This window comes from Populus euphratica, unplaced genomic scaffold (assembly GCF_000495115.2).
Source record: "Populus euphratica unplaced genomic scaffold, PopEup_1.0 scaffold37.1, whole genome shotgun sequence".
NCBI classification, from domain to species: Eukaryota; Viridiplantae; Streptophyta; class Magnoliopsida; order Malpighiales; family Salicaceae; genus Populus; species Populus euphratica.
The window spans coordinates 612,377-684,465 of NW_011499909.1; the positions used below are offsets into that span (position 1 = coordinate 612,377).

Consider the following 72,089-nt stretch of genomic DNA (forward strand, 5'->3'; position numbering starts at 1 on the left):
ACAAATGCAAATAGATCACGCTAACAATGTAAACACAACAAACACAAAATAAAACAAATACAAATAGATCACGCTAACAATGTAAACACAATGAAAAACAAAGCATCCAAAGAGGAGAAGAGAGCAAACCTAGAGGCGGAAACGAAGAAGCTACAGTAATGATGAAAACATGATGCTTGATCAGTCCGTCTCAGTCTGTTTCAAACCTTTTTCCTTCTGTTTTGTATTTGCATCTATTTTTTTCTTTCCTCTGTGTCTTTGTCATTCTTTCTCTATTGGTTACTTCATTCTTTTCTTCCCTATTTTGCAGATTCTATATGCAAAAAAATAAAGCAAAGACTAAAAGGCAGTCCCTGCTTGTTTCTTGTTTCTCCTTCTTTTTTTATTTTTTTCTTCTTCTTTCTCCTCTATTGCCTACCTTCCCTATCTCACAATAATGCAAGAATGAAGGAAAGAAACTCCATCTATTCTCTGTATTTTTTTCTTTCTTACAGCCTACCTTTCTTGCGCTCTTTTCTTTCTTCTTTCGTTTCTGTCTTTTTTCTTTCTTTCCTCCCTGCTATGTTAGTAAAGGGTTTATATAGCCTAATCACAGCTCTTATTTAAGAAAGATTAAATGCACTAATTCTAGGATGCAAATTCCTGATAATTTTACAGTAAAAATACAAAAAGAAAATTGAAATATTCTGATTTTAGCAATTAGTTTCTAGTGATCAAGGGTGGTACAACTCCTTTCTTTCCTTCCATAGCTGGGACTATGAGGCATCAATTATTTCCTTCTAGCTGAGGCAATAAAAACATGGTTTGCAGCTTCAAAAATCAAGCGTGATGATAAAGAAAAACAACAGGAATTTACAGAGAAAAAAAAGAAAGAACTCAGCTTGGAAGGTTTATATAAGAAAGAAATCAAACAGGGGGAGGGGTTGTTCTCAAAATGACAATGGACAATGTTATGTTAATTATATCTTCATGAAGGGGCTGCGTAGTTTGTGTTAAAACAAAAGGTAGCACAGTAAAAATGAAGGCAAAATGTGATTAGCTCCCCTATTTTTCTTTTCTGATCGAATCTTTATTCTTTAATTTCTTCATCTGGAAAAACTTCTCTATAATTTTATCTTCAATCAACTTCCTTATTCTAGTACCTTTTCCATTTGGTTCTTGGTCCAAAAAACAACTTCAAATTGACCTGCAATTAGTCTTCAAACTTTAAGCATCTTGTAATTATGTCCCTGTAAACTTGGGCAAAAATATTCTCGGGCAGGATTCCCTGCTTTCACACTAGATATTAAAATGAGAATATCTTGAGCTTCTGATATTGAAATCAAGCGATTCAAAAGTCTAAATTTATCTAGACATTCAGGACTATAACTTTGATAAGGATTCGAAGTGAGATAAATTCGTTTTGAATAATAGAATTGCAATCAAACTCGGTTGGAAACGTTCTTATGGTAGGATTCTATGTTTTCATGTTATATTTCAAACAATAATATTTTGAGTTTCTGATATCGAAATCAAGTAATTCAAAAGACTAAATTTATCTACGTGTCATGAACTATAACTTTGATTAAGGATTAAAAGTGAGATAAAATTGTTTTAGATAACAAAATTTGGCAAGGATCTAGTTGGTTCAAAAGGTTTTCTTGATCTGCCAATGTCGAACATCCAAATTTGACTGAGAGTCTATCATAAGAATAGTAACCTTTAGGACCTAATAAAGGTGTAGGTCAATTTTTCAACATGTCAAGAGTGACAGAATATAGATAGGATGGTCATATACTATACGAAACCAAGTCAGTATCAGAGTCTAAGTTGGAAATAAAAAATTACGACAGTAGAAGAATCAGCTTTTTTTAAATGAAAAATTTGAGGGATTTATATGAAGACTCCCTATCAGAAGAATCAATTTTTTTTAAATGAAAAATCTGAGGGATTTATATGAAGACTCCCTATCAGCTTGATGCTTTTGGCAGCAAAGGAAAAGATAAAAAGAGTACAAAACAACTTAAACAGGGTTTGAAAAAATATTTTTTTCTCCTCCGTTTTTGTCAATTTTCCATAAAAGATGAGCTACACTCCTGCACTTGGTTTAAAAGGGATACACACCATCTTCATTAGCACATTGTGAGAAGTAACATTATCATTTTAATTCTTTTAGATTCAAGTATTTATTTTTTCTTATTCAAAATTATGTTATTGATTGTTATTCAAGCTTATTGAATTGTTTTGAGATAGCATATATACTTTCTAGTTTCTTTTAATCTGTAATTATTGTTAAGGCCTAGAGTAAGAAGCAAAAGAATTAATTTGATTGCCATAACTCTCGTCTTGATTTATTAGAGAAGAATAAACTAAGTTATATTCTTAAGCTTTTAAAACCTTGCTTAGAATAAATGCATAAACTTTACTCTTAAGACTTCTACCAAGTGAATGGGAATTGTTCCAGCAAATACAACACAAAGAGAAGCCAAGAACCAATTTTGAACAAGTTTAGCAGATTTGACAAAATTAGTCACTGTGAAATCAAATGCAAGCATAAACTGCATAACCACAACCACAAGATCACGGGAACCACAACAGACAACCTAGATGCAAACAAACTCATCCAACACCAATTTATTCTTATTTTAGCAAGTACAACACAAAGACAAGCCCAAATCATGTATTAATATTGAACAAGTTCAGCACAGTGTCAACATTACTCATTGTTAAAGACAAAGAAAAAAATAAGAAAAATACATTTTTTAACAGATACAAGATCAACAACATTAAAGAGCATCTCGAGTAGAAAAAAGAAAGGAAAATTTGTTTCCATAGTTGAGGATAGAAGATGGTCGGAGAAGACAGATCTTCAATTTTCTTTTTAAAGGGATGAGCTGAATCTGACTGACAACGGTCAAGCTTCATTGTTGGGTCATTGATGCTCTAATTTTTTTGATGAATCGGGGAGGAACTGGAAAGTTTGATTTTCATCCAACAGCTATTTGTGGTCGATGAGCTATTGGAATTTTTGCAAGGATTTTTTTTAAGGAATCATGAAGGAACTAGGAAGTTTGATGTTCCTCCGGTGACTTCAACAAGTGTGTTTTGTGGCTGCTGGGATGTTCTTTATTTTTGCTCTGGATTTTGGGAGGGGAAGTTTGATTTACTAGCCGTTTGCTGTTTTTTAGTTTTCTTGTGGTTGATGGAGAAACTTAGGTTGAGAAGCATGATTCTCATGCTTTTAATAAAACATGGTTTCAATCATACTTTTCTAATGGATCCCACCATAGCACAACCATATTTAAAATTTATCAAACATATAGCGTTGTGGTTGTTCTTCAATCTCATATGTAACCACAACTCCAAACTGTTAAAGTTGAAAAAAATGGTAATCTAGCCATAATCTTTACTAGATTGAAATTTGAATGTGTTTAATAATTATCTCTTCACAAGCTAAATTTCCTTTCACTTTATTAATTTAAGAGCTCCCCCTCTCTAAGTAAAGCCAAAACCTAGCTTATTTTTATTAAAATAATAATAATAATAAGTTATGACATGTATATATTTATTATCATTCTATTTAGCCTATGTTTTAGTTTTTTGAAATTGTCTGTTATTCTTATTAAAAAACATGGATAATACACACACAAAATAATTTATAAATTATTTAATATAAATAAAATATATTTGTAAAATATTTTTAATATATTATATTGTTTGGTTGTCTTATATTTAGAAAGTACAACAATGTTGTTGTATAAGGTACTATTTAATAATTTAAACATGTATGGCATAACATATTAATCAATTATCAAACAATGGTTTAAAAACACAATACCAACAACATAGTACAACACGACAAATGCGAAATAGACATACATTTTGGATTCACATCTTAATATAAATAAATGCTAGTGTGTGATTATTTATTTAATTACCTCTAAAAGTCCACCCCAATCCCAGTTGAATTATTAAATCTGGCAGACGTGAAATGGTAAGCTTTCAAAAATTGTTTTTAATAAGATAAGAAGAATTAAGATTCATAATCTAAAAACAAAATCTAAATCCAGAAATCTATAAAATTTTAAAGTATTTTTAATATTAAAATAAAAATTTTAAAAAATTATTAAAGCATGTATAAAAAATTTATTTAAAAAATTTAATTATTTAAAAATATAGTTTGCATTACCTAAACAACTACACGTTGGTGACTTGATTAATCTCCTATTCTTCTCCTGGAATACTAAACAGTGCCAGATACCCCACCGGAATCCCTCCAGCAAATAATCTGCTCTGACTGGAACCACAACCCCATGAATACCCCTCAAACTCATCTCTAAAACGTTAGAGGTGTACTTGGCACATGCAAATCTGATAAAGAAGGGTTTTACACGATAGCAATCTGGCTTCATGACAACCACCCTAATACTCTAGCCTGCAGCGTTCCATCAATAGCAGATTTTGGTTATTTCAAGGATTTTCCTGAAACTCTTTACCAGCTTTTAGAAGGATCTTATGTGAGAAAGATCCATAAACAAGAGTGGAGACAAAAAGCAGAAGACGAAAGACTGGAAAGAGAACGAAGAAGAGAAATATTGGGCCTAAAAAGTCCACATCGTCAAGAAATGTTGGGCCTAGCATTCCCAGACATTCCAAAATCCAGAATTCGAAGAGAGGGGCAAAGATGGAGAAAGAGAATGCAAGGATTGCCAAGAAAGAGAGAAGGGGAGCCACAGCGAAGAATGTTGCTGAAATACTTAGTCATGACCTTGACTATAGGTTCTTATACGGGGGTGTGTTGTATTTCTTCGCGGTTTCCTTAAGACTGATATGCAACACTTGAATTATAGACTCTCAATCAAGTTTAATCACTGTCAGAAAATTAATAAATAGAAATAGAAATATTTTATTGATAAATTAAAATAAATTTTATCAATAAAAATATTTTTCTAGTATATATTAAAAAAATTATAGTGAGAAAAAAATTAAAACAAAGTTAAAAAATATAATGACATATCATTTAAAAGACAAAATTACCGATGAATTGAAAAGTCATCTGTGTTATTTGGCCGGTTTCTAAAAATTTTGATTAAATTAAAAATTTAAATTAAATATTACAGATAAAATTACCGACAGATTGAAAAATTGTTGGTAATATTTGATGGTTTTTAAAATTTTTTAATTAAATTAAAATTTTAAATTAAATATTCATACAAAATCACAAACAAAATAATTAAAATATTAATATTTAATTATCTGTATGTAAAACTTTAGGTAAAACGCTCCAATAAAAAATCTAAAATTTCCAATTTTACAACAAACAAGCCTTCTTTTTTTTTCTTCTTCTTCCCAATATGCAAAAAAATCAACCTTTTTTTCTGACAAGCCTCATTTCTTCTTCTTCTCAATATGCAAAAAAATCAACCTTTTTTTCTTTCTCTTCTCTTCTCTTTTTAACTCTTTTTTTTCTTTTCCATGCTCAAGTATGTCTTTTTCTTCTTTTCTCTTCTCGTTTTTTTTTAATTAACAAAATTCAAGGATTTTTTTCTCTTCTCAGCTTCACTTGCAACTATATTAAGGTAATATTTTTTAATTAACAAAATTTAAGGATTTTTTTTCTCTTCTCAGCTTCACTTTCAACTATATTAAAGTAATATTTTTTTTGTTTTTTTTTCATTTTTTTCACTATGTTTTTTATTTTTTTTGTTCTTAATAATTATATGAATGTTGTTGTAGGATTTATTTTTTTTATATGAGATTAATTTTTAGTTGATTTAATTTTAGCAATCACAACTTCATTTTTTCATATATTTTTTTTAGTTGAATTTATTTTTTGCAAATTTGTTTGAGTTGATTTTCCATTTCTTTTTCCCAAGCAACTCAGTTTTGAGTATTATAGAGTATTGATTTATATTGATTTAATTATTTTATAGTATGGTAAAATATATTTTTTAAAAATATTTTTAAATAATCAACAACAAAATTACATACGATATTTTTTCAAAGAAAATACCGATAAAATAAAGCGGGTAATTTTTTTATGTTTTTTTGTCAGTAAATCTATTTATAATAATATTTTTTCATTACCAATGGACTTACCAATGAATAAAAAATTATTTATAAAAAATTTACAAATGAAGTATTTGTATCTATGATTCTGTTAATAAATTAATTATTAATAAAATAATCATATAGATATTGATAAAAAATTCCTTCAATAAATCAAAGATTGTGATGGTGAGCCTGCGGAATGGTGTTCCTCTACTAATTCTTCCTTTGATCAATCCATTATGTTGAGTGAGCCTATTGCAAAGAAGGTAATCCCTGGATCAAAGAGGCACGTTATGCTGATCGTGTATGCAATTAATTGAGGAAGGACGTCTTGGTGCTTCTTTGTGAGGTTCTTGAGTTGCCTAAGGTGTATTGGTGCTAGTAGATGGGATTATATCCTATACAACCTGGTTGCTTTTGTGGCTACGAAGCTTTACGAGGAAAAGTTTTGAAATATGATGCAGAGCATTTCAGACAGTATATAAAAGATATGAAAAGTAGCCACGTCATCCTTCAAGTTTTCCCCGTACCTCATTTTGAGTTTTCAGTGTTAAAAAATGTCTACAAAGATATATCCACTAAATTACAAGCCATGTTGAATGATTCAGCTCAAAATTCCTTTGATAATCCAGCTTATGAAAGAATAAAAAATGCTTTTTCTAAGAATGTTTTCTTCATATGATCTGCACTTCATTTTGTTATGATGTATTTATGATAATATAATATCTAGTGATTCCTTCATTTTTATATAACTTATCAAACTCACCTCGTCATAATCTTAAACCATTAACAACGCTTAAGCACTTGATTTTTTTACCAACATGTTTATCAACCAAGGCTTTCACTACTTAAAGGTGATGTTGACAGATACATCACTTTTTTTATTTAAAAATATTATTGAACCTTCCAAAAATATTTATTAATGGATATTATGCTATACCTTTTGATATAACATGAGAAGGACCTAAAATGTCAAAATGAACATAATTTGTCAAAATGAACATAATTTAAAGTATGCTTAGTATGATGAATGATTATGTTGAATTTCACCTTACACTATTTATCATTAACACAATGCTTATAAAAATATAATTTACATGTTTTCTTGCCTAACAACAAATCTTATTTATTTAATTTTATCATCCTTTTTTTATTTATATGTTCTGGTCACATATGTCATAACTAAGTAGAAACATTATCCAAATCATCCACATGTGATATACTAGCTAAATAAATGATTGTTAAACCTTAAAAGATAGTAAAAACCATTAACTAGCTTTCATTTTATCATAGCAAAAACACCCTTGTAAACTTTCAAGTCTCTACATTTAGTGTAATAGCCATAATAACATGATAGACCTCTAGTATCCTAATAATATCATCATGCATCCTAATTTCTTGAGAATCAAGAAGACTAATTTTTCATCTATATAACATGATGGACCTCTAGTGTCCTAATAATATCATCATGCATCCTAATTTGAATTGTACTTCCATTAATAATAAAAAAAGTTTTTTGTTGTCTTTTAATAAAAAAGTATCTTTAACAACTTTATAAGTATCAAAAAAAATTATTACAGTAAATATAAAATATACAAGCTAAATTAAGAATTCACCCATTCCCCGTGTTTTTAACTTACATTACCAAAACACTTTCAGTGTCATCTTAAATTTATTTCTCATTAATAATATCTGCAGCATCAAAAGTTTTCATCTTTCTCTTCTTATTTCTTTCTTAGGATAATTTTTTCTAAAGTGTCCTACTTCATAAAATTCAAAGTGTTGCCGTAGCTTGCTCAATTTAAAAGCCTATACCTTCACTGCCGTAACTTGCTCAATTTAAAAGCCTATACCTTCACATTCTTTCATTTGAAAGAGTCAACCTGATCAACTCAGAATCTACTAATATAATAATACTGATTAGAGATAAGATACTATTGAGATCATTTGACAAAATAGGATACAAATGTTTAAATGGAGTATCTGATCTTTTTAGAAAGGAAGTTTCCCCATTGAATGGTAGTGATTACAACCCTTGAGGTGGTTGAAAACACCATATTCATTCACCTGAAACTTCCAAAGAAAAAGATACGCAGTGGCTGAATAACACATTATTTAGGCTAAATCCTAAAAAATCAGGGTTTTTAATTTGGGATTTTGGTAAATTGCAATTTAGTTTCTTTTCTTTCAATTGTTTTTAATTGCACCAATAATTGCCTCATAAATTCTTAATTTCATGCAATTCCACTCCCTGCCAAACTAAATTGTCAACCCCAAAGTTGATTGTCTATTTTTTTTAGTGCTTAGTTATGAAACTATGCATTTTAACTTTTAATTGATTAACAAACTTTAAATTTATTTAATTTGACCCTTGATTTGATCAATTTTAATTCCTGTATTCACTGTCTTTTTCAATTTGATCCTTAGTTTTAGATTTTTTCAACCATGTCTTTAATTGTCCATCAAACTTCAATATTTATGCAATTAAGCCACTGATTTGACCAAATTAATTCTTTAAAATTGCAAATTGATCTCTTGACTTTAATTTCTTCCAATTAAAACTTAAATTAACTTTAAAAATTATTTTTTTGTGCTATTAAGTCTCTAATAAAATTAATTAAGCCTTTTAAATTTTTATTGAGTCTTTGCCTATCTAAATTTGTATTTCTTTACCCAAAATAAAAATATTTTCATTAAATAGGTCCTTTGTCAATTAGAACTAGGTTGTCAATTTTGTCAATCTTATACATATTGGTTCTCCAACTTTTTCACTTGTCATTTTGGTTTTTGACCACCAACTTGAAAAATCTTTTATGCTTTCTTTATGTGTATCCTCTTGTATTTTGGATTTTATTTTTTATTATTTTTTTATAGGGTCAAAAGTGGGTAACAATAAGTGATCACAAAGAAAAACATGTCTAACCTCAATGTCAAGTAGACATTAAAAAATAATCATTATTTAAAAAGAGCTAAATAAATAAAAATAAATCACATAGAAGGGGTATTATTGAAAATATAAACTTCAAAATTATTTAAAAAAAATAGAAAAAAAATATTAACTAAATAAATAAAAATAAAATAAAATAATAAGGCTTGGCATTGCTGAGTCTAGTAAACCAAGCCGAGCATCTGACTCATGAGACAAGGGCTCGCACATGGGTTTTTATTTTTTATTTTTAAGTTAATGTCGTTCGCCCTAGATTATCTTGAAAAAAAATGGATGATGTGTCATCTAAAACTTCCATGGTGGCTAAAGAAATAGGATTTTGTTTTTTTATTTAGAAAAATATTTTCAACTTATTTTTTACTTAAAACATCTAATTTAAACTCTTTTTATCATAGCATCTATTTTTATGCACTTTCAAAAAGTAAAAAAAACATCTAATTTAAACTCTTTTTATCATAAAAAATAATTTAATATAAGAATCAATCATTTTTGTTATCAAAATCATTATCAATAACAATGCTTTTTTTATTACACTGGAATTTAATAAGCCCCTCTCCTCTCTGACTAAAAGGTAACTGACAAATAAAGAAAATAAAATAACGTTCAGTCAAACAAATTGAAAATTTTTTAAAAGAGAAATAGGTGAAGCACTGATCATTAATTAATACAGGCGCACACATACATTAAATTGTAACAAACCATTAATACCAGCATGCAACACCTCCGCCCAATAAGGCTTTGTATTAATTATTACCTACGATGCAGTATTTCGCCGAATTGCTGGCATAGGTGGACCTACTACTGCCATCACGCTTAAAATATTTTAGAGACAACAGTAATGAGACGGAGACCGGTGAATTTAAACACGTGGGTTAAATATCTCGAGAGACTCAGTCACGTGCCCCCTGTGTTTGTACTTGTTTGCGTTCACGTTACCTCAGATCGCTGTCCATTGAGGTCAATCTTCTGACAAATTAGTTCAAGGTTCAAACCACCGAACTCCATGAAGTATCTTTGGGCGATCTTCTTCCCCAATTTTTCTATTAGCTTAGCCCTCTGATTGGCCATTCAACGTGGATCATGATTTACTTCTCTAGATCGTCAAATTGCAGTTGCGTGGAAAGCTCAGCGTATGGACTATTATTATCTTGGGACTTCTTCAATATGTTGAGAAGAAGAGCACTGGATCGAAATTGGGAAGACATTATTGACTTGTAAGCACGATTATGGCCTTTTCAATAAGCATGTTAAATATGGCATCCACCGGAATTCCAAATTAAAAAAAAAAAATCATTAACTTATCCATTCTGATATTTCCAGCTATGTACATGTTTAGTATTACAGTGCAGAATATTTTTTTAAAATACTTAAAGATATTTTAGAAGGATTGTTTTTCAGATTTTTTTTATAAATTGTAAAACGTGTAAATCAAAACCATTAAAAAATATTTAAAAAATATTAATTTAATAATTTTTTTAAAGATAAACACACTTTTAAAAAATATCAAAAAAATACAAGTCACTGCTCTCTGGAACGGAATCTAGATCTCCTTTAAAGCCACCCACCCATGGTAAAATGTTTGTCTTGTTTTCAATGTTTTGGATTCCTTTCGGTGGTATAATGCCTTTGTTTTGTTTTAAATAATTTTCTGACTTTAATTAAAGGTATATAAATAAATTTGGTTCCGTGACAATTTTCTCGCGCCGATATCTGAAACGCGCGGTCTTAAATGCCCCCCCGCCAATTTCTTCTTTGTGTTGGAAAGTATTTTTCTCCTATATATATATATATAAAGTACTTGTTTTTGGGCAATCCTCGGCGGGGTGGGGGAGGAGGGAGTGTGACAGCTTTTATTATTTTTTATATTCCTGTATTGTTTATGATTCATGGTTGTTATATATACAGGAATATAAAAAATAATAAAAGCTGTCAAACTTCTACTCCCCCACCCCGTCCCGGATTGCCTAAAAAACAAGTACTTTATATATATATATGGACTAAATCCTATTTAAAAAAATACCCAATTTCCATACCTATAATTATTTACTTGTCAACAAACACTAAGTTTATTGGAACAGACAGCCAATGAAAGGATATTATCTTCTTTTATTTTTTTATTTTTTATTTTAATATCAGAGTTATCCTTAGATTAGATTTCGATATGAAAGCTACATCCTTTTATATTGAGAAGCCCGTGCAAGATAATACCTTCTTCTTCTTTTTTTTTATCATAAGATCATAGATTTATTTAGCACTCGAATTAAGCCTTCGAGAGCAAGGATATTGTAGTTTGACTTCTTACAATATCTTCTTCTTCTTTTTGCTGGAATTTTAGTTTTTGACATAGTAATTGATATATTCCAGGTAAAATTAAAAGTGAGGTCTGGTTAAAACTTAATTTGTTAAGAAATATTTTTCAATATAAGTGTCTTAACAAGTAGTGTCAACATGTCTAGAACTAGCATGGATAAATAAAAGATCTAACTAACAAAAAAAAAAACCTTGGAAAGTTTTAATCCCACATTAAAGAATTACAAGCTTTACAAATAGTTTATATAACAGTGCATTTAAAAATAAAAATTAAACTCATAGGACAAGGAGAATTTTAAAAGGAAGAGGGCCTGTACAATGTACGTTTTGGGTATGGGTTACAATAATATTTTGGTCTAGTAAGTTGTTTTATCATCGTGACAGTGTTTGTGTTTGCAGAAATAGTTAAAATTGTGTTTTTTTTTTAAAATAAATTTTATATATATAAATTTTTTAATATATTAATGTTGGAAATGTTTTTTTTTAATAAATATCTTATTTTAATATATTTTTAAGCAAAAAAAATTATTATTACACTTTCAAACATTCTTGATACTGAGATTAAACTTATTTTTTATTAAAATTAATTTTTTTATTTTTAATTAATTTTTTTAGTATTTTTTTATTGTATTGATGTGCTAATATCAAAAATAAATTTTTTATATATATTTTTAAGTAAAATTTTCTTTAAAAAACAACTTCTATTGCATTCTTATTCACCTTCTTGTCTAAAATGTTTGGTTTTATTTTAAACAAAGAAATATCAGGTTTTAATGTTATAAAATGGCAGAAATTAATCCTACTAGTTATGCAAGAAACGTTTTAATCTTGTTCTCCTATATAAACAAAAAGGGGACGCTGTTATGAGAAAAAGAAAACAGAGAAGGAAAATACTTTTATTGGCATTGTCTTTTTTGGATATATGTCTTCTTTCTTCTTTTCTAATTTACTCTTGTTCTTGCTTTTAGGTTCGTTGTCGTGGGAAGAAAATCAACAGAGGCAAATTTCCAGTTCATAGATCTTCTTATTATTATTACATTAAATTATTATTATTATTATTAATAGTTAACATTATATGCTTTCTTCTTTGAGTTTGAAAGTGAAAATTTACCATGCTAAAGGAGTAACTAATAATATTCTATTAATTATTTTATTTATTTATTAAAAAACAAATACAAGAATGAAAAATAAATTATTGTTAGTGATATTCTTATTATTTTGGTCGGGGGTATAAATTTTATTTTATCTCCCTCTTTAATAGACTTTCAATAATAACTTCCTTTAGTTTCCGGATAAGCCGCTAAAGGCTCCAATAAGAACAAAAAAACAATCCATTTAACAATGGCTGAGGTAACATTCTACCCAATTTACACCCTGTAACGTCAGTCGGCAAAAGATAAATCAAGAGCCCAATAAAAACCTAATTTACACACGGCAACGGCAGTTGGCAAAAGAAAAGGAAAGGGACTTGTAGCGTCAGCAAATCGAAATCCAGAGAAGGGAATCAGTGGCTAGATGGGTCATGCTCAGACTTTAATATGCCACCAAACAACGGCCTTCACTTGCGTCTAATATATGGGAGCGGTACCCTTTATCGCTGGCACGGAAACCTCGTGCAAGATGTGAGCCATTTTTTATGAGACTGCTGACCCCACTATCTCCTCCCTCCGTAGAATTGTCTACGCTCTATACGACCACGCCTCTCCCTACCATAACTCGTGCATTTTTCATCACCCCAAGACCTAACTAAAGCCACTTGACTCTCTACTGGCCCCCCCCTCCCCTCCCCCTCCCGCCCTTGCATTTAAGATTCAAGACGTTTACCAGCATTTCCCATTTTAAATACCAAACCTTTCGTCTCAGCGTGCTCCGGAGAACACCTTAGTATCTCAGCAGTTTAGAGAAGAGGAAAAAAAAAATGTCGAGAGTAGCAGCTGTTGAACTCGATTTTTTTGCCATGGGTAAAGAGAACAAGTCGTCACCTTCCAAATCCAAGTTTCTTAATCGCCAAAGAAGCTTTCGAGGTCCGTTTTCCATTCCTTTGGGTTTTTTTTTTTTATTATAATTCCTTTTTGCTGTTCTTCTGTTTATGGGTTAAAACTGATTTTTGCAATTTCTTTTTGGGTTTTGTAGATATTCAGAGTGCCATTTCGAAAATAAATCCTGAGCTTTTAAAATCCGTGATTGCCTCTGGTTCTGCTGCCACCAAGACTACTCCGGAAAATGGCAATCAGTTCTCAAACAAGTCATTCTCTGTGCCTTCCACTCCTAAACAGGAACAGCCTTCATTTCCTGCCTTGCCTCTCTATTCTCCTCTCCCAAGGTACTCAGCTATTTTATCCACTGTATGTATCTCTTGGTTTTTAATGGTATTCACGGCATGAAAATTATGTGTTGTTCTCTAATATTTTTAGGCCTAATATGATGATTCCTCCCGAAACCGCCCCCTTGACTATTTTCTACAACGGAACCGTTGCTGTTTTCAATGTCCCTCGAGACAAGGTGTGTAGAATTATACCCTACTAAAACATTTGGATTTTTTAAACACTGATATCAATGCACACATGTTGTTTCTTGTTTATTTCCTTTATTAAGTGATGATTTTTTTAAAAAGAGATTAATATTATTATACAGGCGGAGAACATCTTGAAGCTTGCTGAGAAGGGAATTTCCAAGACCAGTGCTGAACCAATGACTGATCCAAAAACTGATCAACAACAGCTTTTTGAGAGCCTTGATGGAGGTTAGTGCTTATTTAATTTCCAAGACCAGTGTGTCTTATTTAATTTTTCCAATGGTTAGCTGATTTTTTGTTACTGTGTATAAATTTGTGTGTCTTATTTAATTTTTCCAATGGTTAATGCTCATAACGGATGCATTTACTGGTTTGTTGAGCAGATCTGCCAATTGCCCGGAGGAAATCACTGCAGAGGTTCTTGGAGAAAAGAAAGGGGAGGTAGATTCCCTTCTTTTTAATTTTTTTTCCCCGTAGCTTGATATTAAAATAAAAGTGGATTTTTTCTTTCTTTTGCACACATCTTAGTTTGCTTTCAATTTTGTTTATAGATAAATTAATAAATGCTTGGGATGAACTATATTTACTATCTCTTGAATAAAGGAGGGACATGAGGATGAGATTATTAATGTTTATCTTCATTCTGTTTAGATTTTAGCTTGAGATCAATCTTATCTGATTTTTTTGTAAGACTTGTACATATATTTAGAATATTGAATGTTTAAAGCTTCTTTATTTTTTAAAGTGTTTTTAATTTTAATTTTTTAAAGTTTGTTTTAATATTATCACATCAAAATAATAAAATAAACATAAAAATCAATTTAAAAAAAATATATTCAAAAACTGATGAACAGTAGTGCAGCTGCTGTGCCAAACTGTCCATAAAAGACAAATATAAACAAGCGTGTTCGGTAATCCTATACATGATATTTTTCAAAATTAAAAATACATAAAAATAATTATTTTTTTATTTTTGATATCAAAACATTCAATTTTTAAAAAAAGAATATTAATTTAATTTAATTTAATGCTTTTTTCTCGTACCAAACAAGTTAAACAAAAAATGTGATTATATTTTAATCTGTGATTATCTAGGTGTAAACAAACAGTAGGCATCTTTCAACAGGAATGATTTATCATTGAGTAATGATGGAGTAACATCAAAGCCACAAATATTGTATTTTATTAACCATGTAATTTTAATTTTTTTGCAATTTCTGAAATTTGTTATTGCATATCGTACAGCCACTTAAATTCTTGAATTGATATAATAGCTCAACAACCAAACAAAAGAGAGTTTAATGGCAATGGTTGAAGTGGTTCTCATCCAAATTGTCTAGAAAAAGTTTAGGTGGGGTTTCTACTTCTTTGTTTTTATGTTTCAAAGTATTTTAAAAAATTTATTTTTTTAAAATTAATATTTTTAAATTTTTTTTTTTTATGTTTCAAAGTATTTTAAAAAAATTATTTTTTTAAATTAATATTTTTTTAATATTTTTAAATTATTTTTGATGTATTGATATAAAAAATTATTTTTAAAAAATAAAAAAATATTTTAAAAAATAATTGTAATTACATTTGCATCCCATATTACGATCAGAATTTCTAGAAAAATTATTTTTAATATTAATATATTAAAATTTTTAAAAAATTTAAAAAAGTTTTAATTTAAAATAAAAAATATTTTAAAAAACATTTTTTTTAATGAAATATCAATAATACGATAGGAGAAAATGCAAGAAGATAACGAAGGGCGAGATAGGAATTGGCAGAAGATCTTGTGTGCTTCTGTCTGCAAAGTAATATAATAAATAGCACGCGGTTTTGATGTTTTTGCAGGTTGACTTCTGTGTCCCCCTATGTTTGCAACACCTAAGCACGTTCTTAATGCCGAAGACCATGAAGGACTCCTATTGATTCTAGGCTACGCCTCAAGGCAACAAGAAAAGAAACGTTACCAGAATAATTGTGTTTTTCTCACCTTGTCTGCCTCTAATTGGCCTTCCTCTTTTGACGGGTGGCTATAAGATAGGTGGTACTAATCTACAGATAAATTATTATTATTATTATTATTATTATATTATTGTATGGGCTTAGTAGGGTCCATATTTGTTTTCCGGAGTCACGTTTTGTTAATTGTCCTTGGCTATCAGGCAAAACACTCGTTGCTCATCACCTTCGTCGTAGTTTCCTATGGTCTTCGTGTCTTGTTGAGGCTATTTTTTTATTATATTTAAGAAGCTTGAAATCACATGTACACTACTTACTCCTTTATCGCTAGTGGGTTGTTTGATTTTCTTTTGTCTAAGAAGATTCAAATCACTTGTACACGTGTCTTCGTTAGTGGGTTGATCATCACCTAACAGTGCTTTTTGTCCATGCATCATTTCTATGTTTGTTTTTGTTTATTGGAGAAATTGTACAAAAGCATGTGTTTTTGCTTCCATTGTTTACTTTTGCTTTCATCGCACTTTATGTATGTTCGAGCATTGCTTTGACATCACGTGGTTTTCTGGTCTTCTAGCTCCAATTAAAATAATTATTTGGCGATTTTGTAATATGAATAGTTTTACGGTGCCGTGAGAAACTCCAGAGATTTCTTTATATTTGTTTTGTTTGGTCAGGAATTTTATATTTATATATTTTTTTTAAAGTTATCTAGAAAATAAAATTTTAAGAATTTATATCTTTAAAAAATATTAAAAAATTATCTCAATTTAATAATTTAAACTATTAAATGAGATTTCATAATATATTTTATATTATTTTTGAATACATTTTTTCAAAAAAAATTATTTAAGTTTGAAATTTTATATTATATTGTATTTAATTTTTATTAAATAAATAAAAATATTAAGATTTGAATTCGTTGATGATTAAAGTTTTTATATTAAGTTAAATAACCATTTTAATTTAACAAATTAAAGTTATATTTTATATTATTCTTAAAAAAAAAAAAAAATTTAAAATCACATCCTCGCTGGCTAACCACCACCATTTCCCATGACATGTGAAGAAAAAGCCACAATCAATTCCCAACACACCCGTCAACAGCACGGCACGGGAAAGATGCAAGGTTAAACAACCTTAATTATAATGTATGTTTATTAATTAAATATCTTCAAATATATAATGGAGACAACACATAGCACCATCAAGAACTTCTGTAACCTAACCGTGTAGCTTAACAGCCTGTAACCTCTCCAGAACCAGTGTTTCTTGTCTTGTAATTTCCTTCTTCTCGGAATGATCGGATGGCTTGCCTTGGTCAACATCAAGTCTTTTTCCGTGGATCGTGCAGGATAAAGGGCAATCAGAAAACCTGCATGTTCAATGTGCATCCCATCATAAATTTTTATGTCTACATCTGACGTGCGTTAGGGCTCGGGTAAACAAATTGATGCCAAGCCTAATTCATTTGGTTGGCTATCTGGCAAAAGCAAGAGCTTGAGTGCCGACAGATCCAAACGTGATTACTTTTGTGCGAGGCTCCAATTTTCTGTCACCGATCACTGTGATGGTTTACAAATCCATCGGTAAGCTACACATGTCATCTAGAAAGGGCGGGTTCACCGAGATGGTTCCAGCCACATTAATGTCACTATCTTTGACCGTTGTAATTAATCGTGCACCAACTGAGGATAACATAGCGGTCCCATCCTACCACTTTTATTTTTTAAATTTTATTTTATATTTATTAAATTATTAAATTATCCAAACATAAAACTAATAATAGAAGGAAAAATAAAAACCAAACTTAAAACTAATAATAGAAGGAAAAATAAAAAAAATTATATACTCTAGTTAAATAAATTTTATTTTTAAAAATAATTTAGCTGTTGTATTGTATTTTAAAATTTTGAAAAGTGAAAAAAGACTCCAAGTACTACTTCAATAAAATTTATTATTAGAAATAATTTAATTATTTTATCATGTTTTAAAAATATAATAAAATATTATCCTTAATTGATCCGGTAATAACTAATAAACCCTGTAAAATAAATGTATTAATCTTTATAATCAATCCATTGATTTTTTTGTTAAGAAGAGTAAAATAATTATTATACCGTTTTGATTTACCGTGAAATAAATCTATGTCCGTGTTGACTCCGCAATTCCTTGCAGTTTATTTTAATGCGGTTTCTAAGAAGAGTGGTAAAATTGACATATTGGATAGAGTTAAATTTGATAAAAATAAAAGATGATAGTGTTATTAAATGAAAATTAAAGTTGATACAGCTGGATATTACCTTAGAAATTAACCCTCTCAAATTTGATTATATAATTTTTTGCTAATAAAAAAGTATTTTTCCAATTGACATTATCTTTTTATTTCAATTTCATGGTTTCTATTTTTTATTAAATTCAATTCTTTTATTTTTCCTACGAACTTTTTGAATGGTAGCAAGATACCTCGTAAATACGAGCAAGAAATTTAAATTTATATGCATTTTCATTACCATTCCCGATATAAATAGACAGATGAGGGGGATTGAAAAGCAAAAATAAAAGATGCAACAAATGACCCGAAACCAAAGATTTAAGGTGAAATTAAGCAAGCATTTAATCTCATGGAGTGAAAGCCAAATTGAAATTTACTCCATTTAATTTAATTTAATTTAATTTTAATCTCATGGAGTGAAAGCCAAATTGAAATTTACTCCATTTAATTTTATTTTATTTTAATCTCATGGAGTGAGCCAAATTGAAATATACTCCATTTAATTTAATTTCATTTTCTTTCAAAAATACCATTCTGCCTTGCAGAGGAATCTAGTAAAGCCACTCCAATCCAACTCTTCCTTGTTCCAAACACAGGAACTTGTAACAAAATTGAAATCAATTCTCTTATTAATGGATGTCCAGTTCTAAACCGATGATATCGAAGCTTATCAGAAGCCCAGCTCAGTGTCCGTCGACATCAGGCCCAGTTCTGCTTCCATTTACACAACAGCTAGCCACGAGGGTCAAACCTGTGATCATAAGCTATCTGGGTGACTTCGCCTTTTAGTTAAGAAAAATAGATTATTTTTACCGAGTTTCATGATAATTTCGACTCATCCATGAACATAAATCCATGTTTGAACACAGATAGCCAGATTTATGAGTCAAGCTGGGAGATCCTTGGTTAAATTACAGAGCGAGATCCATCACGTCAATTTATCTATGGTTAAATTACAGAGCGAGATCCATCACGAGTCAAGCAGATTAAGATCCTTACTTTTAAAAATAAAGACAATCACCAGTAATTTACTGCCACCAAACTGATCAGTGCATGGATTTAAGGCCTGTTTTCCATTAAACGTGCGCACACCCTGTCTTCTGTCGAAGCTGGCATCAAATAATTAAATAAATGACAAGAAAAAAAAGGCAAAAATATTGGAAAAAAGGGGTAGAAAACAAGCAAGAAAACCAATTCGATCCCTTTCTGGAGAGAGGGACGGAGTGGGAGAAATAAACTCAAAACTGAAGAGTGAGGTTGATGAAAAGAGCATCAGTTTTAAAAAGCTCGAATTTTGAAGCGTCATGGATTAATCAGCATTCAAAGTATTAGAAATTTCATCATCTGCTCAGATCCTCACCTTCCCCATATTAAATCAAGACCTCGTAAAAGTGAGACAGGCAGCTAAATTACACAAGAAGGGAATCAAATCCGATAAACAAACATAGAAGAAAGAAAAATACAGAACGAGATCTTGTTGACCCTTAGCATTTTAGGCTACCAGGACGCGTCTAAGGTCGCTATAAGGTGCTTTATATAGACTAGGGAGGATCCAGAAACCCTAATCACCAAAACAAACCCAAAACCGACGCCGTTTGCTTTTACAACCTCAACGCCAGTTGTTTACAGGCGCCTCGACATGGATAATGTCGTTTCCAAAAAAAAAAAAAAGGGCAACGTCAGCTAGAGTATTACATTAGCTTTATTTTTTTTTAAAAAAAAAAATCAAATTAGCGTCCCAATATTTTCATTGAATCAGTCGAACATAAATAATTAAATAGGATGTCCGTCGATTGCCACTTTAAGCTAACCTGTGATGGAAAAACCCTCGAAATCAGCCCTGCTTTTGTGTCATTTATTTATTTCTATTCTTGTGTGTTAAATTTAGTCGATTAACTCCTGATTTCCTTAATTTCATTTGATTAACTTTCATGTTCTTTGAATATGTTTGATTACTTCAATAAATAGCTTTTTATAAAATCATTGTGTTAAATGGGCGTGCTAATTGTGTGGGATTAAACACTTTCTATTATGAGATGGCTTTTTATGATTATGAAGAACCTATATCACCATATAAATTATCTCGACAATAATTTATTAATATATCAATTTATTTTTTTAAAATAACTTATTTGATAATATAGGTCTATAAGAATATAACAAAAGTTTATCTCACAAGTAAAAATTATCTAACAATATATTATCCATATATAGTAAAGTTGAGATTTGATACAAATCAATTATCGGGTTAATTCATTAAATCCATAACTAATAAATATTAATTGAGTAAATTCAAAGAACACTAGGTTAATTGTATATATTTAAAACAAATGAGTGAAAATAAATAATTAACATAAATACAAAGATATATTTAATGATTTTGCCTTGTTGATCTCATAACATGGCAAGATGCCTAGTTATCATGCCGATGTGATAATAATACTTATATAAATTAAATTTATTGACAGTGAGAATGAATATTTAGTTTACATGCATATAATTAAAATTAAAAAAATCATATAAAATTTATAATATACATATTAAATATATATTTAAACCTGCACAAGACACTAGTATACAATTTTAACAACAATGTTAATCATGTAATATATAAAAACATAAATTATATCAAATAAAGATGTATACTTGTCAAATCACTAAAATATAATAAAACTTTGTTGTTATTAAATAATAATTTTATATTTTTAAAGTTTTATTATCTTTTATTCTATGTAAATATCATGTTTATAATAAACCACCTAAGATTTCAACTTTTAGATATACTTCTAAATAAGGTTTATGAATATAAAAAAATCAACTTAAGTACATCTCTATAAAAATTAAACTTAAACTCTAAATTAAAAGAAAAATAAAATCTTAAAAATAAAGAGGAAATACACTAAAAATTGAGGTGAAGAAGAGCGGTAAAATCTAGAAAAAAAGTGTGTAAACTCTTTTTTCAACCCATCTTTTATAATAGATTTTGGAAATAAAACTAATAAAATATTAATTCTTTTTGTTATTAGCTTTGATTACCTATCATAAAATTATAATTAATTCTAAAAGTTTTGGCTTTAATTTTGTGAGTTGAAAAAATTTCTTGAAACCATTCAAGTTATTGAAAAAACTTATCAAATTTTCTTCTTGGATTGGACATGCTAATAGTTTGGCAAAAAATAATTCATTACATGTCAAAAAAATATTTTTATAATAAACTTAAATCCAAGTCTAAATAGGTTAGTGCTTTTGGTTAAATTCATATTACTTTGTTAATGTCAAAGAACTATCTCACTCAAAAGTTTAAACTATTAGGTAACGTTCTAGGATATAATTTATAATATTTTCTAACACACCTCCTTAAGTGAAAATCATTTTAGCTCAAAACTTGTATAGACTCATATTATCTTGTGCTTAATTTTTATCAAATAAATACATTTTAGCTCAAAACTTGTATAGACTTATATTATCTTGTGTTTAATTTTTATCAAATAAATAGAGATAGTGAAATTCTAACTTGAGATTATTTGGTTATCAAGGCTCTGATACCATGTTAAAGAACCATCTCACCTAGCTTAAACTATTAGGTAAGGTCTCGGGATATAATTTATATTATTCTCTAATAATTAGAATTTATTTGTAATTATTTAACTTTTCACTATATAAACTATAAAAAATATCATATATTTTTACGTGGGATATAAGATCTTGTGTTTTATATAAATATGTTAATTAATGGTTTTTTTAGATTAATTTTTTTATTTATCTATCATTTATTTTAATCATAATAATGTTTTATGTTAATGAAATTTTGTTGGAGAACAATTTGCAATAAAATTTTAACTCTAAGAGGATTTCATTTTAAATTTGACATCATAATTTGCAATAAAATTTTAACTCTAAAAATAAGAGGATTTCATTTTAAATTTGACATCAAATTTGTCTGTTTTATTAAAACAAATTCCAACAACTTCTAGGCTCCCACACTCTAACTCTTACATTTTTTTTAATATGTATGCTCTTGAAGTTATATGTTTATTAACTATTTTCACTTTTAAATAGGGTTCAATGGAGTCTGTTAGTTAGCTACTTTACTAGCTTTTCTTTAATGAAAGAAATTCTGAATTTGAAGTGGCCATTGAAAAAAAAAGCGAGCTCTTGCACGAGTATAATTAAATTGATGAGTTAGGCTATAATTTGATAGCAGCATGATCTATGAGGAGTCTGTGCGGGTACAATACATGGCTTGCGTATCGACAGGCTTTTTCAGCGGGATGTTTATCTTGTTTTATAGTATGGTTACGATTATATTTTTTAATTATTAGCTAATAAAAAATTTATCATTGTATAGTTGAGAAATTTGTAGGGTTATTAGTGAGGAAACTTTGGTGGCAGATAATGCCTTTGAGTAAGAAGGTCAATGAGAAGGGTCGAGTTTATACTTTATAGTGTTTGTTTGTTTTAAGTAAAATGATTTTTTAGATATTTTTATATTTTTTAAAATATTTTAATTTGTTTATTTTTCATAAAATATTTTATAGGAAAAACTAGCCAATAAAAAATATTTTTAAATTAATCTTTAAACTTAGTTTTTTGTGATGAAAAATAGTTTTAGATAATAAAATTTTATAAAATATTTTATAAATAATAATTCATTTACGATATAATCATTTCAGCCACGATCCCTATTTTTTTAACCATTTTTTTTTAATTATTATCAAGACCAACTTCTCCACCACTACCTTATTTTTCATCACCTCACCATCATTTTCTCTGCAATTATCGTCATCTCATCGTGAAAACTATATTATATGTAAAATATTTTGTTTATAATCTCTTTGTCAAAGAAAGGTTAATATCTTAATTCTAAAATCCTTGACGAATCTTGCATTGATCCTACCAAGTCACCCTCTCACATCACTCTCCATTGACCCTAGCTACCCTGCATGCATCCAAAGCTCACAAATAAACCTTCATGCCTAAAGGTGGATTCCTGATGATTTCTTCAAGTAACAACATGAGAGGAAAAATACCAGATATAGTGTTGGTTCAAAAGACAAGTTAGGAACGTGAAAATTACATCTTAGAGAGAAATAGAAAAAACAAACACGAATATTCACGTAAGAGGAGCAAAATTATTTACTCAGGATGCACACCTGCTCAATTTTGGAGCAGGCGCGCAGCTTCTCGTCTTTGGAGCAGATGCCCGCTCGCTCTCCCTTTGAGCAAGACACACACTCTTCTCTTTTATGTGAAAAACTTACGTAAATCTTTTATCTTTTGATGATTTCTTTATGGATATTTGCCATGAAATCCTTTTACGTGAACAAGCATTCAATCATGGAGAATGCTCAAAATATAGATAACTCTTAGTGTGCTCCGTCCGTTGTTTGCTTAGATTTGAAAAGTGAATTATAAAAAAATAAATTATTTTTTAATGTTTAATAGTATAATGAAAAATAAATTAAAAAATACTTTCTAATATTTAGTTAGGTCATGAAAAATAAATTGAAAAATAAATTGAAAACTAACTTATTAATATTTTATTTTTTTAAAATTTATTAAAATAATAAGAAACAAATCTTACAAATTAAAAAGTTAAATGAAAATGAAATTGAAAAAAATATAATTTCATAAATTATCTCAGATAAAATAAATAATAATCAAAATAATAGAGATCAAATCTAAAAAATAAAAAATAATAAAAGATGAAAAAATTAAAATAATAATACCAACATTTCTTAAATTATTTCAAATAAAATAAGTAACAATAAAAAAATAAGGATAAAATTTGATAGATAAAAAATTTTAATAAAAAAATAATAAAAAAAAACAAATACTAATTATAAAAATTAGGACCAAAGTTAATAAAAAAAATTAAATTTTAAGAGATAAAATTGAATAATAAATATTTAAAACAAAATATATAGAGGAATGAAAAGTTTGAGTATCAAATTTGATATAATCAGTAAATAATATAATATTTCTAAATTTTTCATAACTTTCAAAAAGTGTTTTTCGTCCAAATGTTTTAAAAAAATATTTTTTTAGAAATCAAATTAATTTTTTTTTGATTAAAAAGTATTTTTTGTTGATTAATTTTTTTAATATCAAATAAATATAAAAAAATTAAAAAATAATTTTTTAAAAATAATTTTTTTAAAAAAGTATTAGAAAGAAATTTAAAAGAGGGTGTAGGTTGGGAAAAAAAGAAAGAAAGAAACATGTATAGAAGGAAGGATGCTGAAACTCTGTGAGAAGGAAGGAAACAGATGTGAGAGGCACGATTTTAGAGAGGAGGTGTGCCCTCTCTCCCTTAGGAAGCGGGTTCGCACCTCCTCCTCTCCTTGTAGGAATTGGTTTATTTTTTCCTTCACTCCTCTTGCTATATTAATTTTTTTTAATGCATTAGAATATTTTTTTTGGGACTGTCTTACAATTTTTTTGCTCTTAATCTTAAGAAAAAACCATGTTCTCACAATCATTAATGCTACAAATGCACATGTAATTTGAAAATAATAAATGAGGTTGTTAAATTGTATAAATTTGATTTTTTTAGTCAAAACTATGTTTATGTGTATTTTCAACGGGTGTTTGATACAAAAAATTATTAAATTAATATTTTTTTAATATTTTATGATGATTTTAATATATTAACATTAAAATTTAAAAAATATTTATTTGAATATATTCTAAAGCAAATTTGTTTTAAAATCAACTATGTATCACTGTACTAAACAAAAAATTGCTCAGTAAACATCGTAATAAAATGAGGCAGTATAATGGAGGGGGACAAAAAACGAGGTGGCCCAGCACGGTACGGACCACACAGTACGTTTTGCCAAATGGCAGGACAAAACTAGGGGTCGGATCTCAGTCACCCCCATTCATTTCAAAACCCCGGGGATCTCTCCCTCCACCATAGCCGTTTAACATAATGCTCTTCCTTCCGTTTACCCTTTTCGATTTTTTGTTAACAAAAAACGAAAGCGCATGATCACACTGCTTCGCTCTAAACACTACAATTTCCAATTCCAAATCAGTGTTAAACCAACACTTACAAATACGGTTCTTTACTTCAAAGCTGTATCCAATAGGGTGACGAAACCACCGGAAAATCTCTCCACTGTGAGATTATAAAGAAGGGAAATTTCTTAGACTTGCTTGCGAACAGCGTTCTTTAATTTTTGTATGTAAAATACGACTCATAGGTTGATGCAGCTATGGTGTTCGATGAAATGCCTGATGATATACGGTGTCGTTTGTTACTTTGATTCAAGGTTATAATCAGCGTTTTAGATCTTACGATGCTATCTGGTTGTTTTCTAGGTTTCATGGAGAAGGTCATGAGCTTAACCCTTTTGTTTTTAGTACTGTTTTGAAGTTGCTTGTTATTGCTGAGTGTACTGAATCGGGGTTTAGTGCCAATGCTTGTGTTTGTAAGCTTGCGCCTTTGGGGTTACTGCTTTGATTGATGGTAACTTGTTATGCGGAGAATGAGTGCTTTGAAGAGTCTTTGAAGCATTTTTTTTTTCTGCAGATGAGAGTTGTTGGGTTTAAACCAAGTAATTTTATTTTTGCGAGTATGTTGAAGGCTTGTGTTGGGTTGGAGGTGTTTGATGTTGGAAAGGCTGTACATGGACATGCTTTTAAAACATCTTATGTGGAAGAACTTTTTTTCGGTGTTGAATTGATGGACTTGTATATTAATTCTGGAGATGTTGATGATGCTTTACGTGTGTTTGAACAGATGCCTAAAGGTGATTCCATGGAGTTTTATGATCGCCCAGTATCCTCTAAGCCAGCATAGTGAAGAGACCATTGCGTTGTTCTGCAAGATGAGGCAAGGTTTGGTGCTTCCTAATCAGATTACGCTTGCTAGTTTGCTGCAAGCATTTGCGAGCTTGGTGGATTTGCAATTCGGGAAGCAAATCCATTACCATATAGTTAAATGTTGGTTTAGATACAAATGTATTTGTATCCAAATGCTCTAATGGACATGCATGCAAAATGTGGAAGAATGGAGAACTCAATGCAACTGTTTCTGGAATCTCGAAATTGTACTGATATGAGTTGGAATAGGGTGATTGATGGCTATGTGCAGGCTGGCAATGGTAAGAGATATGCTTGAATGCCAAGTTCAGGGATCGGAAGTGACATACTCTATTGTGCTCCATGCATGTTCTGGTATTGCTGCCATGGAACCAGACAGACAGTCATTCATTGCTAGTGAAAACTATTTATGACAAGAACACTGTGGTTGGAAATGCTTTGATAGATATGCATGCCAAGTGTGGAAGCATTAGAGATGCACGTTTAGTGTTTAACATGCTAAGGGAATGTGATCAAGTGTCATGGAGTGCTATGATTGCAGGATATTCTGTGCACGGGCTATGTAGGGAAGCTCTCAAAGCTTTTGAATTAATGCAGGAAACAGAGTGTAAACCAGACAAGGTAACTTTTGTTGGTATCCGGTCAGCATGTAGCAATGCAGGACTTTTCGATAGAGGACAAGCTTATTTTAAATCTATCATAAAAGATTATGGCATTGAACCATGCGCAGAGCACTACATGTATGGTTTGGATTTTTGGGAGATTGGGTCATCTTGATAAGACTGTTAAGTTGGTCAAGGAAATCCCATTTGAGCCTAGTGTTATGGTGTGGCGGTCCTTACTCAGCGCTTGTGTCGTTCATATGATGTTGAACTTGGAAGAATCTCTGCCCAGTGTGTTCTTGAGATAGAACCAGAAGATAAGGCAACATATGCATCATTGTCAAACAAATATGCTATTGCAAGGAAGTGGGGAAATGTGGCTTCCATTAGAAGAAGCATGAAAAGGAAAGGAGTCACGAAAGAACCGGGCCTAAGTTGGATTGTGAACCACAGTGGGGTTTCATTATTTCTCTTTAGGAGACATTTCACATCCTCACACAAAATGATTAAGGGGATGCTGAAGTGGTTGAACATGAAAGCCTGGAATGAAGGTCATGTTCCTGATTATCTGATGTGGACGATGTTGATAAGGAACAGTGGTTGTGGGTCCACTGTGAAAGACTAGCTTTAGCATATGGTCTAATTAGAATTCCATCCATATGCCATGTTCACATTATAAAGAATCTCCGTCTATGTGCTGGCAGTCATACTGCAATAAAATAAATGTCAAAGATTGTGCGCTGAGATATCATTATCAGAGATAGGAACCATTTCCATCATTTTCAGGAGGGGATTTACTCTTGTGTCGGCTATTGGTGATTGACTTGCAAATATAGATTTTGATTTTTTTTGGAGCTAGAATTTACATCGCTTTGATAAAGTTCCTTATCATGTTGGTTCGCATATTAGGAGGAGGACTAAACTTTCTGCTTTATAGCCATGAAAGCAAATCCATAATAATTTATGTCCGTTCACTGTTAAACTCTGACCACTAAAATGCAGTTGTGCATCAGCCATATGTCAGCTCAGATGCAAAAGGTACAAAAATAGCGAAACAACCTCTTCTAACTTTTTATGATACAGTTTAGTTTGGGGGTTCCGATCATAAGATTTAATTGGTAAACAAGCACACATGTTCCTAAATGCAAACAAATGTTGCGTGAATAATTTGTTTATTTTTGGTACCACATTCTTAAAATTGCTAATTGCTTTGTTGATGATACTATTTTTGGCCTTTATACTTCTCTGTGGCCTCCAGCTTCTATGCACAAAATTAATTGTGTGGGGATTCAAGGAAAATGAGATCGATCAGAGAAATTCATGGTTAGTTAACTCTGCCAGTTAAATCCATGAAATAGCATAATTTGTTTGTTCTAGAAATATGTGGGAAGGACTTAATCTTGCACAGGGACTAGTTCTAGTGTATCTCAATGGATTATTTTTTCTACTAATTACAATGAACTGCTAATTTTGTGCACTGGCAATTTTGTGTGCTAATTTATGTTGTAAGAATTGGCAGCTCAACAAGATGCTCAAATTGTGGAAAAGTTTTGACCTCTTATGCTTTCAGTAGAATCATCTAAATCAACAAGAGTTAGGGGGTGATGTTTAGTTGAGCAATTTGGTAGTCGTGATAGTTGGGTTTCAGGAAACGGTATATTGAGAATGCAAAGGGCTTTACTTATAATAAATTGAGAACTTCATTTATTATCTTAATTGGCTGACTGGATTCAAGCATTATTTTTTGCATCATGATTGGAAATGTTATCTTTAATTTTGCTTATCATTTTCTGCACAAAAGTGTCAAGTGTTGAATTTTCTGTTTTATTTTCTTAGAGCTGAACGAGAAAAAAAGATGTTAGAATCTGATATTGTTATTTGGAATTTTCATCATTGACCTCAAATATTCTTGCAGCTTCGGTATTCACAAAGGATGGATTCTTGCCCCTAGAAAATGAAGTGTGCGAGGTTTGGAGGTATGGCTCTATAAAGACCTGTTAATATATTAATTGATCTTCTTGAAGTGGTGTTTTTTAATTTGGTTTAGGATAGTTAGGAACTTCTGAACTCTGTATTGAGTGATTGATTTGATGCATCCCCAATTATTCACAACTGCTGGACAAATTTATTGCCTTTGAGAAGGACGTGGCTTTATAACAGATGCACGTGTTTAAGAAAAGTGCTTGACGGTTCCTCTTGGATTTTCTTGCTGATCATCCTATTTTGACTAGTCTAGCTGATGAAAGTGCCTCTCAACTGTCTTTGCTGAGGGACTGTATACTTACACAAACACTTTAAACTTGCACAAGGGTAAGCGAGTGAGCTGCCTCTTTTCTCTTGAAATATGATTCAACTTTAGAATTTTGGTTTTGAAAGTGTTTATCTTGTTTGCTTTTTAAAGTTGTTATTGATCATCTGAACTTGTGAACTCATAACATTGAAGCTTGGTACTTTGATGCACTGCCCTGATATATGTACATGATGCATCTTCCAGGTTTCATTAGGGTACTGTACCACTTTCCTTGTTGAGTTGATTTTGGGCCATAAAAACGAGAAGAAAAAGAAGTATTATCACTAAGCAAGTTTCGTGGATGGAGATATTTAATCATTCTTGTGGTTGGGATTTATATGTATACAATAATAAGTTTTTATTGAAGCTTTTGGACTCAGATTGCCTCTCATTTTTGTTCAAACATAATAAAGTTGGTTTCAAAGCACAGCCTTTGATGGTCTTTTCCAAAGCAGCTATGACAATTTGCAACTAGAGTTTTTTCTTCCAAACTTTTGTTACATAAATATGTTACCATGGATCATCCATGTTTTATGTTGGTTGAATCATCTACTTTTGATTATTGAAGTTGTCCTGGAGAGACTTGGTTGAATTAAGTCATTGTTTATTTTATGCAATAAACAAAAATGAAGAAATTCATTCCCCAGCACTGGTATGCGTGTGGGCATATTTATGAATTAAACAGTTATGGCCCATATGAGTATTGAAGGGAAAAAAGAAGAATAAGAATGTGAATAACTCTCTTACGCTATGGAACTTTACTGATTATGGTTTTTACTATTTCTTAGATATTCTCTATTTCTTGCAGACTTCTTGCCTTTTTTTTTCCACTTTTCTAAAGAGGTTATCGCTACCAAGTTGGAAGAAATAGAAAGGGATGAGAAAGTCAGATTTAAATGGTTTAAAGGGGAGACGTGCGTGCTGTTAAAATCAAGAAAAGTAGAGAAGATGTAAGTCTGTAGATTTTTTTTTTTTTTTGGGGGGGGGCAATGAAGATGTGTGTGCAGTTAGAGGGAGGGAGAGAGGAAAATGAAAGAAAAGAGAAGAAAGAAATAAATTTGTGAACGCTTAAAAATGTTGATGGTAGTGATGAAGATGTAATGTCAGCGGTAGCAATGAAGATGTGTGTGCAGTTAGAGGGAGGGAGAGAGGAAAATGAAAGAAAAGAGAAGAAAGAAATAAGTTTGTGAAAGTTAATAGCAAAATTCAAATTCATAGGATAATTACGAAGAATTTGAAGACATGGGAGCAGGATATAATTAGAAATGAAAAGGCTAATTGTCTTTTGTTGTGGTGGCTACAAAATAGTTATGAGTAGATTGAAGAGAGATTAAGAAGTAATTAAGAACACAGCCAATTGCCATGCGTGTGATACTTTGTGGAGGCCCTGTAAGTACATTGTCCACAAACCGTTTCTACTCAAAATTTCATAATCATTGTTGCCAGTACAAGGAGTGACTAGAATACTACGTATTCCACAGTGATAATGTGCTATTGGCTTTTCCGGAGTATGTTTTGATTTGTAATCATAGTTCTTGACAAGCATGCCATTTCCATGGATTTAGCATCAGCCATTCCTATGGATTTAGCATCATCTATCATTTTCATGCTCTATTCAAAGTTGCGGGCAATGGGAAATCTTTATTTAAATCTATTCACAAGTTGGATAATGTTTAGATTAAAATGAGAATATGGTGCTCGTTGGCCACAACATTTGTCCTTGGGAACCTTGCTCATGCTTCATTCAGATCCTTCATTGTTTAAATTCATTATGGATGATATTCGTGATATGTCACTCTAGAGTGTGAATATTGGCAATTATTATTATATTGCAATTTGCATCTGAATGTTTCATGCTTCCACTCGTGCATGATAGTAGGCATCATGTCACTTTGGAAAAGTTTTGGATATTGGAATCCTCGGTGCACTGCTTTGCACTTCTGATTTGTTAGTCATGTCCCAAATAAATCTCTTAACATTATTGATGTTTTGACTCTTGAGATGCCTTCTCATCTTTCAAATCACGTTATAGCCCATAGAGAATGGTGAAAAATTGCCATGATAACAAGTTCATTATATCCCAATTTCTTACTTGATGAAATGCTATGGTAATGCAGATGTTTCCACATTCCCGCTTACTGTTTTGTGGTTGATTTTGGACTTGGAATTATCTCCGAAGAGAACTATCTTTTCTGACTTGCCCCTGCCCCCATTGGTTGAATAGCTCAGTTCTGCTAACATCATGTGTTTATGTCTAGTGCTGCCATTTTTACCTTGTCCAGAACAGCTACTACCATTATTCGTGATTTGTGTTATTCTGCAAAAGCTAATGGTATCCACCGTGCTTTGTTCTCTCATCATGAAGACAGACAGGGCTTTTCAAATATGTGCTTCACATTTAAAATCATAAAGGTTTCCATCGTCTGTCATGTAGGCATCAAATTAGATGGGTGGATATCAATTCCAGAAATGTCAAGGCAGCTAGATTTGTTTGGTTTTTTTTCCCTTGTTGAAAGCTTGTAATGAACTGGATTTTCCTTTTTATTAATTTTAGAGCAAACTTCTAGCTCATTTTGCTTGACAAAGCCTTAAGAGAGCAATACTTAAACTTACAGATTAGGGAACCCATGTTGGTGAATTTTGCTTCAGAATAGAATTGACAAACCAACTATAACGATTGGATGCTCTATTTCTCCCACTATCCCCTGGTTTAAACTAATCATGTCAATGAATACATGAATTACTACTTGACTTGGTTTCAATTTTGTCTTACTAACCATAATTTTTTAGTCTCATCTATCTCACAAGAGGGCGAAAGTGGAGTAAAGCTTAAATCACATTTATATCCATAACTTTGCAAGATTGAATAGAGCGTCCCTCTTTTGGACTAAATTTCTTGAGACATTTCTAAATGATAAAAAGTAGGAAGCTATCCTTGTTGGAGAGTTCATGAAAACGACCTCACCTTGCTTTCAGAATTAGCAAGGACAGACACAAACTGACAAGTAAGATTATCATCGAGTAAAATGATTCCTCAATGACTTCATATTAGTTATTTTAAAGCATATGGTTGATAACCCTAGAATTTTAATTTCATCTGTTCCTTGATTGTTCTCGGTTTAACGTGTTTTTCCAGGAAAGTGAAGTGACTCAGAGAAACCATATGTCATGGAGTGGAATATATCTCACTGCAAGGTATTCTGGTCCTTCTCTTTCAGCTTGTGATCTTGAGAGAAGGTTTACTAAACGTCTTGCTCCCTTTGTCAGTTGGCTAAAGCCGTCTGAGAGTCTCAAATATTGAATGGATAACAGCGTGACTATTATCCTTAGAGCATCTCCAGTAGAGAATGGATAACCAAAAATAAAAAATTAATATGTTGGCTTTTCTTTATTTGTTTTGCACACTTCATTAGAAAAGCTAAACAAAATACTAAAATGCCTTTTTTCTTTCACAAATGCTATTTTTATATATCTCTTTAAAGAGCTAAAACCAACAAAGTAGGACCACTAAAAAAAAAATTAATTAAATTTAGACATGTGAAAAAAAAATAACATTAAACAATATTAAGAAATAATAAAATACTTATTTTTTTCACTCTAATATAAATGGCTTTTCAAATAACTTTTTTTCATTCGAATAAATATAGTAAGATAAATTATATTTATACTATTTAAAATGCTATTTTATCAATTTAGATACTCTTACAAAATTGAAAAGCAGATAAATTATATTTATACTATTTAAAATGCTATTTTATCAATTTAGCTTTTCAAGGACTGGAGATACTCTTACAAAATTATTGTTACTATAAATAACTAGCCATTCTGGCAAGCTTAGCATCGGCCATCAGAATAATTAGAACATGGAAAAAGGATGCCCCATTTCAGGAGCCATGTGCAGGCTGGTGGTCCTCTAAGATGCCATTAACTAACAAGGCAAGCGGAGAAAACATTCACAATTTCCCGGTTTGTTTCTCCTTTATGGAAAGCTCTTTAACGCTAGCGTGGGCTATTGGTTAAACTTATCTATTAGCCCACTCTATTCCTCTCATCGCTGCACCATCAGTACTGTAACGAAGCTTCACAATGGCGACAGTATCTACATCATTTTTTGAGATGGCCCAAAGGGTAAAATCTGACAATTCATATCCATGAAGTCTCATATTTAACACTCCCAACATTATTTTTTTTTGCCTCTCCCGTGTGCGGAGGGTGGAGAGGTAGCCACACACACCTTGAGATGGAAGTGTGTTCATTGGATTACTGAGAATTGAGATGGTTCTTTCTTCGAGTAGCATTACCCTCGTAAGCTTGTTTTCACCTAAAAAACAGCACTTTCACAGGAGATTGTATATATATTGTATGGGAATAACTTGAAGGAATTTTCTTCCTTCCTTGAAAACCACTTTTAATTAGCTCTTGACCATGCTCTGAAGTTACATTACATGGACGTAACTATCAAGGGAAGAAAAAAGGGAACAATATTTGACAGATAACATCAACCCACTGGAGTTATCTTGCTCGTATAGTCTTCATAGACATAAATATACAGGTAGCTGTTGCCTTAAAAAAAGGAACAATCTCCTAGTCTATGAATATCCGATGAGATAACTCTTGTATTGTTTTGACTAGCTTCTGATTAGCCCTTTTAATATATAAAATTCTTCCAAAAAAAAAGATAACCCTTGCATTGACTTGAAGTCACAAATGAAACCAAATGTTTTAAATTGCAACGGTCTAATTCCGCCTTGCACATTGAAACAGTCAAGTCACTTGTTTAAGTTTTTAAAAAAGCCACCACAAATTTTATTTCTCACAATAACATCTCATGCCATACAATTAAGATCTTAACCTTATAATCCAAGGAAGCAAAAAAAAACGAAAAGCGTGCTGACCTCTTACTTCTTCCTGAACGTTAGTATTTGATTATACGCAGTTGGATGATTGACTGACCATATCAAAGATGATCCATCTCATCAAAGAACATATTATTACAGCTAGTGGGAGGCATACACGTACACCATGCTATGTTACAAGACAATGCTATGAAAAGGTTGTGCCCCTCCAAAGTGCGGAGCCATCTTGGCAAAGACTCCCGTTGCCACACAGACAGACATTTTATTTTTTTTAGTTAGTTGTTACTTTTTATTTATTACATTTTGACGATAAATCAAACGTCGACGTGACTCAACCATGACAAATCCATTCATGTTCCAAAATCATTAATAAAGCCAAGATCATATTCCCTCCCCTACATGAACTAGGATATGCATGGGTCACCCTCTGCCCACAAAGTTCAAATATTGCACATAGAAACAAAATGTAATTTTGATGTCTCGGCACTCTACTACTTGGTTTTTTTTTTTTTTTTAAATTTTAAAAAACAAAGTACATGCATTTGATTAATTAACCTCGAAAGGTGTGTGCTCGAAATGAGGATCATTAATTAGTAAAAGGAGAAAAAAAAAAAAAAAAGAAGGACGGTGGCAACTGCAATAGAAAATAATATATATACATATAAAAGCAGAGAAGAATACGTGTTGATTAAAGTGGGGACCACAATGGAGCCCCCATGAACTCCGGCTTTGCACGCGCAGTCAGGGATTTGGGACCCACATAGAAGCAGGCCCACGCACATCCATGCAAAAATAAAAAATAAAGAAAGTAATACTAGGAAAAAAAATAAGAATTAAGAGCGTGGAATTTTATGGACCCCCATGGCTGCTTGTTATGTTTTTTGCGTGGGGAAACGGAGGCTGCATGCTCCTTCTCCTGAACCATCAGTCACCCTAGAATTTATATATAGAAGGATCCCTACTTTGGGTAGTATTTTTTTTTTTAAAAGTAATAATTGTTTTTGAGGGTGGTGGTCATCATCATTATTGTTTGTTATAAACTTGGAGAGACGCAGAACCCAAGCTTTCAAGACTGATTTTTAACGGTGCGGAACACTGACCCCAACACAAAAGGTATTTCTCTCAGAGCTTCCTCACACAAGAACTGTACAATATGGTTAATTAATCAGGATGCATGTTTGATTCTTTTCAGGGACTGATTTCCTTTATTTATTTATGAGAAATGACAGAGGAGGTGCATGGATATTTGCTCATTATGTAGAATATAATTAGTCTAAATCATCTAGGTTTTATACCTATATAGGCCTCTGATTACCCACTCCAATATCTAACAAGGGATGTCATCATGAATTCTACTTGCCTTGCTGGTTGTTGTTATGTGCATGGATGTTCATTTACGTAGAATTATACATATATTTATGTGGAAATTGATGATGTTAGGGGGAAAAAGGTTAATTATGAATGCCTAGAGGTGCGTATGGTACATGGTTTTGATTCATGCTTGTAACTCGGACTATACTTTTATCAGCTCAAAACTCATGTGATTACACTCCACGGGTGAGTACTTTTGTGCAAAAAGATTATTAGATCTCTTTAATTTACAAAAAAAAGGGGGTGAAATTTATATATAGATGATAGTATATTATACTAGATATCACTTTTATTTGAATGAGAGAACAATATATTATATTGAAAGTGCTTCATAGTTTTTTCTTTATGCATATAGCTTGATAATGATGCTAATCTCTAACTTCTAGATGGAAAAAGACAAATTGAAATGATGATATAATTGAACAATAATAATTAGTTTCCAATTGATTATCAAAAAGCTAGACAACCGTAAATGTTGTGATTTGATGTGATCTTTGGTTTTGTATGTAACAACTGCACAAATCACTCGCATCAAACATATATAGATTCCTGAACATTGGCACATAAAAACATGTGTTGTTGTTAGAACAGGAAAAAAAAAGCTGTTCTACCTTTTTTATAATAGGAAAAAGGCTAATGGTTTTTCTAAGTTACTTGTTAAGAGGATTTCTATGGTTGTTTATTATAATAATTAAACAACTTTGAATTCATATATGTGTTTTATCTACTTAACATTATTTACTTATGAATTAACTGTCATTGGATCTCTGACCCAGCTACATAAACAATAGCTTTCTTGAATTTAATAGTTGATTATACATTTTCCAATTCATATAACATTTGACTAATATAAACACATATAATCTTTTCAAATGTGGTTTCATGATATATATATCATAGATTAATATAAATTATATTTTGGGGTTTCAATTAATAATTTAAATTATTGAGTTTATATAATTTTTTTGATAAAATATCAGAATTTTGTTGACCAAATGATTATGAATTTAAATTTTATCACCTCCACTTTTATTTTATTTGATAGAAATTAAGTACAAAATAGTGTGAGTATGAATAATTTTTAAATTTAAAGAACTTTTACTTGAATAAGTATATTAAAAAATAATATAAATTATATATTTATTTTTTGCTTGAAGGGACTGAGATGATTCTTTGAGAATATGTTAAATAAATCTTTTAGTTAATTGAATCTTTTATAAAATAATAACTAATTAAAAAATTAAAAATTTTAAGTGTCAAGTTGTAGTTAACCTAACACTAGAGTTCTATTCAAGATCAAACACTTTTATTATAAAAAAAAATCTAAAACTTTACGCACAAGCATTACTCTTATTAACTAAGGATTTTACTTAATCTTATCTAATAAAAAAAAGTGTATTGCTCTAATATTTAATTACTATTTTCCTAATTCACTGAAATTTATTTGTTTGTAATATTTTTTTCTATTTTGTGTACAACGCTGGAATATGTATTTCAAAGTGGGATATGGAGAAACCCAATTTGATATATATCAATTGTGGATTATTTCATTCTCTTTGAGAAAACTCCCTAGGAAAACATCTTATGCAGGAAAAATAGAAATATCCCTAGGAAAACATCTTATGCAGGAAAAAGAAAATAAAAAGGAAATTGCAGTAGAAATAGTGGCATCAGAAGACAAATGATTACATAGTACTTTTCCTTTTTGTCCGAAATTGGTGCGATCGAGCTGGAAGCTATTTATTGCCATCAAATTGTGTTTAGTTTGTCACTCAGATGAAATGACTAATAGGGATACGATGCTATTAATTATCATATCATTGATACATGGGAACAACGAACCATTAATAGAAAAAAAAAACATCTTGTTTTAAGAGTTGGGGAAAAGTCTGTACCAACCATGAACATTGAAGGTGAAATGATGTGAACAACAAAACAATTGTTTATATATATATATATATATATACAGAGGTCTCATTCAGAGAAAAAAATAACTATGTTATCTAGAAAAATCCCAATAAAAAATAAAAAATAAAATTTTATGTTTGAATATGATTTTTTCTATTAAAAAAAACTAAAAAACACAGTTTTCAATACTTTAACTTATAATTTGTTTAAAAAAATTTCAACATTATATATATATTGTAATTAAATTTTTAAATATCAAATTTTGCAACCTGAAATTTAAAGAGAGGTAACACTTTACATCTTTAGAAGTTGGTGTCTGAAAAAATCTATAAAAAATCTATATTTATTTATAAAACTACCATTATATTTCAAATAATAACTAAGAAGCTCATTCTTTTCAAAACACAATCCCATATAAACAAAATTAAAAAAATATAATAAAAAAAAAGAAAAATCAGAAAACCCTAGCATTCATTATTTTACATCTTATTCCCCTCTCTCTCACATAGTCACCAACCTCTTTAGCCCAGCTCTCCTCACAATGACAACCATAGTTAACCAAGGCCGATCACCACTTATAAATCTCTCCTTCATGTTGATAAGCCCTTCGTCTTTCTCTTTTATATTCAAGTTATCTAGCTGGGAAAGAAAGGTAAAAGGCTTTCTAGGAAAATCAAATAAGGTGGCAACCAAGTGCCCATCTTGCTCTCCTTCTTTTGAATGAAATGGATTTCCTCTAATCTGTTGTAGCTTCGCCTTATAAGGAGACTTGATTCTATTTTGCTATACTATTTATTTGCTTGAACTCCTTTTAACCAAGGGTGCTAAAGGTATAATACAAATCAAAGAATCTAATGGATTGAACTTGAACTTTTTTATTATATGATTGTCTCTACATCCAACAAGCTTTAACTGAGACTCACATTATCATCTCCCTCACCAGCCGAACAAAACCGAAGCCACCATTATTGATCTAGATTTTTTAGTCTTAATTCAGCCACCATCGTTTACTTCCAATAATCACAATACCTCTCTCTCTCTCACACCCGCCACATACCAGCATAACAACACCATCATTCTAGCATAGAATAGTTAAGACTCAAACCAGTAGTTTCGAGATCCCATCCAAATTAACCTAGAAAAAATAGAACCAAATCGTCCTAAATCATAGCCCGAAACTTCTATAAAATCGCCTAAAATTAGTCCCAAAACTCCCTATAAATCTCAACCACCATCATCACAACTTAAGAAGAGGAGAGTTTTTTTTAGTTTTTTTCTTGTTTTCTTGTTATGTTCTTAATCTTTTGCTTTTTTTCCCTTATGTCTTCTCTTGTGAAATTAATCAATTATTCTCTAGTTTATGTTATGGAATGGTTCAGGTAGAGTCTGGTCTTACGATAATGATTTTGATAAAAAAAAAAAAGTCTTTAACTTTTTGATGACTTTTGGTGAAATATCCGCCAGGGACTTGTGATGGCTATGAAGTTTAATATTTTAATGGGTGGTGGTTAGGTCTATATTACGAGAGAGAATGACTATTCTAAATTGGCCATGAGTTTGTGTGGTAATGGTTACCTTCCATTATTAATTAGTTTTCAGTTATAACCGAAGATTTTTTTGGGTCTATAGTTTTGAGTTTATTAGTATAGATTTTGGATTAGTTTTGTTAATGAACCAATTTAGCTCATAAGGGTAGGTATATTAGAATTTTTATTTTTAAAAGTATAAATAATCTTTGTGAGGATAAAAATAAAGAGTGGATAATATTATTGCTACCAGATTTTTTTAGCTTATGTGAGAGAGATTCTCATAGTCTCTGGTTATTTAACAAACTATGTTGATTTATCAAAAATTAATTATCTTCATGGATTCTTTCTTATACTTTCCATTTATGAACTAGTAATCATAGGGTAGGGGTTTTTATTTTAATAGTTCTAGTGCTTTGGGATATGTTTTCATTATATTCTACTTCTATCATACCTGCTTTGGCTTTTCAGGATTTGTTGTCAATCTTGTTGTGAGTTTTGTGACCACGAGGTTCATATTAGTTAGTATTAGATTTGTTGTAACCCATTTTTAAGTCCCTACATAAAAAAAAAAAGAAAATAAAAAAATATATGTTCAAAAAAATCAAAAAATATAATAACAGTAAAAAAAGGATGCCAAAGTGCCTAGAAAATGACTAAAATTGGTTGAGTAAGTTTAAAAATACAAGTATTGAAATTTGACAATATATCATTGACTAATAAGAGCATGATTGATAAAGAAAATTCAATTTGAGAAAAAAAGTCTAAAATCAGATGTTTATGTACTCAATTAAATGGTATTAAAGGTTTAATTGAATTTATAGAGGGTTTGATTGCAAGAAAAATTGATTTTAAAGTTAATTTATGATTTAATTAGAAAAATTAAAGTTCTGGGGTCAAATTATATTTTTTGAAATTAATTTGGTCAAATTAGAGGCTTAATTGCATAAATATTGAATTTTAATGGCCAATTAGGAGCTTAATTGAAGAAATTCAAAACCAAGAATCAAAAGGAAAAACACGCGGAAATAGAGGGCCTGTAATTAAACCAAATCAGGGGCCAAATAAAAAAAAATAAAAAATTATTAATCAATTGAGGGTCAAATTGCATAAATTCAAGACTAAGGACCAAAGTGAAAAAGGCAGCCGACTTCACGGCTACTATTTGATTTTTGATAAGGATATAATTGCATTGAATTTTAAATCAAAATTGCAATTTAAAAATTGATTGAATAAATTATAAATTTAAGACTGATTTGGACTTTGACATAAGTTTGATGCCGTTTTAATTTAAATAAAACAACGATGTTTCGACTAAAACAATGTCGTTTCATACACTGTTAAAAAAAAAGCCCAAAATGGTGTCGTTTTGAATGACACTATAATATTTTTTCTTCCCACAGACTCGCAAAGTAGGGGAAGAAGAAGACTTTTCTTTCTCTATTTTTCACTGACTTTCTTCCTCTAAAAAGCATTAAAAGGACACCGACCAAGAACACCCACTTGTTAAGCTCACCTGTGGCCTCATGGAGGAGATGTGCCTCCTCGGGCAATCATAGGGTGGTTGCTTAGTGGCCACCCCATCCATATCTCTCCCCTGTTTTTTCCTATAAATACAGGGAAGATGAGGATAGAAAGGGAAAGAGCATAAGAGAGGGGGGAGATAGAAAAAAGAAAAAAAAAAGAAAAGAAAAAAAAAAAGAGCACAAGAAAGGAAGGAAAAAAACAGGGGAGGAAAAAAAAGAAAATTGAGGAATAGAGAGAAAAAAGAGAAGGAAAACCAAGAGGAGGAGGAGAAAAGAAGAAGAAGAAAGAGCGAAACAAAAACAGAGGAAAAGAAAAATAAAAGAGAAGTATTGGTGAAGCTGCGTCATCGTCTTTGCCACTGCAAACCACTACAGACAATAACAACCACCCCCTTTCACACCAGGTAATGTTCTCTTCTTCACTGCCCCATTTTCTTTTATTTTTTTCTTTCATTTTATATGCAGAACGTGAGCAATTCATGTTCTGCAACAAATGAATAATTAGCTGGTTACTGTGCTTTGCACAATAACCCGCCCATTTTTATATTGGGCCAATGTTGGCCCATTTTATTTATGTTGGGCCGTGCTGGCCCATTCTAATTAAATACACCGTAACAATATAAATCAAGTATAAAAATACCTGGTTTTTATCAACTAAAAAATAAAAAATATATATATTTGTGCATATGGCCAAGTGTCCCAAAACTAAAAAAATCATATCATGTTTTTTATCACGCACAAAAAAAATATTTTAGTATATATTTTTTCTTTAATAATTAGTTTATTAAAGTCAAGTGAATGTTGGTCAATATTTTAAAAAAATTTAAAAAATATTTTTGTTTGGTTTTTGTACTAAGGATTGCGAATTTATATGTAAAATATATTTTTAGTAACTTTTTTATTTTACTTAGAATTTTTTATCAGACCATAAAACAATGCAATTTATCTTAGATAGAGTATATTTGGGGTGCTAATACCTTTCATTTACGTATTCAATCTCTGTACTCTATTTTTTAGATCAGTTAGGGTTCCTAGTGACCAAAATATTAGGTGGCAACTTCCAATCTATATTGTGCTGATAAGAGACAAGAATTTCTTATCTCTCCGTATTTGCTTGATAGATTCACATATAACTTTTAAGGGTGAAAGATTGCCACGATGTCGTATGCATGCGATAAGAGTTAGGCTTTGAAATTAGGTTATATCTTCCTAAAGATCTCTCTCTCTTTCTTTTTTTTTTTCCATAAGTTTAGTTGTGTTTTTCTGTCTTCTTCTTCTATTTGTGTTTTCTGCATCTTAGTATACAAAAAGTGTTATTTCAATTTTTTATTGTCCCTAAACATATTAGTAACATAAAAACTTAATGAAAAAAGAAAGACTATATGTTATTCAAGATTGTTTCAATTTTGCTACGAACATAATCAATAAAGAAATCAAATCAAACCATCTCCAAATCATTTCAAAGTTGATATAACTGCTATTTGAAGTGAAATCACACTATATATTAAATTTGGGTTCTGTTTTTATATATTTTTATGGTAGTCTTAATTCTGAGTTAAATTCCACCATAAATTAATCATACATGAGTATTTGATACCTAGAAATAAGAAAATGACCTATAAACTGAAATATATTGTTTATTAGGTATAAAGGTACTATATATTAATTTTAAAGTTATTTTGATATTGTTTTTTTAGGTTTTAATTCTAGTACTTAAAATTATATAACCATTCATGTTTGCGTCAAGTTGCAAAAACATGTTTGCTATTTTTTGTCTAGACCTTTAATTTTGCTATATCTGGGTTATTTAGGACTCAAATAAGTGTTTTTATTAATTTTTACTTTAGTTTTATTTCAAGTCTTCATATAGTCCATATTTATAGTAAATCATGTTGTAATTATTGTTTTGAAATATTTATTGTGTATTAAGGGTTTTTATTATCCATATATCAATCTAAGATAAATGAACCATTATTGGGCATTATCTTAGAAAAACAGTTGATTGGAAAAAATAATGAAATCTCTTAATACATGATTTTATTGTGTGTACATACTTTTTTTTAAAAAAAAAAACCCTTACTCTATTATGTTTTTCTATGCAATTCTAGTTGCATATTAATCAATTTTATTATTCAAAAATCAATCTATAATAAATTTATTATCACGAGGCATTATCCTTAAATCACTGTTGAATAGATAATTGCTTAATATGTAATTTTATTTTTGTTACATACTGTATGTTTTTAAGATATAAATTGGTTTTGTTATTGTAATTTTATGGCAAATTAATTGTATTTATCCATAAAAGAAATTTAGAATAAATAAACCGTTTGTTGGACATTATCTTAAAAAATTGCCTAACTAGCAATGTAAGCAATTATTAAACTTATTTTTGTAAAAATAAATGCATGCATGTATAACAACAACAATAATAAAGGTTTTTATTTTATTTTATTTTATGAATCTGGTTTTATGAGTTCGAGGGTGCCCCGACAAAACCCTACTGAGCTATTATTTTAACAATCCAATCAATTGTTTTCAAGAAATGGAGTCATTATGCTAACAATATTTTTTTTGTAAATTTATAAATATAAATATTTGTAAAAAACTAACATTTATTTTTAATTGTAAATATTATTTGTAGATATTTATTTGTTATTTGAATTTGAATTTTTGTATTTTTGTTGATGTGTCTGAATTTATGCTTATGTTATTTTTTGATATATTTCTTTAATAATACAAGCCAATTTCAGTTTGATTCATATGATCCTATATAGGTTTATTGAGTATGAATGGTGACCTTTAGACCTACTTCGATCAACAACATCTTAAATAGATGCATACCTATTAATTGCACATCATCCTTGTCTAACATCCATGTTTCAAATGTGAGGATGGAGCTTTATTATTTGGCCCAAATCCTAAATTACTATCCCTAAGTCTTAATAATTTATACCTTCAATAATGAATTGCTTTAGACAAAATTTTAGTATGAATTCACCATAAATGATTTTATCATGAAAACAAATATAAAATAACTTATCTTAAATGGAGTATTTTAAAATATATTTTTTAATATAATCAACTCCTTACTAAAAAATATCTAAAAAATAAGTTAGTATTCATATATAACTATTATAAAACGAGGTTGCGATTTCTTTCCTTGTCTATTCATACCTGTTTTACATATAAATCATCTTAATGTGGTACAATAACTGAGGGGGGTTAACTTATCACTTCTTGCATGTACTGTAAACAACCTCAATTCTAAAAAAATATTAAATATTGGGCTCCTTTATCTCTAACTAAAAATCAAAAAGTCACTTTCAATACACATACGAGTACTAAATTAGAGAGAAAATTTAGCATAATTGGAGTATTCCGAACTTGGATCGTATAACTCGTTCATAAAGTAAATCATTTCGCCTACAATTCATTGGCTTTAGAGAAATCCATATTGAGATTAGCATTATCGACATCTTGTTTAATATATATTATCATCTATTCTATGTTTAATTCAGTTTTTGGTAAAATTTATTGAAAAATTTCCTTGCGAAAATTTATAGTTCTAATGGTAAATCGCAAGAGCTCAGCAGGAGAAATTTGAAGTTCTGAAACGGAATGGGCGTCGGTTCTGTAGTGGAGAAAGTGGGAAAGAAAAGAAAAGAAAAGAAAAGGAGAAGGTGGAAAAGGTTATCTCCAAGTCAATCGTAGTGTAATTGCAAGTACCCTTTTCGTAGTAAAAAAAGATAGACGGAAACAATGATGGCAGAGAAGAAAGAAAGTGGTTGATGTTGAAAAAAGAAGGAAAGAAGCAAATCTCTGAACCAGCCTGCCAAGAAAAAGAGTCCCACATGCACGCACATACACATATACTATCATAGTATTTGAGCAGCCGTAGAATATGTTTGAAACTTATTTCTATTTAATTATATAAAAACTAAAATAGATATTTATAAAGAAAGTTAAAATTCTAGAAAAAAAAATTGAATTCTTTCGTTCGTAATTCTTTTTTGTTTTAAAAGGAACATATACTTGCCATTAGTAGCATGATTTATTAAATAAAGATTAATAGAAAAAAATTTATTTGTCTAAGTTCTAATGAATTGAATCGGAGGGAAAACAAATGCCTCTTTTTAATATAAACTTATTCCAATCTCATTGACCTAGCATGTTCGTGGGTTTGACAAGTTAATTTAGTTTTTTTAATTGTTTAAATTATTATTTTAATCTTATCTTTCAATATTGAGTTAAATAAAAATTGAATTTTATAATTTGTTTTGGTTTATTTTCTATGAGATTATCTCAATTTTATGATCTAGGTCACAAATATAATATTAGGTTGATCTGAGTCGATTCAATAAGATTTCGTCTCAATATTTAAAAAATAATTCCATCTTGAAATTTTTTTAGTCAAACTATATTTTCAACGGTCATTTGGGTTGTCTTTTGATCCATCAAGTTAATCGGGTAACATCAAGTCAACCATCACATAGTTTTTCTTACTATAAAACACATTAGCAGCACTTAAAAATATTTTTTTACAATAAAAAAACTCATTTAACCTGCAACGAGTGCGTTGTTGAACAGAGGAAGAATATATTTGATTTTTATTTTAGTATAACTCGAAGAGAAGAGGAGGCTTTTATATATATAGCCTATACATAGACTAATTAGGAAAAGACTTAATACACTAGTCTAGGAAATAATCTTGGACAATTTATAATCAAGTAAGGCTAATTAGGAAACTAAATATCATATGATTCCTATTCTGTGATTTCCATATTTATTCTTCATGTTAACACTCCCCCTAAAGTTGGTTCATATATATCATCAATGCCCAACTTGTCAACTGAGTTATAGAAGATTTTGTCTAAGACAGCCTTTATAAGTATATCTGCTAGTTGATCTTCTGATTTTACAAATAGAAATTGAATCACGTTGTCTTCAAACTTTTGTTTAATGAAATGCTGATCTACCTCAACATGTTTGGTGCAATCATGTTGAATTAGGTTGTGTGCAATTGCTATGGTTATTTTATTGTAACTAAACATGTTCATTGTATCCTGAAATGAACATCCAATTTCTTCCATTAATCTTTTTAACCAAAGTAGCTTATATAGTCCTTTGATCATGCCTCTAAATTCAGCTTCTGCACTTGATAAAGCAACTACCTTCTGTTTCTTGCTTCTCCAAGCGACTAGATTCCTACCCATAAATATGAAGTAGCTAGATGTGGATTTCCTATCAGTGATGTTCCTTATCCAATCTGCGCTAGTGTCACCATTACTGTGTAGATGTTGATATTTCTTGAACATCAATCCTCCGTCCGGAGAAGACTTCAAGTATCATAAAATGTGAATCATAGCACTTATATGATCTTCGCTAGGATAATACATAAACTAACTTACCAAACTCACGGCATATGCAATGTTTGGTCTTGTATGAGATAAGTATATTATTTTTCCCATAAGGCATTGATGTCTCTCTTTATTGGTGGGATTCTGATAAGAAAATCCTTCGAAACCATGGTATTGAACTACTGGTATATCAACCAGTTTCAGTCAAGCATTCTTATTTCAGACATCAAGTCAAACAAACATGTCCTTTAGGATAGAAATATGCCTTGTTTCGATCAATCCACTTCAATTCCTTAAAAATACTTTAATCCTCTAAGGTTCTTCATCTCAAATTCTGTCGCTAATTGCTCTTATAATTTTGAGATTTCCTCTCTATCATTTCTTGTAATTATCAAGTCATTAACATAAATTGTTAGAGTTGTTACCTTTCTTTGTTGGTGCTTTAAGAAGAGAGTGTGGTTTGAATTACTTTACTTGTAACCATATCTCTATATGACAAAGCTAAATCATCTAAATCATGCTCTCGGGGATTGTTTTAAGCCATATAAAGCCATTTGTAGCTTGCAAACCACCACCTTCCCTTGCATTGGAGAAGCAAGGCGAGGTGGAACATCCATGTACACCTCCTCTTTAATATATCTATGGAAAAAAACATTTTTATATCAAATTGGTGCAGTGGCCAGTCCAAGTTTGCAGCAAGAGAGATCAATACTCTCATAGTATTTAGTTTCACTACTGGTGAGAACGTTTCTTGATAATCTATCCTATATGTTTGAAAGTATATCCCTTCGCAACTAGCCTTGCTCTATATCTTTCTACAGACCCATCTGCTTTGTGCTTGACAGAGAACACCTATCTATATCCCATAGTTTTCTTTCCTTTGAGTAGTGGTAAGAGCTTTCAAGTATTATTTTCTTGTAGTGCTTCTATTTTTTCCTCTATCGCTTGGATCTATTTATGATTATTCAAAGCTTTATTCATTGTATTAGGGATATATTTTGCAAATAGTTTATACGCCAATACCTTAAAGGGTTCAGATAGTTTCTAAGTTGAGATATGGTTGGCAATTGGGTACTTGGATTTGCTCATTATATGATAGGATGGATATCATTTTGGAGGTTGTCCATGATTACATCTGAAAGGTAGATTATAGCTAATAGAAATATTTTGAGATGAGTTTAGAACTTGCACCTCATGAATATTCTCAAGAGATTGAACTGATTGTGGTACTGTCACAGCATGAAAGGGCTATTCATTGGAGACTTCTTCAGTTGCTTCCGTTTTCTCACCAGTTCCTGCACTTTTCATTTCTCATTGATCTTTTTATATTTCAGTTTTTGTGTCAATGTGCTCATCATTTTCTATTTCTCTTTTATCCCTTATTAATTCTATCTTTGTGTCAACAACAACATACTTCATATGTGGCTAGATAATGTTATCTAAGATCTTACTTATTATTTACTCATTATCTCTCCCTGCATTCTTCACTGTATTTTCAGTAAAGCCTAGCCCATATTCTTAGTCCTGCTCTGCATTTATGAGCTCTTTTTAACAAGAGGAGCTAGAAGATGGGGAAGTGAAGAAATGCTCATATTCAAGGAAGGTAACATCTATAGAGGTATAATGTCGTCTTGTACCTGGATCATAGTGTTAATATCCTTTCTTGTAAGCTGTATACCCAAGAAAAACATAGCGAACAGCACAAGGGTCGAGCTTGGTTCGTTGATTTTTGTGTATATGAACATATACAACACAACCAAACATTATGGAAAGAAGTATTAGAACTAATGATAGGATCATATTTTGGCCTAAAACTTGAAGTGGGGTCTTGCAATCCAAAATTATTAATGGCAGTCTATTCAGCAAGTATACTACAATTACCACTACATCAGTTCATAATCATTTGGGCATATTAGCAGTAGTCAAGAGAGCTCTAATGGCAACACCATTCTGCTGTGGTGTTTATGGACAAGATGTCTCATGATGCAGATCATGCTCCTAAAAGTATCAGTGGAATTGTTTATTATCATATTCCCCACCATTATCAGATCTTAGAATCTATAGTGTTACAAAAAATTATGTTTGAATTATATTATGAAATGAGCAAAATATATCAAACACTTTAAATTTCATTTTCATCACATACAAGTCATTCGTGCACAAACATCAATAAATGTGACAAACCAGTAAGCTCTGAAAGAGATAGTAATCGGGGTAGGGCCCTAAACATCAATATGAACAATCGTAAATGGAGTAGCATTCTGATTTAAACTTATTGGGTATCTTTAATACAAGTTTCACACTAAAAATATGCTTCATAAAATTTCATGAATACTTTTAGAAATAAACAACATAAATATCGAAATGAGGGGCGTTCCAACCAATTATGCCATAACAAATCTGTTGTTCCTTATTGTTGACAAGGTGTATGTTATTTGCTCTACCACAGTTGAAGTTGTCCATGTAATACAATCCTCCCCTTTTAGTACCATGACCAATAATCTCCTTGGTGAGAATATCTTGAAACAAACAAAAACTAAGATATAGTAGTTCATAACATTGTAATTCCTCAGTCATTTGTTCTACTGATAACAACTTATTGGACAGTAATGGAACTAGTAGGGTATGTGATAATGAGAAAAAAGAAGAAAATGCAACTCTTCTAGCCTCAATCACTAGATATATTACTCTATTAACGTTAGCAATGCATAGTCATTTTGGTTGAGTGGTGTCAGAGAAATCACAATGATTATACGTCATATGGTCTGTTGCCCTAGAGTCAATGATCCAACCATCATGATCATGTCTTTTATTCTGAGAGCAAAAAACCTGGGTCATTCTAATCAGTCTATTCTCCAGCTGAGATAAGAGATTCTTATGCAAATACGAGTGATAGTGGAGGTTCCATGCATTTGGCTTTTGGTTTTTTCTTTGCCTTGAGTTCATGCCACCAATCTGGATAACCATGTATTTTGAAACATGTGTCTTTAGTGTATTTTGTATTTCCACAGTGCGTGCAACTTTTCTCTTCCCCTTATGATTTTGTAACTGGCGTTCCATTCACTGGAATTAGAAAGAATAAATGATACTAAGGTTTCTGTCCTCCCCTAGATAGCATAGCACCTCCAAATATGACTTCTTCATTTTTCAGCATCATAGATTGCCTTAGGTCTTCTCTCTTGACTTGCGTAAAGGCTTGTTCTACTATTGGAAATGGTTGTATCTGGAGCATATCTACTCTGATATTGTCAAGTTTGTCATCAAGCCTGTCTAAGAATATATAAACTTTATCCTCTTGCAAAAGCGAGTTATATTTCTATATGTCAATATTGCACTCTATAGCATTTAGACTACAAAAAACAATTTCTCTCTATAATCCTTGCATATTGTTGTAATACATTTTAATAAATCCTCCTCCTTGTTTGAGCTTGGTAACTCTCCTTTTGAGTTCATATACTTATGATGTATCAGTGCCATCAAAGTAGGTCATTGCAATATGATCCCAAGCAGTTTTAGCTATTGAAAATCTAATGAAGTTGCTTACAAGTTTTTGGTTTATAGAATTGATTAGCCATCCCTTAACCATTGTATTTTCAGTTCTCCACTTCCTGAATATTGGATATGTTTGCAAAGGTTGTGAAAGGTCTCCATTTATGTATCCTAACTTGTCTTTTTCTTAGATATACTTTTCAACAATTTGGGACCATAATGCACAGTTGTTGTCATCTAACTTGATTCCAATCGATGGAGCAGGTTTATGGCTGGCAAATTATGTCATTTATACCGTCAAATCTACAAGAATTGAGTTCTTCCCCTAAAATTTTTTTACCCCGAAAGGGGTTTTCATTCTTTTTTAGAGAAATTCTATTACCTTAAAAACTATGCTCTGATATCATATTGAACAGGGGAAGAATATATTTGATTTTTACTTTAGTACAACTTGAATAGCAAAGGAGGCTCTTGTATATATAACCTATACATAGACTAATTAGGGAAAAACTCATTACAATAGTCTAGGAAATAATCTTGGATGATTTACAATCAAGTAAGGCTAATTAGAAAACTAAATATTCTATGATTCCTATTTTATGATTTTTATATTTGTTTTTCACGTTAACATGCATGATAATAATCTAACTTATGTATATTATATGATCTGATAGCTACTAATAATAATAATAATAATACTAATAAAATCTCAATGCATTTAAAGTAAGCGTATTCTGTTCTTATATACTATCCAAATGACCATTGAAAATATATTTACTTAGAAATCAATATTATAATGGATTTGTTACAAGCTATAAATCAACTTTAGAAATAAAAGATAACAATGGGATTAGATTTAATAATCATATCATAAAACTATCTATATGAATTTCAAATATAGTTAAGATAAAAATGTACTGGTTGCACTCTTTCATTGTTATCCATATCCAAAAAATTTCTTAAATGCAATGCTACAAAAAAAATCCAACGCAATAGGCCTTATGGTAAAATGAGGAATTAAAGTTCTCCTATACTTCTCTTCAAAAGCGCCTTCAAGAACATCTTATAGTGGCCAACTGTTTCAAGTTGCCAAACACTTTCTAATTAAGCCACAAGAATATTTTATTATAATCTCTTGATTAATTTGGTAATGCAGTGCAATTATAACTAAACAATAATATAAATTATATTTTAAAATCTTATTTTAATTAAAATAATTATTTAATATAATACTATAATATTAATTAATTAACAATTTTGAATTTAAATTTCATAATTTTCATTTTAATTAAATTTAATTAATAGCACAAGATAGTGTGATCGGTTTGCGCATTAAAAAAATATAAATTATATATTAAAAATTCATTTAATAATTTATTATTAAAATGATTGGTTATATATTAAAAATTTATTTAATAATTTATTATTAAAATGATTGCTTGATAATTATAACCCTTAAAAAATAAATATTAAATGTCTAATACTGCAAAGAAGTCATATTTATAATGAATGATACATGAGAATTGGAACATGAAACATATATTCATTACAAATATATCAACCAATTCCTTGAAATTCTTAATTGATATTTGTAATATAAAAATCCAACATATTTCTCTTTATTGTCCAGTATCTTATAACTTTGGATGGAGGTACTTGATTGCTCTCATGATCAAATTAAAAAAAAAGAAAAAGATATACTAGTTTTATACCTGTGATTTTTACCTTCATACCTTTTCTACCACCACAAGAAAAATGTACTGATATAAAATCCTTTTGTAATTTAAGAAGTTTTGTTGATAAATTGGTTATTCATGAAATTCAATCCATTGATAAAAAGCTATCTGTAATGTTTCTTACTTTTTTGTCTCTATTAACTGACAACATTAGTTCCATTCGCTCAATTGAAAGTTCATCTCTCTGCCATGATTTGGAGGGAAACAAAAGTATCAATAGATTTTCATTAAGAATTTCAATTTAGAATTAAAAAAAAAACTAAAGAATTAATAATGATCATAAAAGTATTTTTTTTTATAAAAAAATTGGTTGTTAATTGTCAATAAGTCAAATTTCAAAAGGTAAAAAAATATTTATGATTGTTAAAATTTTAATGAATTTGATACCCCTAGGTAATGTTTATATATGCAATTGAAAGTACTTTCATGAAAAACACTCAGAAATAGATTTTCATCAAGAATTTCAATTTAGAATTAAAAAAATTGAAGAATAATGATCGTAAAAATATTTTTTTAAAAAAATTTGGTTGTTAATTGTTAATAAGTCAAATTTCAAAAGGTAAAAAAATATTTATGATTGTTAAATTTTCAATGAATCTGATACCTATATGTAATGTTTGTATATATAAATGAAAGGATTTCCATGAAAAACACTCAGAAATAGGTTTAACCAATTTCATGCTTTACTCTAAGTTGATGGAGTTGTAAAAACTCAAGTTGAATTTAAGCTTTCCATAATTATGTCTTGGGCTGAAGTGTTTGAGCTTGAGTATAAGTTTTATCTCTAAGCTTTTAATTCTCTGCAAAACAAGTTTCATATTGAAATATGGGAGCCCTTTATACTTAAATTAGTAAGTTGTAAAAGGAAAAATAAGATGCAAAGAAGAGAAAAATAATGAAAAGTGATGGTGGTGTACAAACTTGTGGTTATTCTTCTTGAGTGAACTTGCGTGACACCACTAGAAGATTAAAAAAAAACTAACAAAATGTTCTGCTGATATTTAAGAAAAACTTATGGTGGCAATTAGTATACCAATAGAATCACCAATGAAAACATATTGTCGAAAATACGCTTGTTAGGGATATGTACTTCATTAATGATTCTGTCAGTAACTTCTTTTTTTAATGGTATTACTGATGGAATATTCATGCAAAAAAAAATTACAATTCATTTTTTATCAAAAACTCTGTCGGATCTTTATTTGCTGATGAAATATTTCATTGTATATTCCATTAGAAATGCGCCATAGTTGCCAATATAATATTATATCACCAATTTTGTTGCATATTCCATCGAAATGTGAGTGACCAATTTTAACGAAATCATTATCAGAAGATTCTGTTGGCATTTTCATTGGAAATTCCAAAATCTTTTGTAATTTTCTAATAAAATATAACCTAAAATTATTGATGGAAATGTCAATGAAATAAACTATTCTGTTGGTGATTGCATCAAATTATTACACTTTTTTAATGTTATAATCCCACAATGCATTCATGATTATAATCCTTAAAACTCCTAATAATAACATTAATAAGAATCTTGTTTGACAATAATTATATTAAAATGATTTCCCTAAACAAAAATTATATTAAAATGAATTCCATACAAAAACAAATCCAAACAGATTAAAATATCTAAAAAGGTGATGGGAAGGAAAAGATTCTAGACCAGAAGCACTAGGAGGGGGAGGAAAATGTAGACTGAAATATACACGTATTTCCTTCTATTTTCTATCATTTACTTGTTCAACTTATGCTCTTATTTCTTCTTTTAGTTGTGTCCTCATTTTAGTCATTTGTTTCTAAACTCTATTTCAGACCATATCATTAATGACCAATAATGTCTAGCTTGTGCCGAAATGTTGTGGACCTATCATTGAAATTGTATAACTCACCTTTATATCTCGAGTTGATGCCATAAGCATAACATAAAACTGATTTATGTCAGGTCCACTAGTTGCTCCAGCCTTTAACATTTTAATATTATCAATCCCATAAAAAATTAATTTATGCAAATTTCCATCTTAAGAATAAAATTGGAAATAATCTAATTGATACCTATTAAATGACTTATTACTTATGAAACTTATATAAAATATTGATGATGATATTTATTAATAATGTAACTATTAATTCAAAACTCAACTTTTTACTAAAAGTGAATTTATAATCTAATAACTAATTATCATTTCTATATTAATTTATTTTTGCATCAAAATGTGAACTAAATAGTAAAATTAACAGTAAATAATCATTACCTAACTAATTATTTATTATTTTTTCAATTCAAGGTTATTCAACCTAAATTAAAATACATTTTAATATTATCATTTCTATATTAAATTATTTTTCATAAATTTCCAACTTGAGAATAAAATTAAAAATAATAATAATTGATACCCATTAAATAACCCATCATTTCATCAAATAAGTGATCATTGTGACCCTACACTTGTATTTATAAAGGACATCTTTAAAAAAAGACAATGGAGTAGACTGATTAAAGGAGTATTTATTCTATATATTGAAGTAGTTAGTGAGTTTTATGCCAATTATGAGTTTGTCAATATTGATAACCACTTCATTACTTCTATTATTTAAGGTCAAACCTTTAAGCTATCTCCTATTGTAGTTGGAAAGTTACATGAGCTACTTGAAATCATATATCCTAGCTTTATCTATAAAGAAAGAATAACCCCTTCCAAGACTCGGATGAGTGATATGTTTGTTGGCTCTATATGATCAAAATAGTCTGCCAAAATACGTAAAATGCCTATACACATTATGTTACCTCTTTACCTATTATTAGCAAAAATTATGCTAACAAACCTCTAACTTATTGCTAGATATACCGAGTTGACAATTGAAAAAACTCAGTTTATACATGCTATTGCTATTAATGTTCTTATTGACCTATCCTCTTACTTTATTGGTGTCATACAAAAAACTACAACTAAGAAAGAAGTGTGTATGCATTTTAAAGGGTTGATAATTAGGATAAAAGTCATGGACAAAGTACCCTTACATGACAGTAAGCCAATAATTAAGATGTATGGAAAGATCTTAGTTATAAGTCTTCTGAAATTTGAAGTTGTGGTCATTAAAAAGAAGTTACATCTTGGAGGGTTTACCTTCTATCAACCCAAAACTCCTTAAACCAACCCCTACTCCTTCTTATAATAGAACAATTACAAGTATTATCAAATATGTTTACTAGTTTTACTAAGAAGTGGGAATAGAGAATTGATGCAGTTGGTAAGTTGCTAATAGATATGAATCAAGATATTGTACAGGTTAATAATAAACTAGTTCAACTCAGCTTAGACGATGAACAAGTGCATCAGTTGTTATTGGAGATGATAAGTATGATCGGTGCTAAACCAAGAAGGAGACAAAGATGCATGCAAGGAAGAGAAAGCAATCCAGCTAGCCATTAATTAATATTGAATATTGAATAATATAGTCTATAGTAACTAGGATATTTTTTTTGGTAGCATAAAAACCTATATGTTGAATACTTAATGCATTTTGAAGTTGATGTATATAGTTGTATAACAATATATGATGCATGATAGTTGCACTTTGAACATATTATGAACCATTAGGATGCAACATGCTACATGGAATATTCTTTGAATATATTATTAGCTGATTGCATGAAACAAGTTATGAACTATTAGGATGTTGTTGTATAAATATTAATAATTGTTCTCATACTACATATCATTGTTTCAATTGTACTTACAGGAATACTTTAAAGAAGTATTTGTTTATGATCAAACTATCTACACTACTTGCATGATAATTCATCTTTATTATACTTTATCACAAATCAACCAAAAATGGTGATTGTAAATGTCAAAATGATTGGCTTTGATTAGTAAATGATTATTTGTGTTGCTAAAGATGAATTTGCTTAGATTGTTAATTTACCTAAAATTAGATAAATAATTAGTCAAGTTTATCTTTTAAGATATGACATGATTATTTATGTAATTATTTAATTTTTTTGGATAAATTATATAAGAAGTTCAAAAAGAAGATAAATACAAGTTATCTAAAGATAACTGTTATAAAAGTGTTTTTATGAAATTCAAATAACAGTATGTTAAGAACGCAACAAACTACGAAGCTTGAAGACACAATTCTTATCTTTATCACGTGGATATGTATATAATGACGAATAATCTAAAGCATTAGCATGTAAGAATAACACTGGGTAGAGCAACACTTACAGTGAAGCAAGAATGTCCAACTAATTAAGAAGTTACACTGAGTTTCATACCATATACTCTTGTCATGTGATTGTAATGTGATTCTTAATGAGAATTGTTCATTGAAGAGTTGAAGAGCTTGTAAATGCCTAAAATGAGTTTCTGTATTAACTGTTAGGAACTAAATGTTCCGGTTAGAATGAAAATAGTTTAGATATTATTAGATGTTTTGGCAAGCTATTACGATGAAAAAAACAAAATAAAATGTTTGTTTTAACAAGTAAAGTAATATAATTAAAAAATAATTTGTAGTTAAAAATACTCTTCTTGTAATTTTTTAAACTAGTAAAAGTTGTATATCTTAGATTTGACTGTCCGAGGGGGTTTTTTTAATCTTTAAAAAAGTTATTCAAAAAAAATTCCCTTCATAATTAAATAACTTATTTATTTAATTGCTAATTAATTTACAAAGTATTAACAAATTGCTTCTTAACATGACAGGGAACAGAAATACGACAGTCAAAATATTTTATTTTCCTTTGGATACCTGGAGGTCAAAGCATGACTGTAATCCTACAGAAGGGTAAAAATGTCTATTTACTTAAAACCGCACCCGCTCATGAAAGAAGGGACCCCAAAAGGTCCATGTAAAAAAGTGGCTTGCGATCAGGTGGGGGGGCATGCAACGCGAATTGGTAATCGAAAAAGGAGGGTTTATCGAAAGTTGCCTCCCTTTTCCCTTTGGAATGATCAGCCGACAACCCACTATGGAGTGTGGAGAGGCCATGCCGAAACTATCCAGCAAGCCTTTCCCAATTTTTTTATCCACCATCAGAGTAGACAAAACTCTACCCTTGTATTCAAGACCTGTCCCTATCAAAAGATTGCGAAAGGAAGCACGTTAAGTGTTCTTGTTTCTTAAACGGGTTTAGAGAGGGAGAGAGTGGGGGATTTCATTGCATCTTTGTCGCACCTTGACCTCTTATTTTTCTCACCATCGCCATATCTCAGTGGTCGATTCAGCTTAGCTTTATTGTGCTATGTGAATTTCTATGTCTTGATAAATTAGAAACGAAGTCATTATGTTACTTTTTTCCTAAGTTACCTCCATATAAATTATTTGTAATCTTTTTACAGTATAATTTAAAATAAAACAAATAAATTTAAACTTTATCATATCATTGTTTTAATTCTTTATAAAACAAAATTAATTTATTTTTTATTTTTTAAAAACTAGTAGCCTAAATACCCGTTACTTGTCTTAAAAAAGCATTGTAGCCTTAAAATATCTTTTTTATATAAAAATAAAAAAATAAAAACCAAACGTCCTAGAAGGAGATGTAAAACTGTGATATCAAATTTTTAAGAATTCAAATTGATTAGCTAAGTGTATTCAAGTTATTTCATTGGTTTTATAAGCAAATATGGAGGCTTATATCAAAATGTTTATTGGAAAAGTAACAAGAGGACTTGATTTCAAATATATCAAAATGCATGGAGATTAGATTTGAAATTGAGAATATAAAGAATAATTATCTAATGATTTTAAAAAATCAAGGAAGATTTGAGTAGTTTAATCCTTTAAAGGTAAGAGTATATACTAGATATGTGACCTAGATTATGCTATGAATAGAATCATTTATCTTCTTTTTTTTGGCATAAAACAATGATGTTCAGATATCATAAGAGTGTTTTAAAGTAGAACAAATAAATATGCAACTCAAATCATAAACTCGATATATTCAAATAAGTTGATTTTATTTTAATTAGATAATAAAAAATAGATAACAAAAACAAATGGACCACATTATAAGAATACAAAGTTATAATAACTTAGAAAAAAACCATTTTTCAAAAGGAAAAAAAATGATGTAACTCAATTCCTAGTCAACTAAACACAAAATGATAAAAATGAGTAAAAAAAGGCAAGCAAACAAACCAATCCAAGTTAATCTGAGTTTGCATGACAAAGTTATAACTTCGATAATAAAAACATGATAACCTAAAACAAGACAAATGAAAAAACAATCATAAAGTCTAATTTTTAACAAAATAAATGTTGAAGGGTAAAATAAAAAAATCAATAAACAAAAAGGACTTAAAAAATAAATCAAAACATGTAAGACAACCAAACCCCGAGACCAAAATCATGTTAATAGAATAACTTGAAAAGGCAAAGTGGGAAAAAATAAAGATTAATTTCAAAGAGAACAAAAATTTAAAAGACAAAACTAAAAAAATATTAAGTTCTTTTTTCAAAAAACAATCCAATAAAACGGCCCGCACTAACCCTAGTAAACCTTTCAAATTTGTGGTATAGGTCATGAGATCGAGATAACTTAATAATAATAAAAAAATCATAGAACCTATTAAAAAAAATATTGAATAACAAAATCAAAAAGAAAAATAAGTTTAAAATAATAATATCAACTCGTGTTAACTTTTTAAACTTGTAACCCAAGTAATTAAACTGAAATTACTCTATGTAGAAAAACTACAACACCTATTTTTCAATTGATCAAATATTAAAGGATAAAATCATAAATAAAAATAAATTATAAAAAGGATTTCAAAAAATAGTAATTTAAAAGAATAAGGATCAAGATTTAAATAATAAATAAATTAGAGGACAACAAATAATTTTTGATTGATGGGTGAAATTAAAAAGAACAATGAATTTAACTAAAGGACAAAAAAGAAATCAAAATTATAAGCACCAAATTAGAAAAATTAACATATCATAAATTTAGATTCAAGAATGAAATTGAAATTTTACAAAAAGGCCAAGAACAAAAGTTTAAAATAAAAAAATATTTATCAAAGTTAAAATCTCAATAAATAAAACAACCCCAAAATTTTGAATAGCTAAGGCAAATTTTGAGGGGAGGAGAGAGAAAAGAAAATGCTATTAATAACAAACCGCTCCACATCCACCACCACATGTTGCCCTATAAAGAAAATGACGTTGCAACGCTTTCAACACCTTTATGAAAAGCAACGTTTGATTGCCACATGACGCCTTATATGTCATCTAAAGACGGCGGAAGCATCCCAAAAGTTAATGCTTGCGTTGTATGCTCTAGCTATATTGTCATGCTTGTTTACCCTAATCTTCATATATGTTGTATTTTTTTAATTTTGATCCCTTAAAAACTAATTATTTCAAGTTAGCCAAAAATTATTTTATTTCTAAAATTGAGCATCATATGAGCACCAAAAAATTCTCTTAATATTGCAAGATCTCATTAAGATGACAAAAAAAACTACCAAGTCAGATCCTACATTAAGGCAACTTGAAAGGATCAATTTGAGAAATAAATATATTGATGGATAAAAATAAAAAGTTGAACCTTCCCTTACATTTTAGTTGTTGAATTTGACTAGAAAAAAGGTTGAATATTTTTTTTTTCTCGACATAACAAGATGCTTTCGCCAAGGTAGCCAAAACAATCTATCAAATCTAATCCCAAATAAATACAACATTAAAAGATCAAATAAAAAAAATTAAGGGATCAAGATAGAAAAAATAAAATAAAATTAAAAACACTATGATAATAAAAAGTGTTTTCTCACATTACTTTTTCCACAATACATCATTTTTATCTTAATTTTAATTAATACTTCCTAGCTCTTATATAATTGAGAGGGGATGTAAACCATGATTGATATTCAAAAATAATATTAATTATATCATGTAATTTTATTTAACATTATAAACTATTAAATTGAGATGATTTTTTAATTATTATAAACTATTGAATTGAGATGATTTTTTAATATGATATAAGAGATAATTAATTGGTTTCAAGTTTGAATTTTACAATCCTTATTTATTTAATAAAAATTAAATATGAAGTAATATGAATATGTATAAGTTTTAAAGTTAAATTTTTTTTATTTTATAAAATATATTAAAAAATAATATAAATTATATTTTATAATTTAAGTTACTGTGTTAGGGGAGTTATATATATACATATAGACACGCACTATACACTTGAGATTTTGACGATAATTGACAATGGGTCATCAAGTATCTGAAGCAAAGCAGAAGGGAAGTACGCACATGCATTCAAAACCCGAAGATAAGACTATTCTCCTCTGTGCTCGATAACCTGACAATTCTCCCGCCATACGCCATGCATACTCTCTCTCTCTCTCTCTCTCTCTCTCTCTCTCTCTTCTTTTCAGCAAATTTAAAACCCCCACTTCAATTACCCAAAGCTTCACTCACATGCATGGACTGACACGGGCACTCATTTTTCCACATGCACATGCAAACATAACTCTTCCCTCTCCCTCTCTCCGACCAAATACACTAACAGAATTAATGTATTGCCTAGGTAGCTACCTAGTTGTATTTGTGATTTATGTATTGTGTTTTGAGTAGAGGAGTGTATGATGATGGTATTGATGATGGCATGATGACGAGATTAAAAGCAGAATTACTTTTTATTATACCTCAATTACTCCATCTCCATCTACTTAAGTAGTGGGAGAGAACAGAAGGGAACAACCGACCCCACTCTTCTCCAATGGGAACATACATTAGCATATGGGAAAAGCTATTATTTACCGGTCCCCGCTTTGTACGAAAACTTGAAATAATTTTCATGGACTTTGGTACATGATATCATCTCTGTTTTGGGTCTCCAAAGTCATGAGAGAGAAGATCTCATGCATATTATTACGTATACACCAAGACATGCTTTGACATTTTTTCCTTCCTTTCCTTTCTAAAGACAAAGTTTGAAGTTTTTTGTTTTCTCTGTGCATTCTTTTGTTGGGCTTTGGTTTTGTTCACTGATAAGGTAGTCAGACCCAAACAAAATATCCTTCCTATCTTTTTGCTCGAATAATTAACCTCCTTTAGTGTTTTTGCCCCCCTCCTTTACCGTTAGTTATATACAGCTAGCTTGGCTATTATACCGTACATATTAAGAGGTTTCCTGGACTAACTTCTTTCAATTCTCTCATCAAAAGAAAAGAGGGCAGAGGGGATTTTCTCTTTGCTAAGACAAAACAAAACGGTTAATGCAGAGTTTTATGACACTGCAACAGATATCCAGGATTTATGTCTATCCCAACTCCTTTGAGCATTAATGGTTATTTTTATTTTTCTTACATGGAGGATATCTTTAGCGAGTTGCGCATATCAAATTAAATCTTTACATCCCAAACAAGGCTTGCGAAACAGGATTTATACCCTGCGATTCGTAGCCATCAGGTAAAGAGAATCAAACTAGATACCATATAAAAAATATACCTCTCGACTCCATCAACTTTGCCAACTTAACAACCGATGCCATCGGTATCAATGGTAATTTCATATACACATATAGTGTTTGCAAAAGTAGCTAGTTTAAGTCCCACTTGAGCTATGAATTATTATGTCCAATTAGGTCAGTAGCAACCCTAGTCCAGAAACAATTAAAGCTTAGTTTAGAAGTTGTTTAGCGCATCCTCATTGAGAAAAACGGTATATATGAGAGCCAAACGTATGTTATGTGTTTAATTAAGGGGCCCTGATTATTGGTTAATGAATGACAAAATTCCTCCATGATCACTAAATACTTGTTGGCCCATATGAAATTGGAGAATGCCGTGTGACTTGTGACAATTGACCTATATGAAATTCACTATGATATATCTTAAGGTTTAGGATTTTTTTCCCTAGCATATACTAAATTTGTTGGAAAGCATTGCTCGATTTCTCTAATTCCCACATAACCTTAAAATCCCATCCTCTTCGAATTCAAAGTTAAAATTTTCAAATAAAAAAATATTAGCTGGGTTCTGATTGGGAAATAATTAGGTTTCTCTTCTGCTTGAGAATCTCATTAGGTATTGTCGTTATTGCTAAGTGTGCAGATGCAATATACTTTCTGTGGTTCAACTATACATAAAACCCACTTCTCTATGCAAGAATAAATATTTTGAAATGGAAATCTTGGGGGTGCTTATCATTACCACTCCACATTCTGGAATCTTGGGGGTGAATTTTAGATAGAAAGATATCACTATCATTGCCCTTAGCTTTCATGCTTTTGTTCCAAGGTTAAGTCATTCCATGCCCATGCACTGTCACCACAGGTCACCCTTTCGATTACGAAGTAGTTAAAATTCGAAACCTTCAACCAAAAGATCTTTAATTAATCTGATTTGGTGAGAGTGAAAATCTCACCAAATCAGATTTTGCTATTTTTGTGGTCCAAGTTTGAAGTTTTTCACTATTAAAAAAAAAAGGGTGTTGTTATACAGAGATATTTTAATTTCTCAATTTCTTTACTTTATGGTACAAATTTATTTGAGGTAACATTTCCCAATTATTTCTTTTAGGTTACATTTAGTACGAGATGTATGTAATTCCTTTAAATACTATAGTAATAAGAATGTGAGCCTTGGAATTGTCGATTGGTGAGCATTCATTTGGTTTGATTCAGAAAACTCTATTTCAATTTGATCACAATTTTTTTTTTTAATTTCCCAAACAAAAATTAACCAAAATTAACAAAATTGGATTGTGTTAAAAACCAAACCAAATGAAATTGATTTGGTTTGTTCATTCTTTTTCGTCTTTGGTTTCAATATTTAATATGTTCATAGATAAATAAATTTAAACTCCATAACCCATTTAAGGTATTACTAATTGACTTAAAAATTAATAAAAACAAAGTACAATGTTCAGTTGGTTTGCCTTGATATTTCCCTAAAACCCAACAAAAAATGAATTTCCATGAAAATCGAATGAAAACCAAAATACCTATGATGAAGACACTAAATTAAGTTGATTCGAACCCTTTGCTAATGTATATTGAATTATATCAAAGCTTTGATTGTAAATCTAAAAATTCTAGCTTAAATAAAGGAATCGCATTATATCCCCACAGTGACCAATGTGGATGCATTTTGCACAACTACTCGAAATCTTAGCACATCCCCACGTGTTCCAAGCGCTCGGCATCCTCCAGTTAGTTTATGAGTATTTAGATAACAAATCTAATTAAAAACAAGTTATCCATGACACAATTAAAGAGTTTGAGAGAAATTATTTCATGACTTGATAATTGATATCATGAAGCGGACTGTAGCAAGTTTGAAGCCGAAAATATAATCTAACTTTAACGCTATTATAATGTTGAAAAACACAGCTAGCCTTAAAATATTCCTTCTATACACAAAAGAAATTGCGTTTCTGATTTAGGAGTTTGATATACATAGGTGGAAGTGTCTCATCAATTAAGATACATGTACGTAGCGGCATTCCAGTACTATACGAAAATATGGGGCACGCAGAGTCTGGTTTTCAAATGCTCGCATGTCAATATATACTCGTGATCCCATATGGAGCATGTATATATATATTCAGAGTTTCAACTAGAGAATTCGTTGATTGACCTTTCTTTGAAAAGTGCCTGCTGTGCCTTTGTTTGTTTGTTTTGGAAAACAAAAGAAAAGGGATCGTTATTACTTTTAGAGAGAGAGATGAGAAAAGACCATGTTTGATGGGCTGGAAAGAGAATTTGCAGCTTTTCAGGAATGAAGAGGCGAGGCTGCTGCCAAGAGCTCCTTGCAGCAAACCACATTGATCCATTTAAAATATCACTTAATTCGTTCTAACAGCTATACTTTATACATGCATCAGCCATAGGAGGATATATATATATATATACACACACGCACACAAGGCATGGGTGTGACACCAATATCAGAGAGAGAGAGAGAGAGAGAGAGAGAGGTTTAAGAGTCCCGTAAGTACAGTTGTTGCAGGGAGGGTGGGAAGCACATGCTTATGCAAGGAATGTCCTACAAAGCCAGCCCACGTAGTTGTGCGCTTTTCGATTCTCGGGTTGTGGGAAACACCATCATGCATGCCAAAGTTTCCAATTAATGCTATTTCTTTATAATAATTACCTCTTAATTAAAAACATACGAACTCTTAATTCCTTCTTTATTTACTCTTGTAATTATTAATTATTCTCTTTGTCCCGATAGAAGTCGTACTAGACTTTTTTACACGCGATTAAAAAAATACAATAAATATTATGTTAATTTATACTTTTTTGTTGGATTTATTACATTAAAAGTAACTGAATAATAATTTCTTTTAAAAAGGATAAAATAGTAAAATTTTATATTTAATTTTTGAAAAAATTTAAATAAAATAAATATGTTTTGAAATATAAAAATAAACAAAAAGGAATTTTTTTATGAGACGGGGAGGTTACTAATTACTGCTATTATCAAATGTTTACATTGACTGAGATAAGGTCATTATGCCATGCCATTCATATTTGAATGCATGTGGGAATTTAATTGCCAAAGAGAAGTACTACTTTTATATTAAACTATTGTAATATATAGGTTTTGCATTTAGCGAAAGCAATATATACATATATTGCTTGGTTACTCTGCTAATTCCATATTAAGCAAGTCTCCTTTTAAATACAAGGGAGCTTTCTTGCACTTGTGTATGAAAAATAAGGTAGCATTAATTTTGTAATTTTTTTTTCAATTAACCCGGTTGCCAATTAAAACTCACATTAAAGTTGTTTCCAACTATTTATTAATTCAAGTGGCTTTTTGTCTCTTGGAGCTGGCGTGCTATCTATTTTTCAGATGGCTTAAAAAGAAAGAAAGAAAGAAAGAGAAAACCTAAATTCAATACATGTGCTAACTAGTTAATTTAGAAGGTATAAAAATAGCCTGACAATTTGGAATTTAATTAAATCAACGGGAGGGCTATTTCGTGTTATGTGATTCAAAACTCCAAAAGAAATTGTCTTTTTTAGTAGAGAAAATAAATAAATATGTATGTATGTAGAAAGCCTTTGGGAATATTATTTATTTATTTATTTATGAGAAGAAGAGGATGGATGGAATAGAACGTACCAACAGCATATGTAATTCAAAAGGGGTGAGACGCGAGGAATCTTTCAAGCTGGGACCAAAATGAATAAAATCAGCTTGTATTTTTTTAGCTGAATGTGATTCCTGTAATATTTATAATTATATTTTAAAGTGTTTTTAATTTAAAAATATATTAAAATAATATTTTTTATTTTTTAAAAATTATTTTTTACATCAATATATCAAAATAATTTAAAGACACTAAAAATATATTAATTTAAATCAAAAAATTTAGATTTTTTAAAATATTTTTAAAATACAAAAATCAAGAGTCTTGTTATTTATAATCATCCTGCTCCTGCAATTGTGGCTAAAAGGGACCTTTTTCGTGATATTCTAAAAAGAATGAGCCTTTTTAGTCATTTTCTCCTTGGAACATACCCTAAAGCCTAAAGGTGTTAATTAGCTGGATGACCCTTTATTATATCTCTCTTTTTATTGAAATTATTATTATTCCTATTCCCTTTTCCTCGATAGAAAACAGGTGGAACATAATATAATAATATTTCGTCTGTCTTAATTAACAAAGTCAAAAAAAATATTACCCTTCTAAGGAATATAATATAATTATTATTTATTATCGTGGAGTAGTATTAATATTATTTAACATAACTGACTGACTGTCTGACCACCATCTCTCTTTCTTTTCTTTTTTCTTTCTTCCTTTCTCTCTCTTCTGCAACTATTTCATCACCTCACAAGCTTCCAAACAAAGAGAATTAATGGAAAGTGAGATTTGCAAGTTTTATTCTCCTCGTTGTCCTTGGATATGTTTACGATGAAACATCAAATAAAAACCCTTACCTGGTTAATGGGTGTCTCTCTCTCTATTGATTCCATTATTTTAGCACATGCCTATGGCAACATCAACTATAGATCTCTCTTCCCAATATTGTCCTAGTAACACTTACAGTCAGTTTGGCAGCCGTCTTCATATCCATGGCTTACTTTGAGATCACGAACAAGACGAATCATCTTCATCATCGATATACGCGGTTCGGGGTTCCAGCTTCTCCTTGGATATGACCATGGTTCCTGCTCGAAGTCTTTCTAAACAACAACAGCAACAGCATCAAGTTTGTTATGGTAGTTATTTTGGTGGAGGTACTAGTGCTTATAATGAGAGTTTTGGTCTTATGAGCCGATTAGAAGGTTATGACTCTTGTATTAGTGAAGCTTGCTTATTAGGATCTGATCTAGTGGTGGCTAATATTCCCATGGCTGAAGATGAATCAAGAACTAATAGTGTTAATAATGAAGCTGGCTCAAGCTCAAAAGATATTCGAGAAGAGAGAGATGAAGGGTGGCTCCAATTGAGTATAGGGGGTCAAACAACAACAACAACAACACCAACAAGCCATGAGAGCAAGCACTATCATCATCATCATCAACAACAACAACTAGTACTTGATCCTACAACTAGAAGAGGAGGGTTGATTGAGCTTGATCTACTACCAGGTAGCATTAGTAGTATTTCACATGAAGCAAGACCTTTGAGTACTCCTATGTTTCATGTTCCTGATTTTAGAACTCCTCCAAGGCCAGTCATGAACATTGCTGCAAGTCATGCCACTAATTTTGGCACCACATCTTTATTCTTTCAACACCATCCAGCAGCAACTAGCTCAACCTATCCTCTTCATCAAGAGATAAACTGGCCATTTAGGCCTATGTTGCCTAATATAGCTACCCCCTCATCTTCTTCTTCTCCGTCGTCCTCTTCTTCTTCTTTGATGCCATTGGGGTCCTATTTTTCGCGTCCGTTCCAAGTAAATAGTGGCATGGATGTTGCAGGACCGAGTTCCGACTTTAGAGTAATCGATCCTCCAAGAAGACCCCATTCTGGCATTTGGTTTTTGCTACAAGCGTCTCAAAATCAGTAAGTGAAAAGGAATAAAAAAGGGTAGACAAACGAAGAAGCACATAGAAAGATTAGCCCCACCATTTTGTTTTTGTTTTCATCTCTTGTTTACTTAATTTCATTTTAAAATATTTTTTTACATCCAATTAGCTGCTTTGTAATGATTTGTTTTTCATGTCTAAATGCAGAACGAAAGAACCCTTCTTGCCTCAAATATCCAAGAGCTACCTGAGAATCAAGTAACATATTTTATCTTCTCTCCTTGTTTTTTTTTTTCCTTGGGGGGGGGGGGGGTAATAAAAGTTTAAATATTGGGGAGGGGGGGTTAATAAAGTTTAATATATTAATGGAATTGAAGAATCCTTTTTGTTCTGAGACTTAATTATTTCGCTTTTCTTTCGATATCTGAAACCTTAGGGATGGAAGGATGACAGTTCGGCTATTAATGAAGTATCTGGTTAACAAGCTGGGACTGGATAGCGAATCAGAGGTATTTAAAACCATTATTACATTTGTTTTTCTATTCCAATCAATACATAAAAAGAAGTAGTTGATTGTACTGTTCTTCCTACCTTATTTTATACATCTCACTTCCTGAAGATTGGAAAATCACAGACAAATAGAAGAACCAGAAATAGGGAACAACCCTATCTTTCCAAATTACTAGTTTTAATTGCACGAAAATGGACAAAGGTGGTGTTAGAGACATGACAGAAACAGCAGAACTAGATGCGTCTCTCTAGCGGTATATATTGTCTGATAACTTGATATTTAGGTGAGAAGTATATTTCTAGGTAGCCATCTTCTCTTTTTGTATCATTAGGCCATAATCTATTCTTGCAATGATGGTCTAAGAACAAAAATGTTTGTCAAAACTAGGTATTGAGTCTTCTAAACTGGTCATCAATTTGAAGTTTAGTTAGTTATAAATGTTTTCATTGACAAGATTAAATTAGAGGTGTAGGGTTTAAGTGTATTACTTTGGAGATAATGTAGACCTGCCACCTTCTTTCACATGACCCCCAAAATAAATTGAAATGAGTAGCCTTTCATCCTTCACAAATGGGTTTACTGTTTTAGACCATAACATTTAAGAAAGTAACGTCTCAATGCATGATCCAGCATAAATAATGCATACAACAATAAGAGAAAGCACAAACAGGCATAAAGTGAAGTAAAGCACTAAAGCGCGCATATATACATATAAGCAGCTGGTGGGATGGGTTAAAATGCAAAACCTTGGAGAAGAAACCTAAGCCACTAGTTTTCTCGCTGTTTTACTTCTTTCCTGCCTCTTTTAAGATAACTGGCTGTTGATACAAGTATTGCTAGGGAAGTCCGTATTTTTCTTGGTACATTAGGCATAAACAAGGGTTAGTTTGGATTATCTCTAAGAATTGAGTATCTTAGAGGATTTGTCTTGATTATCTCTATTGATAATTAATGATATTCGTGTAAGGAAACTCTGATTGTTCTAGGTTGCCCTATTTGATAGGATTATTGACAGACATCTGATACTTAATTATCTTATGAATTATTATATATAGAAATTAAATTTTCCATCGTGCAACAAAGAAAACTGCAATAGAAATGCGTTACTGTGGGCGTACGCGTGTGCGTGTGTGTGTGTGTATCAAGAATTATCAGTTAGTATATGTAGGGAGAGACATGTTCTAATATATAGAGTTTGGATTTCCTAATGTGTCTTTATCACAAAAATTTAAAAGAACAAGAAGACAGATCATATTCTTGCTACACTGCAAATCGAATTTATTAATTAGAACAGTAATCACAGGCTGCGTTCTGAAACACAGGATTAATATAGTTTTATTCTCTTTCGGTTTTCCCCCTAATTTCTTGCGCTCAATGAACTCCTACAAAAAAACTTTACCTTCTATTCGTCCATAGGCGATTGAACTTCAGCCTCAAAAAGTTGTCTTTTAAACTGATTTAAAAAGAAATTCTTAAAATCATCTATTTTTGAATTATAATAAGATCATTATATTTTTCTATTTAATATTAATCCTAGTATAAACACTATTTATTTTCTTTAACATGCATGGCATTGTTAATAAACGATCCGGTTCTATCATCATGTGTGCATCATAATTCACGTGCATTGTCTATGGAATAATTATTTATATACGCATAGAAAGGTGTGTGAGGTCTTAGAAGGATGCAGATAATGGGCGTATGAAAGTACTGGACAATAGATTAACTTCGTATTTTGTCATTATTAGGGGCTACGCTGTTATATACAATATATATAATCCATGCAAGAGATGGCTTTGATATCAGATTCAGTGCATGCGCAATTGTGTGTCCATCATTTATACAACGCTTCTCATGCACACTTCATCGAATACCCACTAGCTAGCTATATCCTTCATTATTGTTATTACCATAATTAAACTAAAGTCCCTTATAAGTTAGTAATTGAGTACTCTCTATTTTTATGATTACTATCAATCGAGTATTGCTATGACTAATATTCAGAATCGAGTTTTAATTAATTGCTTGAAATTCAGGTTTCCTGATCTCTAAGATATAATTAGTAAAATATTTTTTGCTGCATCAAAAACACTTGAAGCTTTCTTGAATCATATATATAGATAATGAATCGGCTAATTCACTTTAGGTCTTTTTAAAAGAGGGAAAATTCAGAAACCAGAAAAGATGCAAATTCATATTTGTACATGGTGCATATATATGGCCACGGCTTGGGGGAGAGGAGAGTATAAAAGGAGGGATTGTTGATTTATGGCGTGCCTATTTTCGTATGCAAGTTTAGGGATTTAACACAGGCTTGCAGAATTATGTCCATAGACTAAATGTTCTCTCCTTACGTCTCTGTGTGTGAGATGAACCTGTGGTCTTATTGTTTCTCATTATCCCTTCTGATTCATTGGAAAATCATCGTCTTCCATTGAGCACTGCAATAAAATTGTGTGAAAACTTTTTCTAGAGCACAAAATGACAGCCATATTGTTAGGGACAAGCACCATGCGTACTGATAAACCATTGAAATATTTTAATATTAGGGTTCAAAGTTAGTACAAAAGAAAAGCAACTGAAAGAAATCCTTATGCAGATAATTACAGCCAATGAAGTTAAAAAAAATAATCGAATCACTGAGTTATTTTTAGGTAACACTGTGTTTTCATTTATATGAAAGCAAAAGGCTTTTGTTTTTTTTATCACACTATTTTTTTTATCACATGGTGCGTCATATTGAACAAAACTAAAAATCTAAATGACAATAGTTGTGATGCTTTAGGATGTAATATATAGCTGCTAAAGCTGTAGTTTTGGCCATTTTTTTCTTCTTTTTCTAGTTTATAGTTTGTACTCTTTAATTAGGTTATTTGAGTTTTCTAGACAAGTGATGTATATCACTATGTGCTTATACATGTCTTTTGTGGCTAACGGAAAAAAATAAAATCACTGTACGCATGCCTATATGCTTTCACTACGTAGCACCTACTCACTACTCTTGAGTGTTCCATATAATTTAAGTAAAGAAAAACTAAAAAAAAAAAACTCTAATTTATAATCGAAAACATTTAGTTATAGAAAACTTGTCTTGTGCTAGTATTTTCTCAATCATATAGTAAAACCAACAAATTGAATTTAAGAAGTAGAGCCATAAGGGTCAATTAGTGTTCCTTGTTCTATTAAAAGCACACAAATTTAAGAAGTAGCGTGTTTATGTGTAGTAGGTCGTCCATTAGGCATGAAGAAACGGCAAACAAATTCTTGCCCTGAAATTTTTTCCCAATTTGTATTATTGATGCAAATATTTTCATCTCATACCATTTATTTTTCTTCTTTTTTTTCCTTTTTGATTGAAGACGATTAAAATGAAAGGCCAGTACATGATTACTTGATCTAGAGCCATCCATTGTCCCTCGTCTTCTACGGCAAGCAATGCTTAGGTTTGTTTCTAGGGTGACAAACAAGAAAGAGAAGAGAATGCCAAGACAGCGTATCATTAAAAAACTCGAACTCAGACCTGGAAATATATATATATATATATATATATATCACGCAGTGTTAGTTGATTTCGCCATATTCCTTGTCCTAGGTGGTTACTACGTATAGCTTGTCTCTGTTGTCTTCGCTACCTACAACACACAAATATATATTAACGCTCGTATATTTTGGGCTTGTTAGGTTGTAACATGACATGCTCAACATTCCATCTTGTTTTAAAATAATTTAGTTTTTGCGTATAAGTGTAATTAGGTCAACCCTTATAGGATGATTAATTTGGATCGTGTGAATATATATTTCTGTTGCTGTCTTGCACTTCATGCCATGCCATGAAGTAAGGAGATATGCCGTTAACACAATATCCTATTTTATCAATCATGCCCTATTACATGCCCAACAACCAAAAACCGTCCGAACTCTTCTGTCTTTTTCCACTCTTGAAGCGGATTAAAAAGAAATTAAATAGCATACAATATCTGTTTTATATTCTTACCTAAACTTAATTCATGTAATCACTAAACAATCATCCATGGCATAAACTATAGTAGTTATCTAGCATATACGAGGACACATTCAATGTTCTTCTTTGCTTTCATAGACTATAACTAGCTAGCACATTTCATGTTATACCATATTAGTTGTTATATACACATAGGCTGCAGGTCAACTTAATTATGCCATTGATTTGACAATTTCTTATTGGTGTTGGATCCACCGCCTAGTGATTTTAATAAAACATTGTTTCATGAAGTTTCTTCTAGGAAGTAATTGGTTCATGCCGTCCAGAATATGCAAGACATCTTTAAAACAATGCATGCAACTAAGTACCCAATGATTAAAAACTTCTTAAGTAGGTGCGAAAGACGAGGTCGAACTTATAATTGCATTTGAGGAGAATAATGAGGCCTAGCTAGCTAATAAGCTTTAGCTTAATTCAAGGAATATGTCCTCAAATCAATTTATTATTAAAAGTAAATCATAAAAAATATTAAAAATTATCTTAAAATTACAGTAACCATCTAAAAATTTAGAGATATTACTCAATTTAAGTAAATATTACAAAAACCTTGTTTATATCTTAAATAATATACCCTATATAATTTTTAATCACTCATTTAATATATATTAAGAGCGGTTTGAGTATAAAATGAGGTTTTTATAATATTTTCAAATCTTGAATGATCGTTATAATTTTATAATATCTAGTACCATATTATCTATGAGAATCTAGGTATTCAGTCTTTTCATGTATTATAGTATATATTTTTGTAATGATTTCCCACAATCTAATGGCTGGAAATTTTTATTTAAGAAGGACATATGTGAAAGCAATAGTCGAGGAGGGTAATAATCAATATGTAAGAAAGCCGAAAGGATGCCTTCATGTTGGGAAGGCTTCCTTCCTTTCTGAATTTTTTGTTTTTTTAGCTAGCATTGACTTTAAAGATATGTATAAGAACATCATCAACTTAGATGTGGATTGTCTTGGCATAGTTGACACTTGAATATTATTATTAACATAAGAAAAGGAAAAAGAAAAGCAGAAACTAAAACATCAAATGAAATCATATCGTAGGGCCTAAAAAATCACACGTGGACCATGTCATTATCGAACTCACCATCTCCAATCTGCATGCGTTATCTCTCCCTTTGGTCACGCTCTCCCTTCTCTCAGCTCAGCTTTTACCCTTAGGTTCCTCTCTTTTTCATTAGGGATTATTGTGCTTAGGAAGATCCCATCATCAAAAACACCGTAAGTGGTGCACTTTGATAGAAATATTAAACCCCGTCTTCATCAACATCGTCTTCATCATCATCATCTACACCATCATCTCTCTCTCTCTCTAGACAACCACAAAAAAAAGAACTCCACTAATAAAGAAAATCATAAGAACCCACCCATATATCTAACGTCGGAGGAAAGCAATGCATGATCGAATAATCCACAGCAAAATTATTCCAAGTTGTTGAAAAAGAACAAAAACAAAAGGCATTAAAAGACAGATAAGCCTCCTCCACGAAAATGAATTCTGTATAGTTAGCTGGATGTGCATGCAAAATAAAATAAATAGATATATAGTCCTTCATAATTAACATAAGCTTGGTGTATTTGAAAAACTACCCTACAAATTAATTAATAAACAGATTTTATCTATCCATACACGCGCGCGCGCGCGCACCAAGGAATGATAAAAAAAATATCAAACACAATACACAATATATATATATATATGTTACTTGGTGGAAGAATATTGGCCTTGTTACATGTATCAATGATAGGTCGACAAAGCAACGTGAGGTAGACGTGCATGACATGAGATTGATGAATAGTTAGGTTCTGTAGTTTATTTTGCCGTGGTTTCCGGATCCATTACAAATTTTCTTTTTAGAATATGGTTACTGGTTAGATTATAAAATCTCTGATGCTACTGTATATTATTATTATTATAATGATAATAATAAAATAAAGTCTATGGGCTCATGATTTTGCCTTACGAGCAAAGACTAGGTGGGTGGGTCCCGTAATGATTAAACCCGGGCAGTTTTCGAGATCGTGGGTGAAGGGACGGGCAGCCCCAAGGGGTGGATT

The 72,089-nt window shown here is 30.5% G+C and overlaps 2 protein-coding genes and 2 long non-coding RNA genes across 7 annotated transcripts in view; all 4 read left to right on the top strand.

The window, feature by feature from the left end:
• The first annotated feature begins 13,042 nt into the window (after nucleotides 1-13,042).
• Nucleotides 13,043-16,246, top strand: LOC105133749 (protein TIFY 9-like). The gene is made up of 6 exons (XM_011037849.1): nucleotides 13,043-13,311; nucleotides 13,421-13,610; nucleotides 13,702-13,789; nucleotides 13,922-14,030; nucleotides 14,186-14,243; nucleotides 15,642-16,246. The coding sequence occupies exons 1-6, from the start codon at nucleotides 13,206-13,208 to the stop codon at nucleotides 15,676-15,678; spliced, it is 588 nt and encodes a 195-aa protein (XP_011036151.1). The 5' UTR covers nucleotides 13,043-13,205; the 3' UTR covers nucleotides 15,679-16,246.
• An 8,590-nt stretch (nucleotides 16,247-24,836) lies between these two features.
• Nucleotides 24,837-29,725, top strand: LOC105133750 (uncharacterized). Of its 3 annotated transcripts, XR_843858.1 has the most exons (3): nucleotides 24,837-27,494; nucleotides 28,372-28,766; nucleotides 28,951-29,725. It is a non-coding gene; the product is annotated as an uncharacterized LOC105133750 (long non-coding RNA). The 3 variants fall into 3 exon arrangements; XR_843859.1 differs by lacking the exon at nucleotides 28,951-29,725 and having other exon boundaries at nucleotides 24,837-27,779; nucleotides 28,372-28,771; XR_843857.1 differs by lacking the exon at nucleotides 28,951-29,725 and having other exon boundaries at nucleotides 28,372-28,771.
• A 4,871-nt stretch (nucleotides 29,726-34,596) lies between these two features.
• On the top strand, nucleotides 34,597-34,971 carry LOC105133751 (uncharacterized). Its single transcript, XR_843860.1, has 2 exons — nucleotides 34,597-34,715; nucleotides 34,795-34,971. It is a non-coding gene; the product is annotated as an uncharacterized LOC105133751 (long non-coding RNA).
• A 29,298-nt stretch (nucleotides 34,972-64,269) lies between these two features.
• LOC105133752 (uncharacterized) overlaps nucleotides 64,270-72,089 on the top strand; it is a 9,143-nt gene continuing 1,323 nt past the window's right edge. For both annotated transcript variants that reach the window (XM_011037850.1, XM_011037851.1), the window contains exons 1-3: nucleotides 64,270-65,524; nucleotides 65,695-65,745; nucleotides 65,924-65,996. In XM_011037850.1, the coding sequence (XP_011036152.1) occupies nucleotides 64,668-65,524; nucleotides 65,695-65,745; nucleotides 65,924-65,996 (981 nt within the window). In that variant the 5' untranslated portion in view covers nucleotides 64,270-64,667. The remainder of the gene's footprint in view (nucleotides 65,525-65,694; nucleotides 65,746-65,923; nucleotides 65,997-72,089) is intronic.

Coding starts and splice junctions, on each gene's coding strand:
- LOC105133749 (XM_011037849.1), top strand. CDS start 13,206: ATGTCGAGAGTAGCAGCTGTTGAACTCGATTTTTTTGCCATGGGTAAA. Junction 13,312..13,420: donor TCGCCAAAGAAGCTTTCGAG/GTCCGTTTTCCA, acceptor TGGGTTTTGTAG/ATATTCAGAGTGCCATTTCG. Junction 13,790..13,921: donor TCAATGTCCCTCGAGACAAG/GTGTGTAGAATT, acceptor ATTATTATACAG/GCGGAGAACATCTTGAAGCT.